Source organism: Sesamum indicum, linkage group LG2 (genome assembly GCF_000512975.1).
Source record: "Sesamum indicum cultivar Zhongzhi No. 13 linkage group LG2, S_indicum_v1.0, whole genome shotgun sequence".
Classification (NCBI taxonomy): domain Eukaryota; kingdom Viridiplantae; phylum Streptophyta; class Magnoliopsida; order Lamiales; family Pedaliaceae; genus Sesamum; species Sesamum indicum.
The window spans coordinates 1,331,609-1,390,286 of record NC_026146.1 but is presented as its reverse complement, the minus strand read 5'-3'; the positions used below and the strand labels follow the sequence as shown (position 1 = coordinate 1,390,286).

General features: G+C 35.0%; 8 protein-coding genes across 12 annotated transcripts; 4 read left to right on the top strand and 4 right to left on the bottom strand.

The window, feature by feature from the left end:
* LOC105176696 (transcription factor TGA1) lies at positions 2,895–6,434 on the top strand. 3 transcript variants are annotated; one of them, XM_011099605.2, is made up of 9 exons: positions 2,895–3,367; positions 4,007–4,174; positions 4,253–4,324; positions 4,471–4,530; positions 4,625–4,702; positions 4,811–4,871; positions 5,155–5,426; positions 5,564–5,791; positions 6,176–6,434. In XM_011099605.2, exons 2-9 carry the CDS (start codon positions 4,016–4,018, stop codon positions 6,359–6,361), a joined length of 1,116 nt encoding a protein of 371 aa, XP_011097907.1. In that variant the 5' UTR covers positions 2,895–3,367; positions 4,007–4,015; the 3' UTR covers positions 6,362–6,434. The 3 variants fall into 3 exon arrangements, with proteins under 3 accessions (XP_011097907.1, XP_011097899.1, XP_011097893.1); XM_011099597.2 differs by having other exon boundaries at positions 2,896–3,367; positions 3,997–4,174; positions 4,814–4,871; XM_011099591.2 differs by having other exon boundaries at positions 2,896–3,367; positions 3,997–4,174.
* Positions 28,804–30,239, bottom strand: LOC105176688 (chaperone protein dnaJ A6, chloroplastic-like; the record flags this gene model as incomplete). The annotated part of the gene is made up of 3 exons (XM_011099579.2): positions 28,804–29,857; positions 29,981–30,061; positions 30,174–30,239. Coding segments are annotated over 3 exons (1,002 nt in total), but the record flags the coding sequence as incomplete, so codon positions are not given.
* Positions 34,550–35,918, top strand: LOC105176681 (flavonol synthase/flavanone 3-hydroxylase). The gene is made up of 3 exons (XM_011099566.2): positions 34,550–35,059; positions 35,140–35,467; positions 35,561–35,918. Exons 1-3 carry the CDS (start codon positions 34,587–34,589, stop codon positions 35,771–35,773), a joined length of 1,014 nt encoding a protein of 337 aa, XP_011097868.1. The 5' UTR covers positions 34,550–34,586; the 3' UTR covers positions 35,774–35,918.
* LOC105176669 (fluoride export protein 2) lies at positions 36,831–41,795 on the bottom strand. 3 transcript variants are annotated; one of them, XM_011099554.2, is made up of 7 exons: positions 40,880–41,284; positions 39,156–39,550; positions 38,949–39,023; positions 38,670–38,768; positions 38,387–38,579; positions 37,797–38,221; positions 36,831–37,716 (listed from the first exon to the last, which is right to left on the bottom strand). In XM_011099554.2, the coding sequence occupies exons 2-7, from the start codon at positions 39,516–39,518 to the stop codon at positions 37,498–37,500; spliced, it is 1,374 nt and encodes a 457-aa protein (XP_011097856.1). In that variant the 5' UTR covers positions 39,519–39,550; positions 40,880–41,284; the 3' UTR covers positions 36,831–37,497. The 3 variants fall into 3 exon arrangements, with proteins under 3 accessions (XP_011097856.1, XP_020547468.1, XP_011097848.1); XM_020691809.1 differs by lacking the exon at positions 40,880–41,284 and adding an exon at positions 40,047–40,734; XM_011099546.2 differs by lacking the exon at positions 40,880–41,284 and adding an exon at positions 41,600–41,795 and having other exon boundaries at positions 36,832–37,716.
* LOC105176659 lies at positions 42,877–44,702 on the top strand. Its single transcript, XM_011099534.2, has 5 exons — positions 42,877–43,253; positions 43,365–43,442; positions 43,549–43,628; positions 43,771–43,970; positions 44,470–44,702. Exons 1-5 carry the CDS (start codon positions 43,051–43,053, stop codon positions 44,545–44,547), a joined length of 639 nt encoding a protein of 212 aa, XP_011097836.1. The 5' UTR covers positions 42,877–43,050; the 3' UTR covers positions 44,548–44,702.
* LOC105176650 lies at positions 47,466–48,617 on the top strand. The gene is made up of 4 exons (XM_011099522.2): positions 47,466–47,774; positions 47,872–47,943; positions 48,061–48,143; positions 48,235–48,617. Exons 1-4 carry the CDS (start codon positions 47,593–47,595, stop codon positions 48,534–48,536), a joined length of 639 nt encoding a protein of 212 aa, XP_011097824.1. The 5' UTR covers positions 47,466–47,592; the 3' UTR covers positions 48,537–48,617.
* LOC105177740 (F-box/LRR-repeat protein At3g26922-like) lies at positions 48,357–50,868 on the bottom strand. Its single transcript, XM_011100987.2, has 3 exons — positions 49,272–50,868; positions 48,976–49,159; positions 48,357–48,855 (listed from the first exon to the last, which is right to left on the bottom strand). Exons 1-3 carry the CDS (start codon positions 50,322–50,324, stop codon positions 48,809–48,811), a joined length of 1,284 nt encoding a protein of 427 aa, XP_011099289.2. The 5' UTR covers positions 50,325–50,868; the 3' UTR covers positions 48,357–48,808.
* LOC105176641 (auxin transporter-like protein 3) lies at positions 53,849–57,355 on the bottom strand. The gene is made up of 8 exons (XM_011099511.2): positions 57,082–57,355; positions 56,779–56,964; positions 56,565–56,677; positions 56,284–56,467; positions 56,065–56,162; positions 55,363–55,570; positions 54,998–55,255; positions 53,849–54,287 (listed from the first exon to the last, which is right to left on the bottom strand). The coding sequence occupies exons 1-8, from the start codon at positions 57,250–57,252 to the stop codon at positions 54,093–54,095; spliced, it is 1,413 nt and encodes a 470-aa protein (XP_011097813.1). The 5' UTR covers positions 57,253–57,355; the 3' UTR covers positions 53,849–54,092.

Below are 58,678 nucleotides of genomic sequence, written 5' to 3'. Positions count from 1 at the left end.
ATTCTATTTTTTTCCTTTTGTATCTTGGTACCTAAAATATTATGTTTGGACTAGTCAAGCACACAATGTGAAGAATCTATAACAAAAACATTAGATTTAAACCAGCATCCTCAAACGTATATTAAAAACTTCTCCTTTCAAGGAAGTGGAACTCTCGAAGAATCTATACCCACCCAAGGATAAAAGTGGAAATATGATTTATTCATTCCCTGCTTAGCTAAGACTAGAGTTTTGGGGTATGGAATCTGTATTTTGTATTCAAGGCTAATGATTCACAGTTTGGGAAATTTTATTTTGGTTCTATATGTTAGAGTTGTTTTTTTTTTTTTAAATTTTGCATTCCATAAATTGAAATTCTTTTCAATTTTAGTTCTCATTTATATTTTTTTTATCCATAGTTAACAAAGTTGTTAGTGTGTTCACATGCATTTTTCATTAGTTACTGGACGAAAGATGCTTGGGAGTACTAAATTTAAGAAAATTTTCAATTTATAGGATGTAATGTAAAAAAATCATAACAAGTGGGACTAATTTGGAAAAGACTTTAACACATGGGATCAAAATGCAATTTTCCTCCACAGATTTAACTATTTTATCAAGGATAAAATTATAATTTTGTGATGCGTTATATGCACTCATAAATTGGAATTATAACATATAGGACCAATTTTTTTTTAAGTTTCCATCCCATAAGTTGAAATTTTTTTCCCAATTTTAGTCCTTATTTGCATTTTTTATCTGTAATTAACAAAGTTGTTAGTAGCTTCACGTGCATTTTCTATAATTACTGGACGAAAAATGCACGTGAGTACTAGATTTAAGAAATTTTTTGACTTATGAGATGCAATATAAAAAAATCATAACAAATGGGACTAAATTAAAAAAGACTTTACATGTGGGACCAAAATGGGATTTTCCCTCTAGAGATTCAACTATTTTGTCAAGGACAAAATTATAATGTTGCGATGCTTTAAAGGCGCCCTATTATAAATGTTTAACACGTGACTTTTATTGCGATTTCCACATAATTATTTTTAGTAAGAAACCAACCTTAAGTGACTCTAAACGCTGGAGAATTTTTCAAACCATGTAAGTATCGTATCTTATACTTACTTTCCTTTTTATGTATTATGCACACGTTCATGATATATCTGAAACGATTCCTAATACAGAGTGTGTTGGAGTATCGAATCTAACCGAACGTTACACCAACACACATTTTATTGTAATTAACGAAAAACAATCTGAAAAGAAATAAATTTTGAACACATAAGTAAATTTTTCGAACTACATAAATCTTACTTTAGGCAACTTTATTTCTTTTCAATAATTTTTCTGCAAACATTGACAATATGACCGAAACACCTTAATAGAGTGTGGAAAGCATCTGATGTAGAAGCACAGGAACTCTCACAATAGGACAAGCATAACTGAATTTGTACTGGTTTGTCCCTTTAGGACAAATTTCTGTAGTATCAAAATGTCTTAAACTATGTGTTTTACTATTATTTGACTCTCTTCAACTCTGTATCTCTCTTTCTTTTCCTGATCCCATTGACTTAATCGTTACAAGGTCTTACTCGACTTTCCCTAGTGATTCGTAACAATGTTTGTTAACATAAATTTAAGGATAACTTATGTCGATTTTTTATAAAATTTAATATAATGATAAATATCTCTTTATTATTTAAAAAAAAATTATTGATACTTCCTTAATAATAACATCCACCCAGCAATTAACTCATTCTTTTAATTTTTATTAGAGTTTCATCCAAATTTTATTCCGAATTACTCAAAATGTCTTTTTGAACTCAAAATTATAATTTTACATGTTTTTCCAAATTTGTATATATGTTTTTATAATAATGTCCGTCTAACATCATATTTATACATTATTTACTTGTAATAATGTTTATCCAAGATCAGATTACTTTTTATATTTCATCATCTGTTTTAAAAAAATAAAATTTCATCCAGGGTAAAGTTGGCATTTTCACCGTATACCTTTCAAGAGCTATATAATTATGTCACATATTAAAAAATATTGATAAATTTTCTCAAATAACGAAAAGTATTTGCAAGTGTATCAAACTTGAAGAAAGCTAATATAAATCTACCTTGAAAAAATAAGCAAGACTTGAACATATTAGATTGGGATTTTAGAGAACAAAGATCAAACTGATCTGCTTGCACTAATACGATCGACATATTCAACTCGATAACTCCTATCACAACCCAACTTAAAATTTACGTAAATTATAATGGGTTTTTCTAAAATTTTTCATATTTACAAATTATTTTTTTTTAAATTACAAATATACCCCTCTAACAAATACTCCTAACAATGACTATTATAAATATGGTATTTGTTAGATGACAGTTAAGATCGCAACTTTTTTAAAAATAAAAAAAATATTTATAATTATGATAAATTTTATGAGATTACGTTAGAATTGGTCCTAAGTTTATTAACCTCTTGAAGCTTCACTCTCAATTAATTATTGAAATTTTTTTCCTTATTTATTGAGTACTAGTTCACCATTTTCAACAATGCGTGGCACGATAGACTACTCTTCTACTTTACAAACCCTTTTCGCTTTTGAATTTCTAGCGTCTGCTGTCCCACTTGGCAATGCTGGCACTCTCTGATAAGTTCCTCCTGAAAGATTGGGGAGGGTGCGGGGTACACTTGATCAAACGTGTCGATCATTTGTGGACTGGTGTCACCTGTGGCCCTCGTGGACCCATCACACAGGAACAATTATAGCACTATATATGCTAGTACACTTGCTTATGATGCTTGTACCTTGGTTGGTCAGTCAATACAAAAGCAAAAACAGGAAATGCCTGTCATGTTCACAGACCATTTATAAATAGGAGTGAATCTTTGCGTGTGATTGAAAAATTTTGGCTCTGGAAAGCTGCTTTCTTGCAAAGTAAAATTTTAAGCTTATCAACTGAGTTGGGGCAGTGCCCAATCTGTTTGTTCTTGCTGTGTGGGATTGTTTGGGTTGTTTTCAGACTCAGTTGAGTAAAGGGGTTCTTTTCTTTTTTTGTTTTGATTATTTGTGAGGATCTGCATGCCAATATTATAGTAATAGTGAGTGGGTTTAGCAAAAAAATACCTCCTTTTTGCTTTACAGTTTTTATATCAAGAGTTGGGGTTCTCTCATCCCTTTTATTTTATCACTTTCGCCTGAATCCAGCGCCTGTGTGAGTGGTAAAGCTGCGGTTGAATGGTTCTTGGACCTTTGAAAATATGCTAGTGGGGGATATGATCAAGATTCTGATGAGTTTCTGAATTTCTTCACGTTGGCTTCTGTGGGTGATAAAGGCACGATTTTGAAGTTTTACAGTTTATGTACAGGTTGGTTTTCTCCATGCTCTATCTGGGCTTCTTGCCCATCACCTTTTGTTCTGTGTGTTTTTTGGCTTTTGAGATGGTCACGGTTTTTTCTTGAATTATGAAATTGTTGAGTATGTAGGTGGATGGGCAGTCTGACAGCCTTCTAATTGTTTTCACTATGATTCTTGGAATGGTTGTTGGCATAAATTTCTGGTTAATCACAGTGTGGATTATTTGAGAGCTCTGTGTGATGATGTAAACAGCTTTTGAGGTGTATAAAATGAGGACGTATCAGCTGATCTAAGTTGAAAGATATAAGAAGATCCTTTCAATTTCTGTGCCAAATGTACTCAGCACTGCCCTGATCAAAAGACTATTTGTTCATTGTGCAAAAAAGAACTATTCGTTTTGTTCTATTAATAGAAGCTGATGGTCAGTATGATCGCTGAATGTTTAACGTTATTCTTGGTTTTTCCTGTATTTTCGCGATTGGATCATGTTGATTTATTGCTATATATTTGTCTGTTATATAGCTACCAGATAAATTCATTAATATAGCTTTGTTTAGTGAAGTTCCGGAGCCTTATTTGCTCGTATCAATCCGTTTTTATGCTCTAGCACCTGTTTCAGTAATCCTGCCTCTTGTTCAGTGATTTCCAGGTTCCTGATATGACTTCTCCGACAACTCAATTCGCCCCTCCAAGCAGGATCGGTATATATGAACCCCTCCGCCAAATTGGGATGTGGGAGGACACATTTGACGATAATATCAGTGCTGGAACTGGTGTGTGTATAATCATGGAGACGGAGGCAAAGCTAGACGACAAGGTGAGCATATATCCTTTGCATTGAAAACATTTTTTGGCCGCTGTCTTTGGACTGACAGTCGTCTAATTTGGATTCCAGACTGAATATGCTTCTGATAAATCACTTGAGCATGCTGAAGATAGTCAAGCATCAAAGAGCATTTCCGAGAAGGTGAGCGTGCATAACTCTGCTTAGCGTGCTTGCACGTGCATGTGTTTGACCCTGAAATCTTGAACAAGGAAGAAAAATGTCCGATAGAGTTAGATGGCTTAATTCTTTGATTTTATGTTGAGGAGTTGTTTCTCGATTTTTGACAGATACAAAGACGCTTGGCGCAAAACCGTGAAGCTGCTAGGAAAAGCCGTTTACGCAAGAAGGTTTTGGACATGCCGATTCCCATTAAGTGTTTTTTAGTGGTTGGTGATGTATTGAGCTTTTTTTGTTTAATATTTTACCTGCATCATTTTACAGGCTTATGTTCAGCAATTGGAGACAAGCCGGATGAAACTGGCACAACTTGAGCTCGAACTGGAGAGAGCAAGACAACAGGTGAAGAAGATGATTTATTCTGTCTTTTTATGCCCTTCTAAATCATGTAATACATTACTGAGTGTCATAATATTGCTACCATCTGAAATTTAAGTTTCTTCTCGACAGCAGGGCTTGCTTATTGCCAGTGCGACTGCTAATGTGGGAATATGTGGAACTATAAATCCGGGTACTTAGTTTCCTCCTTACTATATTGTCGAAGCATGTGACTTTGAGGTGTAAACTCCTGTTAATAATCTTGAATATTTGCATGACTTTGGAAACTCTTGTGGTAACTCCTCGTCATTTGTTTATTTGAAGCGCATCAATCATCTATTCACATGTAAATAGTTCTGTTATTCAAACTCAAGACATCGTTCCATCCGTTACATCTATTTAATCTTGATGCATGTGTATTTAGGTGGCTCAGGGACTTGTCAAGATGAATTAATGCCACTGTGATCCTCGTGCAGGAATTGCTGCATTTGAGATGGAATACAGGCACTGGATAGACGAGCAAGAACGGAAAATATCTGAGCTTAGGAATCTTCTGCAGTCCCCTATCGGTGATGCGGAGCTCCGTATGGTGGTCGAGAATGTGTTGAACCATTACTGCAATCTATTTCGCATGAAAAGAGACGCTGCCAGAGCAGATGCCTTCTACTTGGAATCCGGCATGTGGAGGACGTCAGTCGAGCGGTTTTTCCTTTGGATTGGGGGTTTCCGGCCGTCAGAGCTCATAAACGTGAGAATTCTTTACATGGTCTCATTCTTAGACTAATACGGCAAATTTTACCTAGATGTAATAGTTTTCACTTAAATTGTGATATTGAGTCAGGCTTCGCTCTCCAATAATAAAACTAACAGTGATTTCATTGAAAGGTTGTAATGCCTCAACTTGAGCCATTGACAGAGGAGCAAATTGCTAGCGTCAACAACTTAAGACATTCTTGTGTACAAGCCGAGGACGCCCTCTCACAAGGAATGGAGAAGCTTCAGCAGACACTGGCACAAAGCTTAACGTTTCTTGCTGCAGGAGCTGGAAACTACAGCTCCCAGACGGCCGCCGCTTTGGAGAAATTAGAATCTCTCGAAAGCTTCATAAACCAGGTATGTTAATTTTCCCTCTCATCATCTTGTTTTCCTAGTCGCTCCCGTTTCCCTTGCTGGTTTTTCTGTTTCACTCTCCATTCAGTTCGGAAAAGATGAATGTGATTTTTCTAAGTGTAGCAATGGTATGTAAATGTTATGTTTGATGCTCGTTTTGCTGAAACGTGTGGAGTCTACCCGAACATTTACATCCAGTGTAAAATTATAATTTTATAATGCTTTACTCACACCCTACTAGAAGTAGTTGATGAGTGACTAACTGTGAACGTAGGAGAATTCTCCGTCCCACATAATTTTGTGTCTTCCAATTACTTTTTCTTGTGTATTTTCTACATACATTCAACAGTCAGACTAAATTTGATGCCCAACACATTCTTGGCGCAGGCTGATCATCTTCGAGAGCAAACGCTGCACCAAATGTCCCGTATATTGACAACACGTCAAGCAGCAAAAGGGTTGCTTGCTTTTGGGGAGTATTTTCAGCGCCTACGTGCACTCAGCTCGCTCTGGTCCGCTCGTTCTATCGAGAACCTGGCTAATCTACAAAACGATGCGAACAGCATTAGGTAGTAGTAGTTTACCGTGGACCGGTCAACATTTCTGTACATAAAACAACCATTAATTTTGCTCGGACAGTACTGATTTATAATGCAACTGCACTACAGATGCTGCTATTGAAGTATGGACTGTGTGTATTATTGTTCTAGTTGTATATAGTTCATAAGTTTGTTAATGACTTGGTTACTCTGAGTTGTTCTTGAAAAGCTGTAGTTCTTGAATTGCAGACATGAAAACTGCCATTATAATTGAGGCAATAATGTTAACAATTTACTAGAGAACTACTAAAATCATCCAAATACAATCTTGATTTTTGTCATTATTTTTTAAATAATAATAATAATGATGTAAATAGTCACAAAAATTAGACCAATATTCTCGACAATAATATTTTTACATAATAATGTCAATAATCACAAAAATTAGACCAATATTCCCAATAATAATATTATTTACATAACAATATCAATAATCACAAAAATTAGGCTAATATTCCCAATCATTATTTACATAACAATGTCAATAATCACAAAAGTTAAGCTAATATTCCCAATAATAATATTATTTTCAAATAATATCAATAATAGTAATATTATTTTCAAATAATGTCAATAATACAATATTAAGGTAATATTTCATATTAAAATACAATTACATAATCATTAGAAATTGAAAACATATTAAGGACAATATTTTTCAATAAATAATAATTATTTAAAAATGTATAGTTCCTTTGTAATCACATACAAATAGAGTACGCATGTCTTTAAACTTGTTTAGCCCCATCAAGTGAATTTTGCCAGTAAAACTATTTAGGTTTATCCATCTTCATCAGTCAACAAAAGACAATGTTATAAATAAGATGCTAACTGTTTTTTTTCTTTTACAGGAGGCAGAGCTTGGTCAGCCGTCCAAGCAGATGGAGTTATTTGAAAGGTGCTACTAGAAAAAGGAGGACAGTGGCTGGAGCGGGCCTAAAGGGCGGTTGAGGTGGCAGTAAGTAGATTATTAATATTATTTGTTTAAAAAAAATTAATTCTTGGTTAAAAGTACTAATAATTTTATTTGTTTTGCAGGAAACGTTCCAAAACTGCCTCCAAAAGACCCCACGACCTCGAACCAGGACGATATAGACGTCGCTGATGAGGAGGGGTTAGATTAGGTTTTTAAATTTTTCTTTTATTTTTGTAATTAGATAATTTTTCATATCAATATAACATTTTTTCTTAATTATTCATGTTTCATAATGTTTATTACATTCTATTATTTCATATTTATTTAATTAATTAAATTTATGAATATAATTAATTAGAAATTTATTAAATTAATTTAAATATATATTAAAATTTCTTAAAATATATAAATTTATTTATTTATTATAATTTATTAAATATATAAATAAATTATAAAATATAAAAAAATTATAAAATTAAAAAATTAGGAACGATTTTAGTAATGGTAAAGAAATATTTACAAATCTAAATAAATGACTATTCCAAATACCATTACTAAAATAGTTCTAAACACGTATTCCTAAACTACATTGATCGTTTCAAATACTATTGCTAAAACCATTTTAAATAAGTGTTCCTAAATAGTGACTGACCATTTCTAATACCATTGCTATTTCAATTTTAAGTATGTATTCCAAACTCAGAAAGATCGTTTCTAATACCATTACTAAAACAGTTTTATTTATGTGTCCTACATAAGATTGACCGTTCCTAAAATCATTCCAATTAAAAAAATATTTTTTTTTATAAAAAATTCAATATTATGAACAATTTTCATAGAGTATTATAGTTCCCATCCCAAATAGGAACTCTCTTGCTTGAACCGTTCCTACAATTTTGTAGCACCAACTGTAAGGACAGATTTCCAACCATTCCAAAAATCGCTTCAAATAAATTTCGTGTCCTGCAAACTGTTCCAAAGACAAAAAAAAAAGAAAAAAAAAGAGAAGCCGAATAAATTAGCTCCAAATCCTATTTTTTTTTTTGTAGTATATATAGTTTCTTAATATTCTTTTCTCTCCAGGATAAGAAAAAAGCTCCAAAATGAGTGTAGACAACCACAAAATTTTAATCAATATTGAGGATTCGATCGAAGGAGAAAGAGAATCGGGCTAGGGATTTGGAATTGGGTGAGAAAAAAAGCAAAAATTTTTGTGTATAAGTAAAGTGAAAACCTAGTCTTGACTATTATCTTCAGCCTCCGATCCACCTCACGTGAGTCACACGTGGCTCATTCTGCCAATTTTGACAAAAAGTAGAGGTCAGGGACAAAAAATGTACAAAAAGTGTATGTTTGAGGATCAATATTGGAACGAGGTTATCTGTACAAAAAAAAAGAAAAACCTAAAATTATCAAAATTATAAAATTACATGACCAAAAAGGCTACCCTTCCTAAATTACTAGACTTAAATTACATTTTTTTCAAAGATTAAATATGTATAAAAATTTATTTTAATACATATTTATCATTATGTTTTTCTACATAAATGTTTAGATCTTATTTGTGCTTCTAAAAGTATTGTTATGTATCAAATAGGATAAATTAAAATAAAACATTAATGATATTTCCATTGCCTAAAATTCAAATAAGTATACGAGTGTATCTAGGAAGACAGTTACTTGCTAACTGAAGAATCAATTCCAGTCGAGTCTCTTAGAGTTAATCGGAGATTTTTTTACTATAATATATTTTAAAGTCCAGTCACCGATATGACATAACTCCTTTGTTGTATGATAACTCAACTTGAAAAAAATTATTCTAAAAAACATCAAATATAAATTACAAAAAAACAAACAATTAATCTGATCTAATAAGTCAATTGTGCTACATGAATATTCCTAAAAAATATTATTATAAGATTAATTAAAATAAACCAGTAAATGAAATAAACTTTAAGAGGGATTTGTACTTCCATAGATATATAGATATTGAATAGGGAATCTATAAATGGTAATATTTTATTAACTATAAGTGGGAAAAGCTGCAAGTAGAATGTTTTCAATTATGGAACCAAGTCAAATATATCTATTTCAAATTTTAATAGCTTTCTCAATTGATTTTAATTAATATCGAATAATTTAATTTATTTTTATATTTTAATCGTCAGATTTTTTCTGCCAATATGTTTAAAGAAAAAAAAGGGCATAAAAGCAATTCAAACTCGAATTTGACAAAAAAAAAAAAAATTACATAATTCCACTACCTTGTGAGTTTTATATATTAACTTTGATATTATAAATTAAAATAAAACATTAATGATATTTCCATTGCCATATTTAATCTAATTAATTAAAGATAATTAAACTTCATAATTGCAAAAGTCTTGTAAAATGTAAAACTTTCAGAATTCCCTAATTCATTATGTCTGAGCTCTTAACTGTATCTATCCCTAGATTTTGTAGAGATATCAGAACATCTATAAAATACTATTCAACAAGAACAAACAAGTTGACATGTACAATAATAAAGGAGTAGTACACATAGAGCAACCCAAACTCCAACTCCTACTTCAACTTGCTAAAAACATTCTGCATGGAGAAAAAGAAAAAAAATTCAATTGTGGTACACTTTTTATGTGATTGGTTCATATTTAGTTAAATTTAATCTGAGCTAGAAACTCGATAAAATTGTATAAATAGGACTTCAATCCTTGCATTCAAACACAACAAAGTAGAGAAGTAAAGAAATACTACAACACATAAACCTCAAAGCTCCGAATGGCTTCTACTTGTACTTCCGCCGTTTTCATCGTGGCTCTCCTCCTCTTGACCACCCGCGGCCACGGCCAGGGCCAGCTCTTGCCCGGCCTGGTTGTCAATGGCCAACTTTGTTGCACATCCACTGGAAACTGCCCTGGCCAAGGCGTTAATGGGACTGTTGTTAAGCTGAATTGTACCAATCTTCTGGGTGTCAGCACCACCGTCGGCCAATCCACCACCAATACGACCGGATCGTTCAGCATTACCGTTCCTCGTCTACTTGGGCTCTTACTCGGCTTGCCCAGAATTCCTTGTGTTGTCACTGTTCAACTTCCGTTGAACACCACCATCTGCCCTGTGCTTTCCACCACCACCGGCGTACTTACCTCGACCCTCCAAACTGTCGGCACTGTGGTTAACGCCACATCAGGGATCCTTCTAAACACAACCCTCACTGGATTTATCAATTTGACGGTCTAATTGTCATTTCAAGTCCTGTTGATGGAGCATGCTTCTCCAGTTCATTCTGCTCCTATTACATACACTGCTACTTACTACATATGAATAAGCAACAAGCAGCATGAGTGCATGCTTGCATGGCTTTTGTTTCCTTTATCTTTAGTTGTTTAAAATTAATTATGTATGGTAAAGTAGTGCCTCATTCACATATTCTGGAAAAGAGAATAAAATTCTAAGTTACACATACATGTGAGATGTCATATATATTTTCTCATAATTACAGTTTGTCAGATGTCATATATGTTTTCTCATAATTACAGTTTCTGCAATAGTGGGCATTCTAAATACATTTTCTTATAATTCCCGCATTTGTTTTATATCAATTCAAGACCAGAAGCTTATGAGTCACAAGACTTTCTCTTCCTTAATCGCAACGTGTCTTTTTATGTCTGAACACTTATTTTTTTAAGTTGTTTAATTATTCAAAATGTAGTTTACATGTATTTCCTTTTAAGGATATAATACTCTTTTTTGTATTTTTTTATCGGGTGAATTACTAGTACCCCAAGATATTTTTGTTGATTCAGCATAAAAAACTGGATGGGAACCTAAAAAGCGCTAATGGAATGGACTCGTTGTTAGATGCGTGTTAAAATCAAGGGGTATTTATAATTTTTCCAACAATGACAATATATTTATAGTTATGCCAACTATTAAAAGAAGTGGTTATAATTTACCCTTTCTTATATCAGTATTACAACTATAAAAAATTCAGGAAAATTTCACTTTTGCTCCCCACACATTGCTACTTATTCTTTTGGGATAATTACCGTTTTGGTCCTCATATATTGTTGCTAATTCATTTTCAGTCTCTAAATATATTGAAATTTTATTTTAGTCCTTAAACTTTTTAAAATATTAACAGTTTCCGTCCTTAGGCCTAATTATTGATCATTTTTCCCTTTGAATGAAAACATATAGATTTTTCCTTCCGTATTGAAGGTCTTCCCTGTTTTTTTATCTTTTATGGTACTGTACTCATTTCTATATACCACTACATAAAAAGGAGGGATTTGGCACGGCAAGGCAACTGTTCTAAATCCCATTCCATATTGGAACGGGCTTTGGAATACATGAGGAATGAATATTGATAGATGACGTCATGATTTATATTTTTATTGGGTTATAATTGTGGAATGGTTTCCAAACTAACAATTACAAATCCGTACCAAAGACCGCTCCAAAATACTAATGGTTAATATTGGGAACTCTGTTTGAAAAACATTTTTAGAATTAGGGACGGTTTCAATGACTGTTCCTATATGTGTGACAATAAATGTCCAAAAGATAAAGTTAGAAAACGTATTCTGAAATGTGGTACAATATGGAACGGTTTGAGTACACACCTAATCAATTATGCCAAAAATCTTTCCAAATTATGAGTTTTACTTAAGAAGTAATGTGTTTCAAAAATCATTCCAAAATCCGCCACAAATTGAAACGGTTTTTGGAGCAAATTTTATGGACAACTTGCAAAATAATGTTCTCACACAAATAAAATTATTTTTTAAATAAAGAACATATTTTCCTGTTTGGGAATGATCCAAAAATAAAAAAATTGTTCCTAACACCGTTTCAACTTTGAACGGACTTTAAAAAAAAATATCGTTCCTAAATACATTACAATTTTAGGAATGGTCAATCTATTTTGACCGTTCCAAAATCAGTTCCAAAAATTTTAATTTCGTGCCAAATGATGAGTGAAGGGAAAATCAAACATAGGAATGGTTTTAAGTATCTGACCATTCCTAAGATGAATTTAACTAAAACCGTTCCTAAATGTATAATATATCCATTCCTAAAATGATTAACAAAAATCATTCCTAAATGAGTTCCAAAATTGTTCTTAATTATGTCCACAGATTCCCATTCACTTCCTGGTTACAATATCTCAACATCCGGGATCTTGATTAATTCCAAACTTAAACACGTAACAATTCTTTCCATATGTGAACATATCTAGTTGTCTGATGGACAGTTGCATCGTTTTTAACCTCGTTGATTGTGTATCAGATACGATATCTAAGCATACGTATAACAAAAATATCCAAAACTTCATGGAGTGTAGTATTTTGTCAATTTAATAATATTCAACGATCTGATTAAAATTCTAACGATCTTATTAGGCAATCCAATACAACATTATAAGATGCTACTTACATCTTTGTAAGACTAACAAACTTATATATACAAATATATACTCGATCTTCTGAACATGTATCAATTTAATTCAAAGAATTATATGTTACCAATGGCCTTAATTAATTTATGTCTACTTTTTTCTGATCACTAACATGTCCAGGATAGTTTTTTTTATATTTATTATTTTTCTGATTTTTTAGAAAATAATTTTGAGACACAATTAGGAACAATTTTTTTAAAAAAACGAAATGATTTCTTTAAAAATGTTAAAAAATGACGTCGTTTTTGGACTAAGCGACATCATTTTTGGTTTTAGGAATAATTTTTAGGAACGTCTTTAAAATAGGAATAGTTATTGTTAACTGAAACGACGTCGTCTTGGTTATTTGGAATGATTTTTGAAATGGTTTTTGTTAAAACTGCTTGTTCCAAAGCCCATTCCAAAACTTAATATATATATATATATAAATATATACAATACTTAGCTGATTTTTTTCTTTCCTCTCTTTCTCTCCCTCACTCTCTCTGTCGGATCGACTCTTCATCTCCCTACCGCCGTTCCCCTTCGTAAAGCCGCCGTAAAACGCCACTAGAGGTAAGCCACGGTTTTTTTTTTTCATTTTCCCTTGTTTTTGTGACCCCCCCTCCCCACCATTTTTCTTCTTTTGCTCCCTCTTTTTCCTTCTTTCTCAGATCGCATATTAGTGGTCTTTTCCAAACGCCAGATCGCACCTTTTTCAGGTCGTGTTCCATGGTCTTTTTCAGACATATGGTTTCACCTTTCTCAAGTCGCATTTGTTTGGTCTTTTCAAGACACCGGGTCACACTTTTTGCAGGTCACATAATATTTCATTGTAATGTAAGTTACCCAAAAGCGCTATTTATTTCACGCAAACACTCACATAGATGCAAATAATCCAAAATATTGCAGTTATTATACATAATCCCATAATTTATAATGTAAACAAAGTAATAATATTCCTGCAAAAACTAACATCCGCAATGAAAACAATAGAGATACAGGCGTACCCACATTTTCGGGTTGATACCCTCTTCACTGAAATCGTCGTCCTCCCTTTGTTCTATCAAGCTCCAATTTCTCCTTACTTGATGACCCAGCTCGCGATCTACTTGGAGATCTTCGATCTCGACTTCCTGCCTCGTACACGATCTCTCTGAAATACCCTTGCCAGATTAATCTTTCAATCTCGTCCTTCAACTGGTAATAATCCTCCAAGTCGTGTCCTCTTTTCTCTGTGGAACTTGCAGTATTTCTCGGGATCCTTTCCTCCTGATGTTCTAGTTCTACTAGGCTATTGCAGCAGACCGCCCCTTCAACCATCATCATCGCTTGTTTTCTGGAGGTGATCAACGGCGTGTACTTGTGGTATTTCAGTTGGACTGGTTTCTCTTCATCTAGCCTTTGCCTATCTCGATCTCGACCTCCTTCCCATTCTTTGTCCTTGATCGCATTCATTTCCTTCTCGTCGATATACTTACGGGCTAAGTGCATCAGTTGTTCTACATTTCCAGGAGGATCTCTTGCTAACGCCGATGCGAATGGTCCCTGCTGCAATCCATGTATCAATATGCTCGTCATCATATCGATCCGCAAATTCTGCACCTCTAAAGTCTCGTTATTAAATCTTCCTATAAAATTTTTAAGGAATTTGTCGCTTCCTTGTCGGATCATGAACAAGTGGTTTGCTGATCTTTTTGACTTCCTTTTGCTGGCAAAGTGAAGAGCGAACTTCTGTACCAGTTGCCCATATGATCCAATGGTTCCACTCGGCAAGCTGGTAAACCATTCTTGTGCCTTCCCTGTCAAAGTAGTCACAAACAACTTTGCATTAATAGAATCCGTTTGCCCATATAAATTCATTACCAATTCGAAAGTCGAGATGTACTCCCGTGAGTCCTTCGACCCATCGTATTTGGGTAGGTTGGGTAATCAAAAATTTGGAACCACGACTTTGGTCAAAATTTTGTTGGCGAAAGGCGAGTTCCTATTCTGCTTCACCAGGTCGCCTCGCTTCTTGAAGTCATCTATTTGTTGCTTCAGTTTTTCTATCTGCCTTCCAACGCTTTCCACTTCAACTCTAGAGATCGTTGGTTCCCTCATCCTGATGTTGCTAGATGCGGTGACTGATCTCTCTCTTACTCGGCTGGTTCCTGGCATTTGTTCCATATTCCTCCTCATGCGATCATTTCCATCCACATGATTATCCACGATTGCTTTCCTCTACTCTCCCATCAGCCTTCTCTTTGATGGTTTCCCAACAGCCGATGAAACCAGTCTCCTTTCATGCTCCACCATAACATTCCTACTTGCTATCTCAATCATCTGTTGCTTCTCTTCGTTCCTTAGATGCAACCTTCCCTCTTGCTTGTGCCTTGATAATTCGGACATTGCGAATTCTCCTACTGGGTATCTGAGTCCTTCAACCACCTCAAGACCAAATCAAAGGAATTCTTCTCAGGATTCCCACAGATGGAGCTAACTGATCCGGGTCGAAATCCACACGACTTCCTTGGTCGGGCGAGCTGGTCCTCCAAGTGGTTCGAGATCGCTACCACTCCCAGACTAGTGATTGGGCCCTGAGAAAAGAAGCAGATCGTTAGGCTTGCTGGGGTAGCCTCCAGCTAAGACCCTCTCATACTTAAGTCAGTGTTTGGTTCCCAATAATAATATTTTTAGATAATAATGTCAATAATCACAAAAATTAGACCAATATTCTCAATAATAATATTATTTACATAACAATATCAATAATCACAAAGATTAGGCTAATATTCCCAATACATTATTTACATAACAATGTCTATAATCACAAAAATTAAGCTAATATTCCCAATAATAATATTATTTTCAAATAATATCAATAAAATAATATTATTTTCAAATAATGTCAATAATACAATATTAAGGTAATATTTCATATTAAAATACAATTACATAATCATTAGAAATTGAAAACAAATTAAGGACAATATTTTCAATAAATAATAATTATTTAAAAATGTATAGTTCCTTTGTAACCACATACAAACAGAATACACATGTCTTTAAACTTGTTTAGCCCCATCAAGTGAATTTTGCCCATAGAACTATTTAGGTTTATCCATCTTCATCAGTCAACAAAAGACAATGTTATAAATAAAATGCTAACTATTTTTTTCTTATAGAGGCAGAGCTCGGTCAACCGTACAAGCAGATGGAGTTATTGAAAGGTGCTACAAGAAAAAAGAGGACGGTAGCTAGAGCGGGACTAAAGGGCGGTTGAGGTGGCAGTAAGTAGATTATTAGTATTATTTGTTTAAAAAAAATTAATTCTTGATTAAAAGAACTAATAATTTTATTTATTTTGTAGGAGGCCTTCCAAAGACCCCACGACCTCGAACCAGGACGATATGGACGTCGCTAATGAGGAGGGGTTAGATTAGATTTTTAAATTTTTCTTTTATTTTTGTAATTAGATAATTTTTAATATCAATATAACATTTTTTCTTAATTATTCATGTTTCATAATGTTTATTACATTCTATTATTTCATATTTATTTAATTAATAAAATTTATAAATATAATTAATTAGAAATTTATTAAATTAATTTAATTATATATTAAAATTTCTTAAAATATATAAATTAAAATATATAAATTTATTTATTTATTATAATTTATTAAATATATAAATAAATTATAAAATATAAAAAAAATATAAAATTAAAAAATTAGGAACGGTTTTAGTAATGGTAAAGAAATATTTACAAATCTAAATAAATGACTATTCCAAATACCATTACTAAAATAATTCTAAACACGTATTCCTAAACTACATTGATCGTTTCAAATACCATTGCTAAAACCATTTTAAATAAGTGTTCCTAAATAGTGGCTGACCGTTCCTAATATCATTGCTATTTCAGTTTTAAGTATGTGTTACAAACTCAGGAAGATCGTTTTTAACACCATTACTAAAACAGTTTTATATATGTGTCCTATATAAGACTGACCGTTCCTAAAATCATTCCAATTAAAAAAATAATTTTTTTATAAAAAATTCAATATTATGAACGGTTTTCATAGAGTATTATAGTTCCCGTCTCAAATAGGAACGGTCTTGCTCGAACCGTTCCTACAATTTTGTAGCACCATTTGTAAGGATGGATTTTCAATCATTCCAAAAATCGGTCCAAATAAGTTTTGTGTCCTGCAAACTGTATTAAAGAAAAAAAAAGCCATTCCTAAATCGGCTCCAAATCCCATTTTCTTTTTGTAGTATATATACTTTCTTAATATTCTTTTCTCTCCAGAATAAGAAAAAAGCTCCAAAATGAGTGTCGACAACCACAAAATTTTAATCAATATTGAGGATTCGATCGAAGGAGAAAGAGAATCGGGCTAGGGATTTGGAATTGGGTGAGAAAAAAAGCAAAATTTTTTGTGTATAAGTAAAGTGAAAACCTAGTCTTGACTATTATCTTCAGCCTCCCATCCACCTCACGTGAGTCACACGTGGCTCATTCTGCCAATTTTGACAAAAAGTAGAGGTCAGGGACGAAAAATGTAAAAAAACTGTATGTTTGAAGATCAATATTGGAACGAGCTTATATTTAGGGATAAAAATAAATAAATGGTATTGTTTGATGACTAAAAATATAATATTCCAAAAAAAGTCAAACAATAAATTTGAAATCATGTGAAATTCGAGTTCTTATCAACTAAAATCAAAGCACAAATTAATTTTTACAATTTAGTCCTATAATTTTAAAAGTTTAGCAATTTTTATTCTTTTTTGGCTAATTTGGATGAAAAATTGCTAATAAGTTCGACGTCGATTCTAGAAATAAATCTTTTGTAGTCATTGAGTCATTTTCTTGTAGTGTTTAGTCCTGTAATATGGAAGTTGGTAATTTTAGTCTTGTACAAAATTGAATTAGAAGACTAAAAAATTTTAATTTAATTGCGTCATGTACAAATCACACATAATTTTTCGATCCAAAATTTACTAAAAAATTCCTAGAATTATCAAAATTATAAAATTACATGACCAAGACTTAATTTACATTTTTCCAAAGATTAAATATGTATAAAATTTTATTTTAATACATATTTATCATTATGTTTTTCTACATAAATGTTTAGATCTTATTTGTGCTTTTAAAAGTATTGTTATGTATCAATAGGATAAAACATGTCAATACAATATCAATGAATTATGAATCATAACAATAAAAGTATTGCGCAGTATGCAAGCGTATCTAGGAAGATAATTACTTGCTAACTGAAGAATCAATTCCAGTCGAGTCTCTTGGAGTTAATCGGAGATTTTTTTACTATAATATATTTTAAGGTGTCAGTTACCTATATGACATAGCTCCATTGTTGTATGATAACTCAACTTTTAAAAAAATATTCGAAAAAACATCAAAAAAAATTACAAAAAAACAAACAATTAATCTGATCTAATAAGTCAATTTTGCTACATGAATATTCCTAAAAAATATTATTATAAGATTAATTAAAATAAACGAGTAAATGAAAGAAACTTTAAGAGTGGTTTGTACTTCCATAGATATATAGATATAGAATAGGGAAAGCTTGCAAGTAGAATGTTTTCAACTACGGAAACAAGTCAAATATATCTATTTCAAATTTTAATAGCTTTCAATTAAATATCGAATAATTTAATTTATTTTTATATCTTAATCGTCAAATATTTTCTGTCAATATGTTTAAAGAAAAAAAAAGGGCATAAAAGCAATTCAAACTCGAATTTGACAAAAAAAAAAAAAACGAAATTACATAATTCCACTACCTTGTGAGTTTTATATATTAACTTTGATATTATAAATTAAAATAAAACATTAATTATATTTCCATTGCCATATTTAATCTAAATAATTAAAGATAATTAAACTTCATAATTGCAAAAGTCTTGTAAAATGTAAAACTTTCAGAATTCCCTAATTCATTATGTCTGAACTCTTAACTATATCTATCCCTAGATTTTGAAGATATATAAGAACATCTATAAAATACTATTCAACAAGAACAAACAAGTTGACATGTATAGTAATAAAGGAGTAGTACACATAGAGCAACCCAAACTCCTACTTCAACTTGCTAAAACCATTCTGCATGAAAAAAAAGAAAAAAAATTCAATTGTGGTACACTATTTATGTGATTGGTTCATATTTAGTTAAATTTAATCTGAGCTAGAAACTCGATAAAATTGTATAAATAGGACTTCAATCCTTGCATTCAAACACAACAAAGTAGAGAAGTAAAGAAGTACTACAACACATAAACCTCAAAGCTCCGAATGGCTTCTACTTGCACTTCCACCCTTTTCATCGTGGCTCTCCTCCTCTTCACCACCCGCGGCCACGGCCAGAGCCAGCTCTTGCCCGGCCTGGTTGTTAATGGCCGACTTTGTTGCACATCCACTGGAAACTGCCCTGGCCAAGGCGTTAATGGGACTGTTGTTAAGCTGAATTGCACCAATCTTCTGGGTGTCAGCACCACCGTCGGCCAATCCACCACTAATACCACCGGATCGTTCAACATTACCGTTCCTCGTATACTTGGGCTCTTACTCGGCTTGCCCAGAATTCCTTGTGTTGTCACTGTTCAACTTCCGTTGAACGCCACCATCTGCCCTGTGCTTTCCACCACCACCGGCATACTTACCTCGACCCTCCAAACTGTCGGCATTGTGGTTAACACCACATCAGGGATCCTTCTAAACACAACCCTCAATGGATTTATCAATTTGATGGTGTAATTGTCATTTCAAGTCCTGTTGATGGAGCATGCTTCTCCAGTTCAGTCTGCTCCTATTACATACCCTACTACTTACTACATATGAATAAGCAACAAGCAGCATGCATGCATGCTTGCATGGCTTTTGTTTTCTTTATCTTTAGTTGTTTAAAATTAATTCCGTATGGTAAAGTAGTGCCTTATTCACATATTCTGGAGAAGAGAATAAAATTCTAAGTTACACATACATGTGAGATGTCATATATATTTTCTCATAATTACAGTTTGTCAGATGTCATATATGTTTTCTCATAATTACAGTTTCTGCAATAGTGGGCATTCTAAATACATTTTCTTATAATTCCCGCATTTGTTTTATATCAATTCAAGACCAGAAGCTTATGAGTCACAAGACTTTCTCTTCCTTAATCACAACGTGTCTTTTTATGTCTGAACACTTATTTTTTTAAGTTGTTTAATTATTCAAAATGTAGTTTACATGTATTTCCTTTTAAGGATATAATACTCTTTTTTGTATTTTTTTATCGGGTGAATTACTAGTACCCCAAGATATTTTTGTTGATTCAGCACAAAAAACTGGATGGGAACCTAAAAAGCGCTAATGGAATGGACTCGTTGTTAGATGCGTGTTAAAATCAAGGGGTATTTATAATTTTTCCAACAATGACAATATATTTATAGTTATGCCAACTATTAAAAGAAGTGGTTATAATTTACCCTTTCTTATATCAGTATTACAACTATAAAAAAGTCAGGAAAATTTCACTTTTGCTCCCCACACATTGCTACTTATTCTTTTGGGATAATTACCGTTTTGGTCATCATATATTGTTGCTAATTCATTTTCAGTCGCTAAACATATTGAAATTTTATTTTAGTCCTTAAACTTTTTAAAATATTAACAGTTTCGATCCTTAGGCCTAATTATTGATCATTTTTCCCTTTGAATGAAAACATATAGATTTTTCCTTCCGTATGGAAGGTCTTCCCTGATTTTTTTTCTTTTATGGTACCGTACTCATTTGTATATACCACTACAAAAGAAAAATGCGGGATTTGGCACGGCAAGGCAACCGTTCCAAATCCCATTCTATATTGAAACCGGCTTTGGAATACATGAGGAACGAATATTGATAGATGACGTCATAATTTATATTTTTATTGCGTTATAATTGTGGAATGGTTTCCAAACTAACAATTACAAAATTCATTCCAAAGACCACTCCAAAATACTAATGGTTAATATTTGGAACTCTGTTTGAAAACATTTTTAGAATTAGAGACGATTTCAATGACTGTTCCTATATGTGTGACAATGAATGTCCAAAAGATAACAGTTAGAAAATATATTCTAAAATGTGGTACAATTTGGAACGATTTGAGTACACACTTAATCAATAATACCAAAAAACTATCCAACTTATGAGTTTTACTTAAGAAGTAATGTGTTTCAAAAATCGTTCCAAAATCCGCCACAAATTTGAACGGTTTTTGCAGCAAATTATACGGACAATTTGCAAAATAATGTTCTCACACAAATAAAATTATTTTTTAAAACAAAGAACAAACTTTCCTGTTTGGGAATTGTCCAAAAATTAAAAAATCGTTCCAAACACCGTTTCAACTTTGAACTGACTTTAAAAAAAATATCATTCCTAAATACATTACAATATTCTAAAAAAAATAAAAAGAAGAAAAAATCAAAATTTAGGAACGGTCAATTTATTTTGACCGTCCCAAAATCAGTTCCAAAAATTTTAATTTTGCGCCAATTTACAAGTGAAGGAAAAATCAAATTTTGGGAATGGTTTTAAATATTTGACCATTCCTACGATGAATTTAACTAAAACCATTCCTAAATGTATAATATATCCGTTCCTAAAATGATTAACAAAAATCCTTCCTAAATGATCCAAAATTATTCTTAAATATGTCCACATATTCCCATTCACTTCCTGGTTACGATATCTCAACATCCGGAATCCTGATCAATTCCAAACATTAAACACGTAACAAACTCTTTCTATATGTGAACGTATCTAGTCGTCTGATCTAAAATCACATGGTCTGATGGACAGTTGCATCGTTATTAACCTCGTTAATTGTGTTTTAGATACGATATCTCAGCATACGTACAACAAAAATATCCAAAACTTCATGGAGTGTAGTATTTTGTCAATTTAATAATATTCAACAATCTGATTAAAATTCTAACAGTCTAATTAGGCGATCCAATATAATAATATAAGATGCTACTTACGTCTTTGTAAGACTAACAAACTTATATATAAAAATATACTTGATCTTCAGAACATGTATTAATTTAATTCACAGAATTATATGTTACCAATGGCCTTAATTAATTGATGTTTACTTTTTTCTCATCATTAACATGTCCGGGACAGTTTTTTCTATATTTATTATTAACAATCTGATTTTTTAGAAAATAATTTTGAGACACAATTACGAATAATTTTTTAAAAAAATAGAAATAATTTCTTTAAAAATGTTAAAAAATGACGTCGTTTTTGGACTAAGTGACATCATTTTTGTTTTAAAGAATGATTTTTAGGAATGTCTTTAAAATAGGAATAGTTATTGTTAACTGAAATGATGTCGTCTTCGTTATTTGGAACGATTTTTGTTCAAAATGCCTGTTCCAAAGTCCGTTCGAAAACCTCATATCATATATATATATATATATATACATAGTATATTAGCAGATTTTTTTCTTTCCTCCTCCCTTTCTCTCCCTCACTCTCTCAGCCGGATCGACTCTTGATCTCCCTGCCGCCGTTCCCCTCCGTAAAGCCGCCGTAAACCCCACTAGAGGTCAGCCACGGTTTCTTTTTCCATTTTCCCCCTGTTTTTTCTACCCCCCCTCTCCCAGAGTAGTGACTGGGTCCTGAGAAAAGAAGCAAATCATTAAGCTTGCTAGGGTGGTCCCCCAACTAAGACCTTTCGATACTTAAGTCAGTGTTTGGTTTTGAGGTCGTGAAAGTAGGTCGCTTTGCGAATTGGAGAGCTGAAGCGACCAGAAAGTAAAAAGTGGTGAAGTGAACGTACCATTACTACACTGACTATGGAGTATTTATAGAGAGAAGCTGGGGTCTGTGTTAAGTTGTGAAGATTGATTTGAAGAAGAAAAGGATAATCTGATTCAACTTAGAAATCCCAAGTTGAGTTGGAGAAGGATAACCCGATTCAAAGTTGAGTTGGAGAAGGATAACCCGATTCAACTTAGAAATCCCAAGTTGAGTTGGAAAAAGGATAAGTCATGGCTATATATATACTACTCTTATTAATTGTTTTATAGAGCAAAGTAGAATAGAGTAGAGAGAAAAGAAAGAGTGGAGACGAGGGTGAGTGTTGTCTTTCACGTGTGGTGAAGACTTGCATACAAGTGTGTGTGTGTTGTACTCCTCAATTTTCCTCCTCTTTGAGTATTTTCTCCTGGCTTGGTATCGCCCCCAGACGTAGGATTTATATCCAAACTGGGTTAACAAATTCGTGTGTCTTTTATCGCCTTCATATTCCACCTGTTATCCATCTTAACCCGATCCATTTCCTAACAACTGGTATCAGAGCCTGGTTCAAGGAGTTAAGATGGAGGGAAAGTTTCCAGTCGAACGGTTCAATGGTTCCGACTTTGGGTTTTGGCGTATGCAGATGGAGGCCTACCTGTACGGGAAGGACCTGTACGAACCACTTGCAGAGAAGTCCGAGAAGACGAGTGATGAAGAATGGAAGGTGCTCGATCGAAAGGTGATGAGCGCAATAATCCTGTCGCTCTCTCGGAATGTCGCCTATCATGTGAAGGGAGCAAAGAGCACGAAGGAAGTCCTACAGACTCTTGCCGATATGTACGAGAAACCCTCAGCAATGAATAAGGTAATGCTGATGAAAAAACTATTCAGGTTGCAGATGGAGGAGAGGAAGTCGGTGGCCGATCACCTCAATGACTTCAACCAACTCACGACACAGCTGGCGTCTATGGATATCGTGTTTGACGATGAGGTAAAAGCGTTAATTTTGCTTTCATCTTTACCTGACAGTTGGGATGTGGTTGTTACTTCGGTGAGCACTTCGTCTGGGAAGGAGAAGATGAAGTTCGACAACATCAGGGACATGATGTTGAACGAGGAAACCCGTAGAAAGCAAACGGGTGGATCATCTGGCTCTGCACTACATACAAAGTCCAGAGGGAGACCTGACACACGAGGTAAATACCGTGGAAGGTCAAGGTCCAGGGGGAAGAACAAGGGCAAGAAGGAGATGGTGTGCTGGAACTGCGAGAAGCCCGGACACATGAAAAGCGAATGTTGGGCACCAAAGAAGGAAAAGGAGGGCCGAACAGCGAATGCCGCGACGGAAGAGGTCATGGATGCACTCTTGTTGAGTGTGAGCAGTTCTTCCGATGATTGGGTTGTGGATTCAGGGGCCTCATTCCACTCATGCAGCAACAAAGACATCATGGAGCCATACACCTCAGGTGATTTTGGCTTAGTTTATCTTGCAGATAACAAACCCCTCAAGATTGTAGGAAAGGGAGATGTGCGGATTAAATCAACGAATGGGTCATGCTGGACCCTACATGATGTGAGACACATACCAGGACTGAAGAGGAACTTGATCTCAGTAGGACAGCTGGATAGTGATGGATTCCACACGACGTTTGGAGACGCGAAGTGGAAGATCAGTCGGGAAGCAATGACTTTGGCACGAGGACTAAAATCGGGAACGCTCTACATGGCGGGAGGATCCAGTTCAAACATCCCCTTTGCAGAAACTGTATCGCAGGCTAACCTGTGGCACAATCGCTTGGGCCACATGAGCGAGAAAGGAATGAACGTGCTGAAGTCGAAAGGACGGTTGCCCGAGTTAAAATCGGTGGAGGTGGGTCATTGTGAACACTGCGTGTTCGGAAAGCAGAAGCGAGTGAGCTTCTTGACCACAGGAAGAACTCCGAGGAAAGAAAAGTTGGAGCTTGTTCACACCGATTTGTGGGGGCCAGCACCAGTGTCATCTCTTGGTGGATCAACGTACTACATGACATTCGTCGATGATTCCACTAGAAAGGTATGGGTGTATTTCTTAAAAAGAAAATCTGATGCCTTTGATACATTCAGGAGATGGAGGGCACTAGTGGAAAATGAGACAGGTCTACAAGTGAAATGTCTCAGATCGGATAACGGTGGCGAGTACAGCAGTGAAGGTATCAAGAATTACTGCGCCGACCATGGAATCCGAATGCAGAAAACAATCCCGGGGACACCTCAGCAAAATGGCGTTGCTGAGAGGATGAACAGAACACTGAATGAGCGTGCGAGATGCATGCGATTGAAGAGCGGACTACCAAAGATGTTTTGGGCAGATGCAGTCAACACGGCTGCTTTCTTGATCAATCGAGGGCCTTCTGTCCCGTTGAACAACAGGATACCAGAAGAGGTATGGAGTGGTAAGAAAGTGGATCTTTCTTTCTTACGCACGTTTGGTTGTTCAGCCTATATTTTGAACGATGATCGGACTAAGCTGGATGCTAAGTCCATTAAATGTACATTCATTGGGTATGGGACTGACGAATTTGGGTATAGATTCTGGGATGATCAAAACCGAAAAATAATTCGTAGCATGAATGTTATATTCAATGAGGATGTAATGTACAACGACAGGAAGGTAAGCCCGGACGATGACAAGAAGGAAAGGGAATTTGTTGATCTCGACATTTCAAATTCCGGGATCATGAGACCAGCAGATACGGATTCAGTGGGAGTTCAGACGGACGAAACCGAACAGACGGAGATAGAGCCAGAACCAGTATCGGAGGAACCGATTACTGAAAGCAGCACACCCTTGGCACTAGGTCGAGAACCGAGGCTGAGAAGGGCCCCAGATAGGTACTCCCCCTCTCTTTATTACTTGCTTTTGTCTGATTGTGGAGAACCCGAATGTTACGCAGAGGCAGTCAATGATGTCCATAAGAGCAAGTGGGAGCTTGCGATGAACGACGAGATGAACTCGTTGAAGAAAAACAACACATGGGAATTGTGTCAACTCCCAAAAGGAAAGAAGGCCCTACAGAACAGATGGGTCTATCGGGTTAAGGAAGAATCAGACGGGAAGAAGCGGTACAAGGCAAGACTCGTAGTAAAGGGATTCCAACAAAGATATGGTATTGACTTTACTGATGTTTTTACACCTGTTGTCAAGTTAACTACTATTCGTCTTATGTTGAGCATGGTAGCGGTAGAGAACTTGGAGTTACAACAGATGGATGTGAAGACAGCCTTCCTACACGGGGATCTTGAGGAGGAAATATACATGGTACAACCAGAGGGGTATAATGGAGATGATCAGCAGGTGTGTCGCCTGAAGAAAAACTTGTATGGATTGAAACAGGCTCCGCGGCAGTGGTACAGGAAGTTTGACAACTTCATGCTAGAGATAGGTTTCTCTAGATGCAATGCTGATCATTGTTGCTACATGAAGAGGTTCGATGAGTTTTTTATCATTCACTCCTGTATGTTGATGATATGTTGATAGCAGGATCAAATGTCAAGGAGATCAATAGGCTCAAGGATCAGTTATTGAGGAAGTTTGACATGAAAGATCTTGGCGAAGCAAGGCAGATATTGGGCATGAAAATCACAAGGGACAAAGGTATTGGTAAATTATGGTTATCTCAATCTGATTATACTGAGAAGGTATTATGCAGATTCAAGATGGAAAATGCAAAACCGGTTGGAACGCCATTGGGAAATCAGTTCAAACTATCCAACAGTGATTCGCCCCAGACTGACTCCGAATGTGCAAAGATGAGAGTCACACCATATGCCTCAGCAATTGGGAGCCTGATGTATGCTATGATCTGTACTCGACCGGATATAGCACATGCAGTGGGAGTAGTTAGCCGTTTTATGAGCAATCCAGGAGTGATGCACTGGGAAGCTGTGAAATGGATTCTTAGGTACCTAAAGGGGTACTAAGGACCGAGCATTGGTGTTTGGTAAGGGCAAGCTTACCTTGTTTGGGTTTGTTGACGCTGATTTTGCAGGGAGTGACTATGACAAAAGGAGGAGCACTACAGGCTACGTGTTCACATATGGCGGTACAGCCGTATCCTGGGTCTCAAAGCTGCAGAAGGTTGTCACACTGTCCACGACGGAAGCTGAGTACGCGGCAGTTACTGAGGCGGCTAAGGAGCTCATTTGGCTGCAACACTTCTTGGGTGAATTAGGGAAACCTCAGGCAGATGTGATTCTTTATAGCGATAGCCAGAGTGCGATTCATCTAGCAAAGAATCCCGCGTTCCATTCGCGGACAAAGCACATCGAGATCAAGTACCATTTTATCCGACAACTTCTGGAGAAGAAGGCACTGCAGCTGGAGAAGATCCAAGGAGAAAAGAATCTTTCGGACATGCTGACCAAGGCGGTTGCGATGGAGAAGTTGAAGCTGTGTACGGCTTCGACTGGCATTGATGACTAGAGTGGACAAACCCAGCGGTACCAAGAAAGAAGTGGAGAAAAGCTAATCAATCTTCAAGTGGGAGATTGTTAAGTTGTGAAGATTGAAGTGGAGAAAAGCTAATCAATCTTCAAGTGGGAGATTGTTAAGTTGTGAAGATTGATTTGAAAAAGAAAAGGATAACCTGATTCAACTTAGAAATTCCAAGTTGAGTTGGAGAAGGATAACCCGATTCAAAGTTGAGTTGGAGAAGGATAACCCGATTCAACTTAGAAATCCCAAGTTGAGTTGGAAAAATGATAAGTCATGGCTATATATATACTACTCTTATTAGCATTGTTTTATAGAGCAAAGTAGAATAGAGTAGAGAGAAAAGAAAGAGTTGAGACGAGGGTGAGTGTTGTCTTTCACGTGTGGTGAAGACTTGCATACAAGTGTGTGTGTGTTGTACTCCTCAATTTTTCTCCTCTTTGAGTGTTTTCTCCTGGCTTGGTATCGCCCCCAGACGTAGGATTTATATCCAAACTGGGCTAACAAATTCGTGTGTCTTTTATCGCCTTCATATTCCACCTGTTATCCATCTTAACCCGATCCATTTCCTAACAGTCTGGTCGGTCCATTGTGTGTCTTCCACGTGTCTCGAGTTGCCGGGTCGGGTCGGGTAGATCTTATCGGTAAACTTGTAATTTTGTCAGTCTCAGGGGCAAAATTATCCTTTTGTGATAATTTAGGGTTTTACCCACATCATTATTCCCCTACTTCTCTTAGTGTGTAGAGCATCCCTGCTACCTCAGCATCCGACCGTTGATCCTGGTGCGAATCTCCATGAGTTTACCCCTATAAATAGAGAGGAGTTTGACTATAAATTCGCCCTTCACTCGTGATCTCAACCTCTCTGAGTGCAACCTCTTCCCTCTACTAGCGATCTGATCTACTTGAGTTCAAACCCAGGTACTTCCTTGCGACCTCCTCTTTTCAATTATGCCTTTAGATTCTAAGTTAGGTAGTTTTAGTTCATCTGATAGTTCTTCTAGTAGATCATCTAACAGCCTATCAGCGACCTCCCATATGCCCTTAGCTCATAAAAAACAGGTCGGTTCTCCTAGGTTAATAGAAGTGAACCAGCCTGGGAGTTATTTCCAAGAAAGCTAGGGCAATTCTAGACGACTTCTTGGTAGTTTTCCTAACAATTGGAGATGTAGATTGCAAACCTAATGTATCTCATATTAATTGGCCAAGACTTGCACATTTTTGTAGAGTTAGTAAGGGTTCACTATGTCCTTGCATTGAAATGCAAATTTGGACGTTTTAGCTGTAAAATCTGCATTTTTGCGTTTATTGATGTCAGTGTTACTAAAGGCTGATTGGCGTGTAGGAATCAATCCGCACAGCAAGCGGCAATATTATTTCTGCTGCGGAAGCCCTTGTGACAAGCTGTCTAACAGTCTCATTCTTCAAGGTCAGTTTGGGCAATTTCAAGGCCTGCTAACAGGCCCATAAGAAGTTTGTAATTTCAGAGTGGCCCAGAACAACCATTGGGCCGAACCATTTTTCATTGCCGTAAACACACAGTAAATGAAAATAGAATGAAATGGAGAGACTGAAAAACTGAAAAATTTTGCATTTCTTAACATCTGTGGAAACCAGTAGAAAGAAATAGTGATGCATCAGGATAAAAGTGGAGCAAGGAAATGAGAAATTTAATCAATCAGAAAAGATTTTGTGCCACTTACAGTTGTTATTACATGATACCACAATTAAATAATGGTCAAAAATATTGAAGTATGGACTGTTTACTTCCATAAGAATACTACGAAGGCATCTCCCTATACTCACTTTTCTGTATAAATATTGTAATATGACACAAACCAATCCTCAAAATTTCAAATGCTGCATTCAGCCTCGAGCACATTGGCCATGGTCTCAATGTAGACTCTAAGGGCTACAAATTTTGGGATAAATCATCAGACACTGATGCACAGAAAAAGTAAATCATAAGGGTAGAAAACCTGTAAGCTCCAGCTATCTTCTACTGTTAGGAGCCTTGGCCTTGTTTAGGTTGGCAAGTTCTTCAATCAGCTTTCTCTCTTCACCGCTTAGTCGTTTTGGAATCTCAACTTGCACCTTAACCAGCTGGTCGCCCCTCATATTACTTTTGTTCAGAAGGGGTACCCCTTTTTTGGCCATAACGAGGGTTGTGCCGGGTTGGGTACCCGCTGGAATTTTGAGGTCTACCATCCCATCTACTGTAGGCACCTTCATTGTTGTTCCTAAGATGGCATCTATATAAGAAACCTTGCAAGTGTAGAGGATGTTTGTATCGTCACGTTTCAAAACCGGATCAGGAAGAACATCTATGATAACAAAAAGATCTCCTGGGGGGCCACCTCTCCGTCCCGCATTACCTTCGGAACGGACCCTCAAACGACTCCCAGAATCCACCCCAGCTGGAACTTTCAAGCTAATACGCTTTGACTTCCTTACTCGGCCATCGCCGCTGCATGGGTTGCAAGGAGTGGAGATTTCTCCAGTTCCCCCACAGGTGGAACATGTCATCACTTGTTGGAAGACACCCAAAGGAGTCCTTGCTGATGAGACGACTTGCCCTTGACCACCACATGTGCTACATCTAGATGGCTTTGTTCCTGGTTTTGCCCCTGATCCATCACATGTGCTGCAGCTCTCCAGACGGGCTATTTCAATCTCTTTCTCGACACCAAATACAGCTTCTTTGAAATTTAGAACCAGATTATAGACCTGATCTTCACCTTCTGTTGCTCGGTTGCGAGACCCTCTTCCTCCCATGCCGCCCATTCCGCCCATGCCTCCCATGCCTTCAAATAATGACTCAAACAGATCAAATGGGTTGCTGAAATCCTGTAATTGGAGAGCTGATGTTAGAAAGTTTCAACACAGAAGTAACCGGTACTCAGGAGCCAGTACTTTTTAAATTTCACATCATCCTATGATTTTCAGTCTCCGATTAGCAGAAAGACTTACCCCCATGCCCATTCCAGCGCCTTTTAGTCCAGCCTCCCCATACTTGTCATAAATGGAACGTTTCTCATCATCTGATAAAACCTGTTACACAGTTTGTAATTAATTTATCCCGTTCTATGCTTCAAGTAGCATGCTCGGTAGTCAGTAAACAGTAATAAAACATTTACATCTTTCAGCAGTCAAACTATTCTACCTCATAAGCATTGCTAATCTCCTTAAATTTTTCTTCCGCTCCAGTTTCTCTGCAGTTTGAGATGAAATATTTTCAAAACTAGCATTTTAAATGGTGGTTCTTTCACATGATATGCATGTTGGTCAAAGTAAAATTCACATGTTCTTAAAGACAGAGATGAAACTCCTCTGTGACCTGATGGTGCTTTGCTAGATTTAGAGAGAGTAGCAGTTACATGCAGTATTATCAGCAAAACTAATGCCATGTTTCACGACTTTGAAAACACCTAGTACCCAAGAACCTGGTTTATAAGGTTTTTCCTATTCTCTTTTTAGCATAAGATAGCAAAACAGGAAAATGATTAGAGAAATTATGATAATTTCCTCCAGAAGAGTATGCAAAACATCTGCACGAAGTAGTGAACAAGCTGTTGAGATGCCTGTCAGTGGGAGTGGGGCTGGCGGCGGAGGATCTGAAGACGACCATAGGAGGGGAGGAGTTGAACTACAACATGAAGATAAACTACTATCCGCCGTGCCCCCGCCCGGACTTGGCTCTCGGGGTTCCTGCCCACACTGACCTCTGCGCCATCACTATCTTAGTACCAAACCAAGTTCAGGGACTCCAAGTCTTTCAAGATGAAAATTGGTACGATGTTGCCTATATTCCTAATGCCCTAATCATCCACATTGGGGACCAAATTGAGTTATGTTTTTTACATCTCACATTTCTAATGTATTAATTTTCTTACAATCTCCTTATTTGTATGCATTGGATTTTCTATTGCAAATCGTATTTCATCTCCTACTCTATTCAACATATATATGTCACGTGTATAAAGATGACATCATGTATTTTATTTAGAGAAAGATTTTATACACGTGGCATGTACAGATTGAATAGAGTAGAAGATACAACATAGTAGAAAACGAAAAACAGTTTGCAACAAAAAAAACAATTCCAATAGGCTAAAAAGTATCTCAATATACAACAATAAATTTTATATCTCGTGAAACAAATTCATACTCAATTTCCCTATTTGGAGAATGAAGTCTTGATTTCGATTCGATTGATCAAAATACGGACACCCTTAGAAGAAGTACATGTTGATAATCAATGTCTTTAATTAATTAATTAATTATTCACACCATTAACATTATCATTAATTAGTACACTAGTTAGGTAATTAGTAATTAATCAATTCACACCATTAACATTGTCATTAATTAGTACACTAGTTAGATAATTAATTAATGAATGATGTGTGTATTAATAATTAATGAAAGGGTAATTAATTTTGGTGGTAGATACTGAGCAATGGAAAATACAAGGCGGTGTTTCACAGGTCAGCAGTGAACAAGGAGAAGACGAGGATGTCTTGGCCGGTGTTCATGGAGCCACCACCACATCTTGAAATCGGACCACATCCTAACCTTATTTCTGAACAAAATCCACCCAAATATAAGACCAAGAAATTTAGTGATTATGTTAATTGCAAGCTCAACAATCTTCCCCAGTGATTAATTAATTAAGTTCATATTTTTTGTTTATTTTATGTATCTAATATATATATTAGGACCACCACTGTAGGCTTATAGTAGTGTGGACTAGATGTACGTTTTTCGTGTTTTATTTTTTTTTTATAAATTAATTGTATATTTAAGTTCTGATAGTTTAGAAAGTTAAAAGGTTAATTTGTTTGTTACGTAAGAGAAATTATGTTTTCACAAACTAAGTCTGGTTGAACCCAATCAATTACATTTTAAGTATACTATATTTATCATGCGATCGATTATTCTTCTTAAACTGTACAATAACACATAATAAGTATATTACATTTGTAGTTATGTATTTTGATGTAGATATTGGTATTGCACCTTCTATTCATAAGGGCAAAAAAGTAATTTTATATATTATACATACACCCACCACACTACATAATTTCTAACACCACTGTAAATACTCAAAATATTATTTTTTACACAAAGTTACTATTCAGTAATTTTGACCTCTCATACACACTGAAAAATCCTCTCATAAACTATAAACTTTTACTTGGTCATAATTTTGACCTCTCATAGATAAAATTTTTATTTCATCCTTTTGTTAAAATTACCATCACATTGTATTTGATTCGGTCTATGTAGTTTTTATTTTTTTTTACTGCATTTTTTGTTCTTTTCCAACTTTTGAGGTAAAAAATTAGAAATCGTAAATATTTGCAAAATTAAAATAAATGGGTTTGAAACTCCAACTACCAGTCTTAAATGATCCGAACAAACAAGTTAGCTCGGAACAACTTCTCATCGTCCGACAACATTGGGAAATGGGACATCCCATATCATAAAGTGCAGTCTTTTCAATCCCAACTACTTTATATGTTATTTATTCAGAAATATATATATATATATATATATGTATCTATATAATATTCATTGAGTGTAAGGATTTTAAAATAATTTATTTAATTGATAAAATATGTTATTGAATTATTGATAAAAATATATTTGATTATTTCCACAAATTCATACTTTTTATGTATGACCTTTTGATTTTATCAATAATTTTGATAAATTATTGATCATTTTACTTATTTCTCTCTCATTGAATTAAATAAACGAATTACGCACACACATACAACGTTTCCCAAGATTACGTTTCTAGAATTAGGTAGGAATTGAGCGTGGCATAAAATACCCTTATCTTTTGCGTGTTAGAATTTGTTTTTCTAATTATTATGTAAAAAACAAGGATGATTTGTGGAAATAAATCATAAATCGAGGAATATAAATATAATTATTTTTTAAATATATGTCTGACGTGAAACTTAAACTCATAATGTGTATATAGAGTAAAGTATAAAATATAACATATAAATTTGAAATATAAGGTCTCCTATATATGCCCCAACTACAGCTTAAATGCAATTTTCATTATATATTTTTTGTATTTTGATGTTTAGTTTTTTATCTTTTTAGGATAGCAAAATAAGTCATGCAACTTTAATTTTTTTTGTGATTTTGGCCTTTTAGTCGCCGAAGTTTGCAAATATTGCAAGAAAAAAAAGCATGTGTTTTTCTAAATTTTAGAGCTTTTGTTCCCAATGGCCAATTTCTATTAGCATGGAAGTAAATTTTTTGTCCTATCCTTTTTGCATTATGACGTTTTAGTTTTTTTATCTTTCTAGGGTAGCAAAATAGATCCTACATTTTATTTTTTCGCGATTTTGACCAATTAAATTGATTAATGACAACAAAATTAAGCTTGGAATTAAAAGATCAAAATAACAAAAAATTAAAAACTTACAAGATTTGTTTACTACCTCAAAAAGTAAAGTACTAAGATATCAAAATGTAAAAATATAATATAAAAATGGATTAAATACAGTTATCATTCTTAAAGTATCAACTCCATATCAATTATCTACTTAAAATATTAAAACCTTCAAACAAAACCCCGATCTTTAATTTTTAAGTTTGAAAGTTACCTTATAAAAATTGCTTTGTGAAAAAAATATCTAAAATGCCAAAATCATAATTTGTCGAAGCTTTGTCTAATTCTAGTTTTATTTGTTGATCGAATTCTTTTTATTTTTGTAATCCTAAAGTACCTGGGGTTCATTTTCTTTTAATTTTATTTATTTGTCAAACCAAGTAAAATAAATTTATACATACATATAATTACCATATATAAATATATATTGATTGTATTTTTTATTAGTTCATCAGCCCTTTTGAAATTGTATATTATTTTAATTAAATATATATATTCATGTATAAATTTATTTTGGGAAACTAAAATAAATCAAAGAGTTAGATAAATAAGTGAAATTAGAATTAGAAAAAAAATCGAAAAAGGATGATTTTGGTATTTTAGAAACCTCTTACTTTATTTTGTTTCAAAAAGTAATTTTTATAGAGGTAAAATGAACTTTTCAAACTTAAAAATTAAAAATTGAGGGTTTTTTTTTTTTAAAGTTTTGAATACTTTATAGAGATAATTAATATGAGCTGAATACTTTAAAAGTGATAACTGTATTTAACCCTGTAAAAATGACATTAAATACCCCCAACTACATCAGTTGGAATTAACTGCTAGTTGATGTATGTCCCTAGGACCACGTCTAGCTCCCTCTATCGCCATCACTTCAACTCCTGAAAATTGGTACCGTCTTACATTCACTTATAACAAGTACATATACATTACGTGTCCAAAACTTGATTTCATACACATTATGTGTACGTGAAGGAGAAATGAAAATAATATCTTGTCAATTTAAAGTATGAGAATTGAATTTTTGCCAAGTATTGTCCTAGGACCACATCTACCACGCCTGCAAGAATTTATGCCAACTACCTACCTATGAACATACATATGTTGCTACTATAAGGGGAACACCGAAAACATCAACAATAACACAAAACAAAGTAAACAATGGAGGTGCAGAGAGTGCAATCCATTGCTTCCCTCTCTAAGAACACACACACCATTCCTTCTGAATTCATTAGGTCAAAAAACGAGCAGCCGGCCACCACCACCTTGCATGGAGTGGTTCTAGAGGTGCCAGTCATCGACATAGGCCTTACCGATGATTCCAATGAAAAAATGATTGTTGAACTAATAAGCGAAGCGAGTAGGGATTGGGGGATATTCCAGGTGGTGAACCATGGTATCCCTGATCAAACCATATCCAATTTGCAACGAGTCGGGCAAGAGTTCTTTGAGCTACCGAGAGCAGAAAGAGAGTTGATCGCCAAGACTCCTGAGTCCGGAATTGAAGGCTATGGAACTACCCTGCAGAAAGAGGTGGAGGGCAAGAAGGGTTGGGTGGATCATTTGTTTCACAAGATATGGCCACCTGCTGCTATCAACTACAGGTTTTGGCCCAAGAATCCACCTTCTTACAGGTCAGTGGTTGATTCAGTACTAAAGTATTTTTCCTTAAAGATTTGGGAATTGGTAAGAAAACATGATGATTATATGGCAGAGAAGCAAATGAAGCGTACTGTGAGAGGCTGAGAGAGGTGTATGATAAGTTGATAAAGTGGCTGTCACTAGGGCTAGGGCTGGAAGAGCAAGAAATGAAGGTGGCTATGGGGGGAGAAGACACCGTATTTCTAATGAAGATAAACTACTATCCGCCGTGTCCCCGGCCCGACCTGGCCCTCGGAGTGGTGGCTCACACCGACATGTCGGGTCTCACCATCCTCGTGCCTAACCAAGTTCAGGGGCTCCAAGTTTTTAGAGATGGTCACTGGTATGATGTCAGGTACATTCCCAATGCCCTCATCGTGCACATAGGAGACCAGATTGAGGTACGTCTGCTCACTTAGCTTTTTGTCATGATTTCAAGATGATTTTGCCGGGTTAAATATCGGTTCATGCACGCTGGCTCTTCCTATCGACAGATACTGAGTAATGGAAACTACAAGGCTGTGTTCCACAGAACTACTGTGAACAAGAACTGCACCAGGATGTCATGGCCAGTGTTTCTGGAGCCACCTACAGAGCTTGAAATCGGCCCTATTGCAAAGCTTGTGAGCGAACAAAGCCCGACAAAATATAAGACCAAGAAATATAAAGAATATGTTTACTGTAAGCTCAACAAGCTTCCCCAGTGATCCTACAAAACCTGGACGTACGAAAATTGCATTTTACGTACCACAATTAGTTGTTTTTGCTATCCTCGTCTCATTGTCTTTGAACTGACCACATCGAATTGTAATTGCAAAAATTCTGTAATTTTAGTCCAAAGCTTTGATTCCATTAAATTTCTTATGAAAACAACCTTAATCTTCTCAAAACTTAATTATCGGACCTTATATCGTGACCATGTTATTTCTATGAGAAATTTAACGGAATTAAAGTTTTTAGGACTAAAATTGAAATTTTTTTGGAGTTACATAAGACAATGCAGTGATTTAAAAAACAATTGAACCAAATTAAATCACAAAGAAGCTAATCACTTATAAGACACAGAATGCAATTTTGCTCTAGATGTATCAAGAATATATTATAGGCTACTGAATATATATTGCTCTTATAAATTATGCGCTGTGGTGGTGGTTTTAATTTGGGTATTATGTATTGTAAATCTGGAAACTATGGTATCATATTGAGAAGCTTATTTGTTTTTTTTTATTTGGATATTGAGAAGCTTATAAAATCTATTTAAGTTGACAATCGCATTGGTACAAGGGCAAAAAAGGTACTTTACATCTAGATCTATATCTATAATATTTGTATCTATATTGTATATTTATATATAGGATAAATTACATCAACATCCCCAGAGGTTTGACATAAGCAAATACATCCCCGTCAGATCAAAAATTATATATAAGTTTGTTCCGTCTTATATTTAACTCCACCGACAGGGTTTTGGTGAATTTAATATTATTCTAGTATATATAAAAATATGAATTCATTTAAAAATTTCTTTAATTTTTTTTATTTAACTAAATTAATTTCTGTTATGGATAAAAATATAAAAAAAACAAAAACGAAACTTTTCCTTTAAAGAAATTAAAGTTTGATAATATTCATAAACATATGCTTGTCTCAAAGAAGCATTACATATCTAGAAAAATTAATTTGATTACCACATGAATCTTAAAACAAAAATGATAATATTTAGTACTATTTATAAAAAAACGGGAACTATGCAATTTAACTTTCTAGAATACGAGAAACGAGTACAAAAATTTCTGAAAAAAAAATTAACAAATTTTTTCCTGTGTTTTGAAAATTAAGCAAATTACACTCTATCTAAACTATTGATTTACATGAAATTTTTATGCTCATTTACATATCATATGGAGATAAATTGTATTTAACCTTAGAAAAACAATTCCGACACAATGCGACAAGAGTATATTTTACTAGTGCAGAGTTCACAGATCCTGAACAAAACCAAGAAGTACTTGGGTTGAAAATCATTCAACACTATGAACAGGGACAAGGAAGAACAACCGTGGTGCAGTACTCCATATGGAAGTTGAAACCGCCCTTTTCATAAACTGGAGGAGGGAATAAGGCCTTGTAAGAAGTATGTTATGTCCTAGGGACAGAAGACTATGTTCTGTAAATGCCAATATATCGGGTGCAGCTATTCCCCACGGAATTTATACGAACAAGGGCATTTCCTGCAACAAGATTTATCCGCATCTTGTAATGCCAGCTGCTGGTTTAGTTGCAACTTCAAGTTCAGTATGGTTTACTGCAGTGAAGCTGGCACCAATCTTGTTAATGACTGAGTCGGACTGACCGACAATAGTGATGCCACTGTCACACAAGATCTTTGCTTGCAGCGACTTAGAAAGACAGTGAAGCCTGGTGATCTTGTCTAATTGTAGCCCCTGGCCCAGACGGGCACAGAGTACATAAGAGTTCCCAGTGCAAATGAGATTGAAAATGTAATTGATGCATAAGCATAAGCCCTCCATGGATGTGTGCTTTCTCTCATCGCATGGAATTCAGCAATGAAAGTTGAAACCGTACTTAGACAACCAAGTAGTCCGAATTGGATCCCGGATGCAACAGTGTTACAGTTCGTAGATTTAACCTGCGAAGAAAAAGACTCAGTGTTAACGCAATAAATATTATGTTACTTTGGTGCTAATTCCCATTATACTCGATCCTTACCGCTTTCTTCAGTGTGGCGAGTGCAGCCATAACACAGGCTGCAAGAACATTGGCAGCAAGAGTCCCAAAGGGCATCCATTTTACCATGCCGTTTTTTCCTAGGCCACGCCCATTAAGACGAGCCAAGAACCACCTAATCCAGACACCAAAAGGTCCAACCATGCAAGCTAAGAACAACTGAGCCTCACTGCTACCAGTGTTAAACTCATCCTTCTCTAGACTTCCAAATATACCCCATAAGAGGCCCAGCATCAACAAAAGCATCACCATAAATGTCAAGACACAGCGGTACGTATTTGAAATACAAGCACGAAAGCAATTACTAATGGCACAGAAGGATCTCATATTTGATTGTCTGTAAACCCATTTGAACCCCTTGGCAGTCTCAATCCCAAAAACGATGGAATAGGCAACCAGAAACAAGCCTGGAAAGATGCAAAAAGTTCAATGACAAGATTAAAACATGTCAACCATAACAAGAACAAAGAACGTGTGCACGGCTTTCCATTATGAAAAGATCAATAAGGAACCAGTCTTGTATCATATGAGCTTGAAAAATTCTTCCCTTAATACTTTTGAAGTATAATTACCTATAAGAATGCCAAGCACAGCAAAGACCCATCGACCTTCAACGCTGAGGTCAAGCATCTTTTGGTTCCAACCACTGAAAGTTGTAAGGCTTCCAAGGAAACCAGTTGTCAAACCAATAGCTAACTGATCTGAAATTTTCAAAAGGTCTCCTTTGAAAACAACTCCTAACCATCCCATCAGAAATGAACCAACCTGCAAGAGTAGACATTAGCATCAAATACAGCACAGTATCAACAGAATCACCATACAGAAACATGGAGCATATAGGAGCTAGAGGGCAACCATATTCGAAGGGAGATCAAGATACATGTAGCTCCCATCACTTGTTGCACCAACTACCTCAGGTCCAAACAGTTTCTGGAGGCCATATCTAGCTAGAACCTGACCGAGATATCATAAGGAAAAGAAACTTACAATGGTACAAAACACACTGAAAGAGACGTATGATCATTCAGAATTCGTATATCCATCTGCAGATATTAACTGTATTATTTAGTAAGGGTGATGTAAGCCACCAATTCTAGGAACCATCCATATACAGAACGGGGTTTAGTAGATTACCCCTAGAATTCCAAATACAGCAAGAGAAAGCAGACATGTAATGTACTCCAACAACCAAGGAACTTCTTTCTCATCCTGCAAAGAAGCCAGAAAGAATGTAAATCACCTGATCAACATACGAAAAGTTAAAAAACTTTGCAATAAGTCCTGCAATAGCACTAAATTCGAAAAACCGATGCACGGTAGAGGGCAAAAGAAAAAACACACTTTCTTTTTTTCTCCAGATTGAATAATTGCATCAAGAGAAAGGGGAGATATGTTTTCCAAAGCTGATGGAGTCACTGGGAAAGAAGTATTAGTGTCCTCTGGAATAGGAACGACAATTCCATTTTCTGCCACATTATCCAAGGAGAAAATACTCCTCCCACTTTCACTGATTCTGTTGCTGTGAAGTGCCCTATCCCCGATATCCCCAGCTTCAGAGACAGACTCACTTTCAACGGCATCATCATTTTGTGCGGACGAAGTAAATGATATACTGAAAGAGCGCCTCCTTGAAGAACTGGCATGACTCAAACGACCAAAGGAACCACTTCTTCTAGATTCTAATTCCTGATATTGATGATCCATAATTCTTTTCTGGTTGAAATCGGAGACTTGAGCTGGCAAGATAGAGAAATTTCATTTCAATTGACTGTATTCTAATTATTAATCACTATGATGCAAGCACATATGTCCAACTATAAGCCGTAGCTAACTACTCCATTTTTCCAATCTGAAACCAAGGCTCCAAAAGAATGTCGTTGTTGAATTTGTTACAAGATGCCAAAGCAAAAATAATAAATTTGTAAAAGAACGTCAATAATACTTATCTGTAACATGGTTAGGAAAATTTGGCGCTAGAGGAAAGCAAAAATAATTGAGTTATTGAACTAAAAAAACAGAATATATGAAAGAGACAAGTCCTTCGACAGAATACTAAAAAACAAAACAAGACAACAAAGCAACCAAATAATAATTATTACAAATCAACCATGTGATCTGACAAATTATTGCAGGAAGGTGCAAAAATATAGTATCTATCAAATTTATAGCTTAATGTTCAGTTATAAAAGCAAGAATCAATAGCCCATTTATGAATAAAAAGTGGCTATCAACCTATGAGCTCTGGGTATCATTCTCTTTCGACATTATGTGTAGAACCATGCAAGTGAAAAATCAAGAGTCCTTTAGACTCAAACATCCCGTACTCCTGCAAATCTATACTTTTAGACTGTTAGTTATAACTTCCTTAACAAGCCCACCAGAAGGCAATAACACAGAATGGCCTAATGATTTAATACTGTATTGGCAGAAATGTAATACCGATATCTTGCCATGTGAAATTATTCTGTATGGTCTCCAGAACAACATATGGCATAAACTTCCAATTTATACTAATAATGTTGCATGTGGAGCCAGTATACCAGAGTCACTTCTGGTTATGCATAATACTAGACCAACGACAATTAGGTTTGTCAATGCACAGACGTTTTACAATTTACAGAGTAAAAATTATACTGTCAAGCCTGCACATAGGTTACAAGATCATGTCTGTGGAAGAGCCTGAATTCTCCAATAGAAATTGTTCTGTCTAGAATACCATACTTATGTATCTTGGAGCCACTGCATAGCTTGAGTAAGAAATTCTACAAATGCTTTAGTCGATTGGTTTTTGAAACAAATCTCCACAGGTCAACACCACATCAACCTCCTTTTTCTTGTGAAATTTTTACAGTTGGGGCACATCAAAACCCTTGTCTACTAGACTTTTTGTTCCATTAACAGAAGGCTTATTTATTTTCTGTTAAAGAAAAAAAAATTACTATCCAAGAAGCTTGAGTGCTAGACAGAAAGATTAAACCAACATCTGATTAGTCATTCCAAGATATATTCCAAATGATAAAGAAACAATCAAACAGGTTGATAATTGTTTGATAAACAACTAATACCATATTGAGTTAAATGCTATCACGGTGTTTAAAACAGTTTCTCGGATTGATTTAGAAAATTGTTGCACAGGACCAGAAGAAGGAAAGAGCCAAAAACAAATCTGAATTTCTGTTCTATAAAGAAGCAGTAGAGTTTCTTGGTAAGCACAACGATAACCTTGGAAATCTGGAAATAGAATTAAATAATCGCGGGCCACTGAAAACAGTGCGTCCGTGATGGCTTTTGAAAAGTAAAGAAGAGCAGGAAACTGAAAACAAGGAATAAGTACACAAACAACATCAAGAAAATAAATGCAAGATATCACAAAGTCCATTTATAGAGGTGAAAAGGTGTTTTCTGAAAGAGACTTATGAACATTTTCAAATTAGAGTGAGAGAGTCATGTCTTCCACCACTTTGAACTTTATGTGGGAAACCACACAACCAGTCAAGTATCTGTCTTCATGCATAAAGATTAAAGCTAATAAATAAAGAAACATAGAAACTCAAAGGACCCTCAAGAATCACATCAAAAAGCTCTCTTTTTCACAGACCTTTTCATTTTCAATAACCTCAAAACGTAATTATGGAAAAAAGAGAACGTCCCACGTTGGGCTGCACTAAAACTAATAGGCCCCCAGTTCAGCTATATGTAATCATTTCAAGAGTTCTCACAAAGAATCCAAAGAAAGAAAAAAAGTACATACGCATAAAGAGAACAAGAAAGTAGAGAGAGTGTACCTTGAAGAAGACGACTTCTTGAGAACGGGACTAGAATTAAAAAGACACAAAGACCGAACAGCTATCCTCTCTGGAGAAGGAGAACCAGAGGGGGGTAGTGGGGTTTTAAACCTGGGATTAGGAATACGAAGCTTGTGTACGAAATGTGTGGGCATTGAAATTGTGAATGCAGAGGGGCGGGGGGGGAGGGGTCAGAATATGCAAAAACGGGGGGTTGTTATTGTTGACGTAGAATGAATGGCAATCACTTGTATATGACTTGCCTCCGGATAGTTTGACGTTTTGTTAGATTTATCATTCATTGATGAGAGAGAGAGTTGACTAACTGAGTTGTCCCATTTATCATTCATTGATGAGAGAGAGAGAGTTGACTAAGTGAGTTGTCCCATTTACCATTCATTGATGTGAGAGAGAGAGAGAGAGTTGAGTGAGTTGTTCCATGCGGCTCTTGCATACACTGTATTAAAAAAAATTATTCAAATTAATTTCGGCTCAACTGAATAAATCACAAAATAAATATAATATATTTATCATTTAATTAACTAAATTTCTTTAAATTATATTCCAAAATTACACCACAAGACTATCACATTTAATAATCTAAATTTGTGCAAGCTCAATTTAAATTAAAAAAAAAAATCTACTATGACAAAAAAATTTCCTTTATTTTTTTGGGTCAATTATACTCCGTCTCATTCAAAATTTGTCAACTCATATGGCCTGTAAAGCAGGCCCGAACCCTATTGGGCTTGTGTTGGAACCCTAGAGTGGGCCATAGAGTCGGCTGACATCGGCTAAGTTAGGAAAAAGGATCGTTGATGGGTTTGTAAGCCCATTAAGCAGACCACCTTAAACGCCATGAGATGACCAAGTCTTCCATTATTGCAGTCAAGGTACAGGGTTTCTTGGATAATTCCCACGATGTTTCTTCGAACCAGAATCCAATACAACAGATCAAACAAAGTAGATAAAGGTGAGTTGTAAGATGAGCATGTGGAGCAGGTTGGCGGATTTGACTGTTTCATGCTCATGTGCTTTAATTTATTAGGTTCACTATTAAATAATACGACCTCGTTTAACTTGTGTTGTACACTTCAAAGCTTAAAAATAATCTTTCATATATAACCACTTGACGTTCTAACAACCACACTATATATTAATTATTACTAGACATTATTATTAAAATCATCCTCCTTGTATTTAAGTATAGGTATAGCCCTGTAGTGGACAATAATGCAAGACTTCCGACCTTATCACACCTATAAATAAAGACCTTATTGTCTACGACTACAACTCCTTACAACCATTTCGTCAACTTCATCATATATATTCTTGATCACCAGGGATTTTAATATAAGGTGCTGTATCAAGCATTAGAATTACGTCCTTCCAACTGATTTTAATTTGTTGCTAGAGACACAGAAACATTGGTTTTCAGAAGTTAGTTACTTATGTCGTCGTCCATGGCGAGTTCTATTATCTTTGGGCACAAATCGACTGCCCTGATCCCGACAAAACCCTACGCCAGGACTCAGCAGCAGGTTTTGTGTTGGAATCCGATTTCAACGTTGGGTATGATCTCCAAGTGCAGAGTTGATGAAAACTGTTCCTGGGGAGACAAAACAAGAGTGATGTCTGATAACAAAATGAAAAGGTATCTTCCGACTCAACCTATGTACAATTCTTGTGTTCATTATACACAAACGCACTAGTATGATACACGCGCGTTTATTAAGTAAAATTTGCTAATGTTTTTACTTTTCAGGAACCGTTTGTTCGTCGTGTATGCCAACAGTGTGCCGGGAGCTCCATTGCCTTCCGGACCACCACCTTCCAAATCCATGTAAGTTGAATTTCATCGTACGTACTCATCAATTTAAGACAGTATATTATTCCTTGAGATCAATGCTAATCATTAAGCCTTTTGGTAAAAAAACATGGAATTACAGGAGTTGGATTCTGGGATTTGTGGTGTCATTTATTCTACCCTTTTTCACCAACAAATGGGGGCCATTGTGGGTTATAAAAAGTAAGCGCACGCACGCCAGCTTCAACATATATTATTAATTACATGCAATAACTTTTCCTATTTTTCGTCAACGATAATTAGAATAATTAATGTTGTAACTACATACATAGATTAAAAGGTTGAATGAATGAATGATGTGCAGACAGAATTGATACGGCAGTTCAGACAGTAGAAAACATGGTTGAGGCCGTGGAGAAAGTGGCGGGGGAGGTAGACAAGATTGCAGAAGACATCGCCGACGATCTTCCCCAAGGAAAACTCAAAGATCTTGTGGATTTTGTCGAAGATATGGCTGAAAAAACAGCTAAGACTGCCGATTCTCTTGACAATATCATCGACAAGGTACGTACCACTACACCTAATTACAATTAATTTAGTCGACGTCCTTATTAATTAATTGTAATCCCGTCTAAACACAAACGACTTTTATAAAAAAAGTCTTGATTAATTAATATTTAAAATGTACGTACGCCGTGGCGGCTGTTCTGATGAACTCATCGATCCGTTGTCTTGGTCCAATGTGAAAACAGAATTTCTCCATTTAATTACTTGCATCATGACCTTCATTTTGAAATAATTATTTGACTCATCCAAGATAAGTAGATGATAATCTAATTAATCAATTAAGTCGTCTAGGTATGTGAATTAGCATGCAGCAAGTTGATGATGATCATGTGCAATTCTGCTACAAATTATCATTATAAATTCAGTAACGTACGTACCTCTAGCTAGCTGTGATCCATAAGAGGTGTATATATAATTAAAATCGAATATTAGCAGATTTGAAGCATATATTTATATTATAATTAATCATAATAAAATTGTAAATGGGTGGGTGCAGGTACAGGAAGCTGAAGATCAGGTGGAGCACATTGTGGAGTGTGCAGTTAAAGAAGCCACAACTTCGTCTAAGAAATAATTAAGCAAAATATTCACAAATTATAATCACCACGATTATTTTATTCGTTCGAAAATATTCTAATGTTTTAATTCATGTAGTAGATAGAATAATTGGTATTAGTGGTTTCCCAGTTACAATTTGTATATAAATGCAATAAAATTTTGGTTTCATAATTTAATTGTTTTGTTAATTATTATTGTTGAAAGTTTTGGTTGTATTTATCAAGTTCTGCTCGTACTTATCCTTTTGTTCTCAGTATTTGTTTTTTATTAGTATTCCAGTATTTAATTTTTATTGAGTTTGTTTACCAACTAGAGTTCAAAATGAGTTAGTTTTCTTCTTTAGTTAGGACTCTATTCTTTATATATAGTCTCATATCTTTGTACCTTTAGAACGAACGAGGGAGTTTAGACGAATAAAGAACGAGAGAGTTTAGATGAATAAAGTACTTAAGTTTTTTGGATGAATGAAGTCTAGTTTTTCCTTCTATAATTTATTGCCATGAATATACTCTGTTCCCCACACCTCAAATTTTAACAATTATCCGTCATGATTAATTTTTTGGCACTTTTTTTTCCTCATAATTAACTAGAGATATATATTTTTAAATAAAACCTTGGACAAACTCTATATATATAATTGGTCCAAAAATGTAAACTAACACAAGAGAAAAATAAAACGAAATTGATGCATTACTTGACTTTGTGGCCTATAATAATTAGTGATCAAATAAATAAAAATGAAATGCACAGTTAAGAAATTCTCTAGAATTTGAAAAATAATTAATAAACATGATCAGTAATGATAATTGTGATGAAGAATGCATGATGAATTATTGATAATTCTCAACATGCAGCCAAGAACATGCCGTTAGGTAGAGCAAACCCCAGTGGGAGTACTCGCATGTTGTCCCCTTTCACTGTATTCACCGTTCACACTTGGGGAAAATGTTACTTTTGTCTATACTTTTAATGGTTAAAAATTAAAATTTGTGATAAATATTTATTGTTAGCTATAGTTAGATAAAATCGATACAATAATTTAATTTATTCACCGTAGAAAATACATTTTTCCATGGTTATGAACCATGCAAATGAAAAGTTAATTATGACAAATATTTTAGCTACACTCGTAAAAATTACAGCTAACAAACGATTTTAATTACGGCTAAAAAATTACGAATTATTTTCTTTTATTGATAGAAAGGATAATTCCTTGCTGCGAGCCTTCTAGCACCACCGTAATAAGTATATCACATCTATTTTAAATTGATTTGATTCGATCAAACTTAATTGGAATAAAAATTTTCTAACAATTTCCCATACTCTTGTGAAGGAATCCAAAAATCGAGGCACACAATATTTCTTAGGGCTTTCTAACTTATTAATTTCTTCACTGTTTTCATCACTGAAATTAATAGTTATATACAAAATTAACATGTTGCATGGTGGCTAGATCCAACGTTAATGCGAATAAGAGTTCGATTGCAATAATAAAATCAAAAGGTACAGTTGTAGTCGATAATTTGAATATTACCAAATTTCTTAAGAAACCATTGTTTGCAACATCAAACGTAATATGTAAAATCATAATGTGCATTCAACCAATCAATCTTTGTTGTCTACGGCAATAATATTAGTGGAATCTTAGAGTGGTGGTATATATCAATAGTTACCAAATTGTTACATTTTTCACCCAAAAATGGAGAAAGGGACCACTGTGGGCACTTAAGATAAGGGGTTTGAGCTTTGAGGTTAGGCACACCTACTCATCACAAGATTCAAACTGTAGCAGGCGGAGGAGACAAGACACAGCCGATATAAAAGATGATGATGTTATTCAGTTGTACCTCTCCACCAACCATCTACGTACATGTGGTCTGTTAAGGTTAATTAATATAGTAACTACAAGTTTATTAAAAAGACATGTGGTCTCATTCTTTAGTGGTAATGAAATGACTTTTCTACCTTGATGTGATTTTTGCCTCCATAAGTATACTGTGACGAAAAGTATTCTTTCGGGGGGGGGGGGCACGGCAATGGGGGGGGGGGAGAAGAATACGAGAAAGATGTGAAAGTAACTCTTACTTGGATGATTCCCCTGAGTCGAAACAATGGGGCCATATATATATGTACCAAGTTGCCAGATTTGACCACTTCAATCAATGTGTTTTTCCTTTCTTAATAGCAGATGATATTTCAGCACCTAACTAATATTAAAATTACAAAATATATAATTAACACAATTAGGATAATCCATTAAAACTGTCATTAATCAATCATATATAATCCAGCCATTACAATATCCTAAAAAGTTGTGCAGAAGGACCACTAACGTTAACGTTGCTGAAAAAATGAACAACTTTTAGTCTTCATAAATTAAATATTATATAAGTATCACACTTCTTGATCCCAACAACTTTGTTGGTTTTCGTGGCAAAAATTTAAATTATAAATTGTCTAATCAATATATCACCCTTTAATTAATTATAATAAAGTTTTTTAAAATGTGAATTGTATTATTTTACCTAATTAATATCTAGTGATATTTAGCGGAAAGATATGTATTGATTAGATCCATGAGCAAGTACTAGTGCATGTGAGTCCAGAATTGCATTATTGGTAATGCTGCGAATGCATGAACAATAATGGACCATAATTGTACCATTTCTATACTTATATACGCACATGCTTCTTATGCAAACATTTTACTATTATTTCCAACATCATAATTACAGATAAATTCTTATCTAAATTAGATAGGTTATAATGAATTATCAATCACGGAGTCAGTATCATATGATTAATCACTTTATTCAAACTGTATACTAATTACACGATAAGTATATTGTATTTATCGTATAATTAATTTAAATTCGACTAAATTCAATATAGATTGAAATTTCCCGTAATTACCTTTCCCACGAGCAGTAGGTTGTCGCATGTATGTCTATAAAGTGAAACCCCTGGCCCGGACCACGTTCTACAATACATCAGAAGCTCCTGCAAGAATATTCACAAAAATCATCTCAGTTTGCCTGATCAGTTGCACAGACTACAGAGCATGGCAACTTCTTCAGCCAGGTGCAACTGTAACTTCAACTTCCCAGCTCGTTATTGTACGCCTCCGCCTCCGACCACCCTCTCTTTCAGTCCCTTGCAAAACGCCGTTACCTCAAAACATAGGAATCAAACACATTTTCAAGGCAACAATCTTCGGCTGCAATGGAGCAACGTTGGTAAAAGGTAATCTGTATGCTGCAGTATTACTGTCACCATCGACTGATGTTATAATACATCCATTTTTTGGACTACTTACGAACAGATATTCTTTGAATTTTAGGAGATTTGTGGTTTACTGCAGCAATGTTCCACCCGAAGCTCCGTTGCCTTCTGAACCATCTTCCAATTCGTTGTATGTTTAAGTTTCGTGTATATATAATTCTGAATTTTTTGTATACTTGAACTGATTCTTGGAAGAGATCCTTCAGACAGTCATGATCTAATGCTGTGAAATGGGTCCTTCTTGCAGCATAAATCAGATCCTGGGAGTACTAACGACAATTGTTGTCCCATTCCTGAGCAGCAAATTGGGGCCATTTTGGATCTTCAAAAGTAAGACTCATGCGAGAGTAAAACTCAATAGATGAACAGTCAATTGTTTGCAATAATTAGCTGACGTTCGAGTAATTGGTGTCATGTGTAGATAAAATTGAGAGTACAGTGGAGACGGTGGAGCAGATTGTGAATGTGGTGGAGAAGGTGGCGGAGCAGGTGGACAAAGTGACGGAGGATATCACCGATGATCTTCCTGAAGGCAAACTCAAAGAACTTCTTGACTTTGTTGAAGACATGGCGGAAAAAACCGCTGATACTGCTGATTCAATCGGAGATATTATTGATAAGGTTCAGGAGGCAGGTGAAAAGTTGGAGTCAATTGTGGATTCTCTTGATGGTGAGGAAGAACAGACCCCCAAAGTTGCAGATATTCAGAAACAGACAGTTTGAATTTAATTAGTATTTGATTCATATGCTTCTTTTCCACTTTTTGTAAATGCAACTTGTCTTTATGAAGCTCTTCTTCTGGTAGTTGGACAACAATTTAATCACGGCTTGGGTACAATGAAAAACAATCAATTTGGTGTGTCTGAAGATTTCAGACTTTTCAGTGTAATAACAGATGAAGAACAAGATTTGAAACTAAGGGAAAATTACATCATCAAAGGCGCACAGCGTTTTCTTAATCAAATGAAAAGAAATGGAGGGACAGCAGTTCAAGCTCATATATATCCGTCAGTGCTGTTGAAGGGTCTTCCCCCTTTTATCCCTGAAACACAAAGCACAAAAACGTTGATCGGAGTCCGACGTATGAATAGCAGAGCAAGTAATGCAAGGATTTTACATCATTGATGGGAACCAGTTGATTGATATGAAATGAGTTAATTACCATCTGGGAACTTCACCACCAGTGAGTCGCTGTAAGAAGATTCCTTGGTCAAGTAGTTGATCACGGTCTGTGGAACAGCCTTCATTGGATGAATTATATTATGCCTTTTTGTCAACTTCAGACACTTGATATAGGGAAATGGAGATGGACTTTGCTCGAGGAGACGAGGATCCATTGCAAGAACCTTAATTTCCACAAACAAAACAGCACAAGTTCATTATGCTGACCGAACATCATTGTATAATGCAAATTCTCAGTAACTTCACTGACAGGACCTGTAGACGTAATTGAATTACCTCTATTGTGTCCAAGGTTAATGTAACAAATTTTGCATTTCCGAGTTGTTGAAGCATCCTAATCAAATTCAAGGGCATCTTTGTCTTGATATCATCTGTATACGGTGGTTCAAGAACCGCAAAATTATCAAAGTACACCTCCTCCAAGCAAGGAAAATCCATCTTTGGGCACACCAAGGAAACATAACCTTCATACCTGAATGAAGTTAGACTCGGACTTGAGATCAGTTCCATCTGTAGTTCCCGTGAAAAAAACGGATCTAGAAACGATATTTCCAAAATCCTGAGCTTTGGAGCAGAGATGATTAGCCCAGACACCTGACACCGATGCAGAGTCAACTTCTCCAAACCAGGAAAGCTCGAAAAGGGCTCCCTTGAAAAACTATAAAGATCATCATTGAAGCTGAAAGTTTCGAGACAAAGGGTCTTGAGGTTTGGTAACTCAAACGACTTTGGTATAACAATACTGTCAATATACTGCCTCAGCCTGAGTTCCTTTAGCGATTTACTAGCGAAAAGGCCGTTAGGGAACTTGACAGGCGGAGAATAACAATATGCATCGATATCAAGGTGTTGAACACCGTGATTGATTGCGTAATCCAGGCATTTCTCAACAAATGCTGAATCTGTGCCAGCCATGTGGCTAGACGACAGTTTGAATTTGGCAACATTGGAGCTGTGATCGCGTTGAGAAAGGAATTGAGTCACGAAATGCATGAAACGAGGCATGAAGCTTTGGTTGTGATGTGACCAGGCCAAGTCCACGCCACTTTGGACGGCCAGGCGTCTGAAGTTGAAGTCGAGATTAGGTAGGGAAGTCCAGAGGCTTTTCCATCTTTTGGATAGAATGCTTGTCTGAACAGCCTGTTTGAGGTCGATCCAGGAGAGGATGTGTTGGAGAATTGCATCGGGTAATTTGCTGATTCTGTCTTCTGCCATTTCCTCTTTTTGATGCGTTCGATCAAACTTCTTACCTATGTATATATGCAAGTTTTCTTTATTTCTCTTTGACTGATTCAACTTTCTTCTATTACTGGTTTTGCTCTTTTGCATAACGCAAGCATTGCGCTGACTTTCAAGTCTACTGTATAATGTTTGTAGTTATTGTACGTGTTAGATCACATTCGATGGGGAGGAATTAGGCCCAGAACCCAACTTCAAGACTACCCTAAAGTGAGCGAGCAAGCAGGATTAGTCCAGATAATAGGCCTGAAATTAGAGTCCAGGAAGAAACTTGTTTTCATAAGCAAACATTCTGGGCTTTCTCCCAGTTCTTATCAGGCTGAGTTTTCTTGAAAAAGACAATTCAGAGTCTGCTAAGGCCGTGTTTGGTTCACTTTCTGGTGCAGAGCACTGTGACCTTTATGTCTATAATGATCAACAACTCTGGACTCTGCCGATTCCCACATGCAAATGCTGCAGTTGATATAAAGGCTGAAAGGAGAAAATGCGAAAAGGGAAGTAGGTACAAAGTCAATAACACAGCCAATAAAGAAGCAAAAAACACAGAAAGTAGCCATTGATAATGTTATAGTGTGTCTACACATTCTTGATACTGATAGTACCTTAAACTTTTCAGGTATGCAACTCCAACCCATCATCTTTCCGGGCCCAACCTGGATTTGGCATAACTAAGTTCTTCTTCAAATGGGTCGGATCTTTCCACTTGGGCCCATCTAGAATCTTGTTGTTATAAATCCATTGTGACCGTCAATTTATCGAAACATTAATTATGTTATTGCATCAATATCTTGATAAATTAACGGATATATTGATATTCAAAGATAATAAAATAAATGACAATAAACTCAAATTTGAGTGGAAAAAGAGTGGGAGAGAAGAAATATTTGATTAGTTTATACATGCCCCCATTAGGAAAAAAATGCAAGCAACCCCCTGTGATATGTAAATGAGCAAATTATCCCCCTATGAAAAAAAAACTTAGCAATTTACCTCGTATTTTTTAAAATGCAGTAATTTACCATCTTGTATTTTTTAAAAATAAAGCAATTTACCCCCATAGATATGGAGGTAAATTGCTTCATTTTAAAAAAAACACAGGGGTAAATTACAATTTCTTTTTATAGAAAAATAATCTGCTCATTTACAATATCATATAGATAAATTTCATTAAACCCCATTAGTGGATCAAAAAATAATACTAGGAAACAAATGCAAACTTCCCCCAAACACAAATCTGTGTCCGCATTGTGTTGTCCTTGTACTGATTCTTGACGTAAAAATGCATGGTTGGTCTCACATCACATGAAAAAATTTCTGACTCTGATGCGTGTAAATTTGTGGAAAAAAACAGGCGAAAAGGGCCCAAATCCCCCACCCCATGTGTGACTTTATCTTCACTGTTATGGGGATTGCACGGCCCTGATCAAGATTTGGTCCTCAATTCATATGCTTACAATGTGAATAATTCCAACCACTAATGGAGTTTTCTTTTCTTCAATTTTCCTTCTCTTTTTCTGGGGAGTTGGGGGTGGGATGGGGTGGGGTATGGGGGTTTGGTTTGGTTCAATCGATTGTGGCTTCATTCAATGGATTAGGTCGTCTGTTGTTGTTATGCAACAATCATGACCCGTGTGTGTGATCTGTAGGTAGGGTTGAAAAATAAATTAAACTATTTCATACATATTCCTTGGAAATGGATTTGTGAAACTTAAGAAATTAAATTCAAACAAAATTTGTTGTTCGAAAATTTTTCAAGCTTGGTTCGAGATCGATTCAAAAATAATAGTTAAATTATTCAAACTCCGCTCATGTTCAATCCAATTAAAGTTGGTTAAGAAATTAAAATACATGTCGTCAAGCTGGAAGAAATATAAGTAGCAGAAACACAAATATGGCCACTTTTCTCAATTTATTCAAAAAAATGATATGAAATTTCATAATAAATAAAAACATTAATTAATTAATGTTTCTAATCATTAGTACGAAGAGAAAACCCTAATAAAAATTGGGATGGTATTATTTCATGAGTGGTCAAAGCAGATCCAATCCATGATATTCATGATCAGATTGAAGAAAGATTTGGAAAGTTCGGAATGAATCCCTAAATTATATACATAAAATTGACAAGACATGAGTTGTGGGTTTCCAACTTTGAAGATATAGTGTATGATGAAGGGCCTACTCAAAAAGACGAAAAAAGGAAAAAGAAAAATTGTAATTAAGAATATCCCATCTTTTCTACTTTAGTTTTAATTTGTTTGGTTTATGACAATTCAATCCTTAATATTCTTTCATCAAAACATGCGATTCAATTCTTGTTAGGTTAATATTCCAATGATGAAAAAAGGTTGTCGTAGCTATTTTTAGGCTTTGTACGATTTGATTTAATACTATCAAATTTAAAAACTAATTAAATAACCGAAAATTACTATTAAAAAGTATATTATATTGTACCTATAATTATAAGACTCGAATTCATTATTTTTTAATTATAATGTATCAACCTTATCACGTACGAAATTAATGCCTCATTCGCCTACTTTTGGTATTTAGGTGTTTTAATAATATGGTGCATGGTAATTATGTAACTTGGGATGGGAAAAATATGAAAATTCCTGTCATTATGAAAGTTTCAGTTTGATGATAAAATTATAATCAGCATATTGGGATCAATTAATATTTATTACGATTATTTATTTTTAATTTAGGATCAAAATTGAAACTAGTTGTTGAACCATATATCAATGTGAACTAAGTCATTTAATTTAAATGCCACCTTTCTTGATTTTTCTTTTCTTTTTTTTTTTTCCTCTTCCTATTGTGCTTTTAGGATAGCTTTTTAAATCATGATTGTGTCTTGTTGATCATAACTTGTACATGCGATGTAAATTAGGCACATGCACCTCTTTAATTTTTTTTAATTAAGTTATACCAACAAAAATTATTAAGACAACGATGTCTCAATTTTTTTATTTTTATTTTCTAAAATTTTTAAAGATTCTGTAAACAGTCAATTGGTGGTTGATTAATAGAGTGTAGCACGTCTTGTCAGATTAGTTAGGCAGAAATCCAATTATGTGACATCAAGTTAATTATGGGATCAATTCATAAATTTGATTGAAAACGATTCCATCCATCAAAATAATTGAGTTCAATTCACGTAATCTGCACCAATTTGTCAAATGCAAAATCGTGTAGTTTCATACCCTAACAGAAGCCGATCAGGTATAAACGAAATTTTTTTGAAGAGGATGTAAGTATTATTTCAAAAGCCCTTTGAAAAAAGTTTAATTTTACATGTTCAGATTAAGTTTAAAAATAATTGAAAAAGGAGATGATATATATATATATATATACTCTTTTTAGAAAAAATTTAATTTTAATTCTAAAATTTGATGTCATATATGCATGTCGCATGATATAATTAAATTTATAATTAGATCCGACTAATCTTTTATCGATGGCGATAAACGACTATTACAAGAAATTTTAATTACTGCAATTAAGTATTCCATCACTAAAAGTTCATTATTACAAGGAAAAAGAAAACAAAAGGCATTGGCTATAGTGCAAGGAGAGAAAATAATTAAGCAACATCATATTAATTAAGGATCAAATTGAAAAGAATATATAATAATCCCAAAAAAACAAAGGGAGTTACATTTCTTAATTAACACAACATCAATGGCCACACATGTTGAAGAAACCCTTCAAACCAAAGACAAGAAATCAAAGTCTTAATTAATTTTTTACACACTTAATTGACTCCATATATATATATGTATATATAAAGGTTGATATGCTAATTAAACCTTAATTTTTATCAAGACTGTGGAGGGTAGATAGGTAATAATGTAATCAAACTTTGTGCTTAGGGCACTGATAGCACTTGGCGAAGAGGCCAAATGTGTTGATTTGGTGGACGAAATTGACCATACTAGCCCACCCTCCAAATCCGAAGCCAACTATAAACACCCATGCCACCACAAATATGTTCATCACGTACAAACCAGTCCACCCTCCAACAATTCTTGGAGCCCTCTCCACTGCATTCTGTCAACATTTAAATACAAAATAATATAAGTTTATATATATAGTATGACATTTTAGATTTAACACGAGATTGCTATTTTTTATCGAATAAAAACACACTAATATTACCCTCCAAATAAAGAGAAAAATGTGATTTTAGTCATGCAAATATTGAGAAATTAATGGCAGTTTTAGTCTTATACGAATTTATTTTGATAATTCTATCATGTAATTTTAAAAAAATTATATATTAAGGACAAAAACGATTGAAATATGCTACAGAGGCCGGAAAAATTCACATGACATGCACGCTACTTTTTGTCCTCAATCTATGAAAAATTTAAATTACAAGACAAAAATGTCTAAATGGATTCATGAAGGACTAATTAAATTGTCACCCCGCATACTTACGGATTAAATTGTAATTTCTTTCGAGCTTTTAATAAAAATGAAAGTTTTATTTTCATTAATAGGAAAAGTTTTTTTTTTAAAAAAAAAAAAATGTGAAATGAGAAGCATGATGAGAATTAGGTAGGTTTAAGTGGAAAAGGCATTCATTGACAATATATCACAAACCTAAACTTTTTTCCTTCATTTTCTTGTTTAGCTTTATTATTAATTATTTCCCTGATGATCACATGAGAAGGTGTTGTCTATTTCATGAGCTGCCTAACATGTTGAAAGTGGTAGCTCAAGAATCCCTCTAATCTACTTTATCCAATAATATATACCTCTCTGGCTGATGCGGAAGCAAAAGTGATCATATGTGCCATGGCCGGAATAATGTAGACGGTGAAGCTAACAAGCAGTGATCCGACGGTGGAGTTGATTGGCCCGAAGAAGGGGAAAATAATAGCTAGGAACCATATGGGAATCACCACAGGTAGTCTGGCTAGGGCGCGCTTGAACAGACTCTTAGTTTTGTGTACGCCGATGAATTTTTCCCACACGAAGTACAAAGGCGTGCACGCGAACCCAAATGTTATGAACTACGTACAACAACATTTATTTTATTCAATTATGAGATAAATCCTAAGAGGGAATTATGAAATATAATCATATATAGAGTTGTACTATAATTGATGATGATATACACCTGATGAATGAGCATGAGGATGACAGCAGTGTCTCTAAATCCAGTTCTTGGGAGCAAAGCTAAAGCGTTGGATCTGTTGAGGAGCAGATCTCCAAAGGCCCAGTAAACAGCACTAGCTGATGGAAGTGTTAGTGTTAGCACATAAATTGTCGCCATCAAGTATATTAGCTTGAACTTTTGTGGCTTCCACATCGCGTGCATTATTCCCCTACACAAAATAAAGAAAATAAATCATATCGTATCATAATTGTAATTATTTTTATTATATATGATTCATTACATCATTCAATACGTTTCATTTCAAAAATTGATTCAAATCAACTAATACGTTCAAACGAGACCAAAAATAATAATAATAACAATACTATATAGAAGTAGACATATACCCATCTTTTAATAAATTCTCTTTCGCCTACACTACAAGAAAATAGAGCGTGTATATATATGATGACAATTAATTAGAGACAGAAAATAATTCGTCTCTGAATCTTACATATTAGCGACGAATTTTAGAGAAAAGTAATTTCTTCTTAAGTTAGTAATAAAATTTTAAATCAGAGACGGATGAGATATTTAGCCTGTGTTTTACTTTCACTAAAAAGAACTTTACACCCTTAATTCCAGGAAGCATGTTTCATCTTTACATGTGTATCAGAAATATATGTATATAGAAGAAGATGATGGAGTGAGGAGATGACTGACACAGTGACAGCATGGCCACCAAATGTGTAAAGAATGTTGGTAGCCCCAGTGAAGTAGAGAACCAATCCTGCTGGCCCTGAGTGCTTCACTCCTTCAGCCTTAATTAATACACTCAAATCAGGCCAAACTTCCACTTTAATATATACATACGTACCACAATTAATTAATTAAGAATATGCATGTAATAATATGAAAAGAGGTGGGTGGGTAGGTGGGTACCTGTCCGTGGATGAGGGAAGCTATGGTTAGGTACCAAGCTGTGTAGGATGTCATAATAAGGCCTAAAAATGACCAAATCCTGTAGTTGTGGAATGAAGGGATAAACACAGTTGTTGCACAGCATGCTCCAAATATGTAGGTCCATGTTCTCTTATCAAGATTGTCATTTATGTAGTATATGTTGCTGCACCATATGACCAAACCCCCACACACAAAGTCATTCAAAATTAATGAATGTTGCAATAATTATTACAAAAAAGTAAATGGAAGTACGTACGTACCTTGCACATGCAATGAGCTGAATCACAGATCCAAATAGAAGAAATGTGCAGTTGAAAAAGAGGCCTATGTTTCTCCAGTGTTTCCCCAACAGCCCATCAAGAACTTCAAACCACTGCAAATTAATTTCAACTATTAATTAATTAACAAGATTTCATTTTGAAATTAAGCGATGGATCGAAGAAGCCCATCTCATCAGTTCAACGTAACTTATACCTGAATGACATGGTTTCTGAAATCAACCTTCTCCCTCTCCTTTCTAGTTCTGTACTCAACATAAAGCACACTGATAAGGTAAGCAGTCCAACTCCCCATCAGTCCATAAAACAATTGGAATAGAATCCCAGACACCATCCCAAGTTGTGAGAACGAATAAGGTAGTGTCAGCAGCACTTGGGCGACCTACATATCATCATCATCATCATTACCACGTACATGTATATATATATATATATAGAGAGAGAGAGAGAGAGAAGGTTGTGACTTGTGATATTGGGAAGAGAGAGATCAGGAACGTACCTGATTGGAAGCACAGCTGAACCATGCATCATAAACAGAACCACCATTCCAGAAAATCTTTGACAAGGTGGTCTTAGCAGCAGAGGTGGTGGACTTCCCCTCATCATCTTCTTCCCTCTCCATTTCTACGTAGTTACCCGCAACTACTGTCTCCACCTTCTCTGAAGCCATTGCTGCTACCTCTGCTCCAGATTTTTACCACTAAAGCTGTCAAGAGTTGTAGGGAGTTGCTCTGCATATATATATAACACTACTACATGATCAATCAAGGGGGTTTTTTGGTGGGTTGGGGGGGGGGGGTAGGTTAGGGTGAATGTGCATATATGATATGTGTGCTTCTTTTTCTTTTAACTTTGCTTACTTTGTTGCAAGCCAATGTGTAGTGTTTGTTGAGCAATGATTGGGTCACCCATGAAGGGACCTAGTTACATTAGCTTTTGAATTTTCGGATTGAATTTTTATTTTAAATTTATTATATATATTAATTAAAAAAATAGAATATAATTTAAAATAAAAAATTTAATTCGGTGGGCTTAATACCACCTCACCATCTAGTGGCAGTATATTATCTTCTTGCAATGTAAATTAATTAATTAATTAATTATTAGTATTAGAATATTAACAATAAGCTACTAATTTTTCTTTCTTGGGGACCCTTTTTTTTTTTCCAATTGGATGGAGGGAGACAGAAAATGGGCATGTCTCGGCCATTGGAATTGTGTGGAAATTACATAATATAAAATTAACAATTTATTTCTATTTTTTTGTTGTAATTTACAAAAAGTTTGAAAAGTTTCTGCTCTGATCAGATATGCCGGGAAATAATAGATTACTTATAAGAGTATTTATAAATTATTTACTAACATATTCCTCGTATCAATATAATAAATTGAACCCATAATTATCTAATCACAGATAAAAATGACGCAAAAAATTATATTTAATAATTGTCTCTCACTTATATCCCTATTTTAATTGATACTCTAAAGATGTTTTAGCAATAGAAACAATTCTTTTTTAGTTTACCATTGAAATGTGTATAATATGAATTATTAACTGATTAATTATAATACACCACAAAAAAAATGAATGACCACTACATCCCAACTAATTTCAACAATCAAACTCCATTTATTTCTTTTGTGGGCCTAAGGGTAATGGGCCTGAGCCGCATGATCCCACGAGCGGGGTGGCCCACAACAGCACTTTCCAAACCCAAAATTATTTTAATGCTCTCATGAATATACGCAGCTGCAGAAAGCATAAAGGCATAAAAAGAAAAAGAAAAAGAAAAAAAGTTGGTTAGATTTTTATTTGTAATTATTATTAATTATTTAGAGGAGAAAAATTAAGAAGAAATTAAGGAAAGATGGAGAGAATGATGGCGTGTGGGTAGGGGTAGGGGATAGGGGTTTAGTGGTAAACATGATTAGTGGCACTGGCACACGTGTGCCAACTGGATGAATCCACTAATAATTCCTTTTTGGTCCTTTTTTTATGTCTCAGTTTTTGCTTTTGGTCCCCCAAATTAAGTTCTACTAATCATGATCTCCAGGATGGGGGGTTGTTATGATAATAATAAAGAAAAACAAAAGAT

What these genes read in the sequence shown, in the direction of transcription:
- LOC105177740 (XM_011100987.2), bottom strand. Translation starts at nt 50,324, where the DNA reads ATGCAAAAGAGCAAAACCAGTAATAGAAGAAAGTTGAATCAGTCAAAG. An exon ending in TAACCTTGGACACAATAGAG is followed by an intron (nt 49,160 to 49,271) that starts GTAATTCAATTA and finishes GTGGAAATTAAG; the next exon opens with GTTCTTGCAATGGATCCTCG. An exon ending in GGTGGTGAAGTTCCCAGATG is followed by an intron (nt 48,856 to 48,975) that starts GTAATTAACTCA and finishes TTTGTGTTTCAG; the next exon opens with GGATAAAAGGGGGAAGACCC.
- LOC105176659 (XM_011099534.2), top strand. Translation starts at nt 43,051, where the DNA reads ATGTCGTCGTCCATGGCGAGTTCTATTATCTTTGGGCACAAATCGACT. An exon ending in TCTGATAACAAAATGAAAAG is followed by an intron (nt 43,254 to 43,364) that starts GTATCTTCCGAC and finishes TTTACTTTTCAG; the next exon opens with GAACCGTTTGTTCGTCGTGT. An exon ending in CCACCACCTTCCAAATCCAT is followed by an intron (nt 43,443 to 43,548) that starts GTAAGTTGAATT and finishes ATGGAATTACAG; the next exon opens with GAGTTGGATTCTGGGATTTG.
- LOC105176696 (XM_011099591.2), top strand. An exon ending in AGGCAAAGCTAGACGACAAG is followed by an intron (nt 4,175 to 4,252) that starts GTGAGCATATAT and finishes TTTGGATTCCAG; the next exon opens with ACTGAATATGCTTCTGATAA. An exon ending in ATGTGGAACTATAAATCCGG is followed by an intron (nt 4,872 to 5,154) that starts GTACTTAGTTTC and finishes ATCCTCGTGCAG; the next exon opens with GAATTGCTGCATTTGAGATG.
- LOC105176681 (XM_011099566.2), top strand. Translation starts at nt 34,587, where the DNA reads ATGGAGGTGCAGAGAGTGCAATCCATTGCTTCCCTCTCTAAGAACACA. An exon ending in AAGAATCCACCTTCTTACAG is followed by an intron (nt 35,060 to 35,139) that starts GTCAGTGGTTGA and finishes ATTATATGGCAG; the next exon opens with AGAAGCAAATGAAGCGTACT. An exon ending in ACATAGGAGACCAGATTGAG is followed by an intron (nt 35,468 to 35,560) that starts GTACGTCTGCTC and finishes TCCTATCGACAG; the next exon opens with ATACTGAGTAATGGAAACTA.
- LOC105176669 (XM_011099546.2), bottom strand. Translation starts at nt 39,518, where the DNA reads ATGGATCATCAATATCAGGAATTAGAATCTAGAAGAAGTGGTTCCTTT. An exon ending in CTGTATTTGGAATTCTAGGG is followed by an intron (nt 38,769 to 38,948) that starts GTAATCTACTAA and finishes TATCTCGGTCAG; the next exon opens with GTTCTAGCTAGATATGGCCT. An exon ending in TCGCCACACTGAAGAAAGCG is followed by an intron (nt 37,717 to 37,796) that starts GTAAGGATCGAG and finishes TTTTCTTCGCAG; the next exon opens with GTTAAATCTACGAACTGTAA.
- LOC105176650 (XM_011099522.2), top strand. Translation starts at nt 47,593, where the DNA reads ATGGCAACTTCTTCAGCCAGGTGCAACTGTAACTTCAACTTCCCAGCT. An exon ending in GAACCATCTTCCAATTCGTT is followed by an intron (nt 47,944 to 48,060) that starts GTATGTTTAAGT and finishes TCCTTCTTGCAG; the next exon opens with CATAAATCAGATCCTGGGAG. An exon ending in GCCATTTTGGATCTTCAAAA is followed by an intron (nt 48,144 to 48,234) that starts GTAAGACTCATG and finishes TGTCATGTGTAG; the next exon opens with ATAAAATTGAGAGTACAGTG.
- LOC105176641 (XM_011099511.2), bottom strand. Translation starts at nt 57,252, where the DNA reads ATGGCTTCAGAGAAGGTGGAGACAGTAGTTGCGGGTAACTACGTAGAA. An exon ending in TCAGCTGTGCTTCCAATCAG is followed by an intron (nt 56,965 to 57,081) that starts GTACGTTCCTGA and finishes GATGATATGTAG; the next exon opens with GTCGCCCAAGTGCTGCTGAC. An exon ending in CTTCCCTCATCCACGGACAG is followed by an intron (nt 56,163 to 56,283) that starts GTACCCACCTAC and finishes GTATTAATTAAG; the next exon opens with GCTGAAGGAGTGAAGCACTC.